Below are 72,089 nucleotides of genomic sequence, written 5' to 3'. Positions count from 1 at the left end.
CTCATGTCTAACCTTGTGAGGGGGAAACTACCTCATAGGTGATATTTATTGTTATGTGAAACTAGTTGTGGGTGCTACGTACGCACGAGGTGACGAGAGTCCGTACGTAGCTGTAATGACTCGGCCGGTCGTTTCGAGAGTTATAACCCCGTTTCTCATATTTCTGCTTCTTTTGTGTTTTACAGTTGTATTATGTCTTACCGGGCTGGTTGGTTCGGGTACGGAGTGGTTTCAGAGTGAATTGAGACACTTAGTCTCTTAATTGGAAGCTTAAGTTGGAAAAAGTTGACCGGATGTCGACTTGTGTGTAAATGACCTCAGATTTGAATTTTGATTTTTCCGTTAGCTCCGTTAGGTAATTTTGGACTTAGGAGCGTGTCCGGAATGTAATTTGGAGGTCCGTAGTAGAATTAGCCTTGAATTGGCAAAAGTTGAAATTTTGGCGACTTTGGCCGGCAGTGGAAATTTTGATATCGGGGTCGGAATAGATTTTCGGAAGTTGGAGTAGGTTCATGGTATCATTTTTTACTTGTGTGTAAAACTTGAGGTCAATCAAACGTGGTTTGGCAGGTTTCGGCATCGTTTGTGGAATTCGAAAGTTTAGAAGTTCTTTAGGCTTGAATCCGGGTGTAATTTGGTGTTTTGATGTTGATTGGAGTGATTTGAATATTCGACTAAGTTCGTATCGGGTTATAGGACCAGTTGGCATGTTTGGTTGAGGTCCCGAGGGCCACGGGGTGATTTCGGGTGGTTAACGACCTGAAGGGTATTAAGGAAATGCAGCTAAAGCTGCTGCTACTGGTGTAACTGCACCTATGGAGTGGGAACCGCAGGTGCGAGTCCGCAGAAGAGGCCAAGAAGCAGCAGGAGCCGCAGGTGCGAAGATTTTTCCCGCACCTGCGAGGGTCACAGATGCGGGCAGCTGGGCTAGGTGCGAAGGATGGCCGCAAGCGCAATGGATTCCCGTTCCTGTGATAGGCGCAGATGCGGTCTTGGGGCCGCAAGAGCGAGGTCAGGATTTTTAAGTGAAATCCGCACCTGCGATGGAATTTTCGCAGGTGCGGCGTCGCAGAAGCGACAAGAGGACCGCATATGCGGTATTTCTGGGCAGAAAAACACCAGCTCGAGGGTTGGACTTTCATTTTTGATTTTTGAACTTGAGAAGCTAGGGAGAGAGGAGATTTCGAGGATTTTCAAGGAAAACATTGGGGTAATTAACTCTAACTCGGATTGGTCTAAATTTCGTGAATCTATGGCTTTCTTCATCAATTAATTAGGGCTTGGTAATTGGAGAGTGAACTTTGGGGTTTTGGAGGGGCAATTGAGGTCGGATTTTTTATAAATTTGGTATGGTTAGACTCGTGAGTGAATGAACTTTTGGGTTTTGTGACTTTCGTTGGGTTTCGAGACGTGGGCCCGGGGTTCCGGGTTGAGTCGATTTCGGATTTTGGACTAGATGTTTTTGTAATTTTCTCGTGGAATTGATCCTTTTAGCCAATATTGATTATCTCGTACTGTTTGTGACTAGATTCGGGGCATTTGGAGGACGATTCGAGAGGCAAGGGCATTTCAGAGTAGGATTTCTACACATTGAGGTAAGTAACAGTCTTAAATCTGGTTTTGAGGGTATGAAACCCCGAGAATTTGTATGATGTGAATAATTGGAGGTGACGAACATCCTAGGTGACGGGTACGTGAGCGTGCACCGTGAGGGATTATGACTTGGTCCGTCCCGTGAGACTGTAGAGTCGAATAGCCATTGATATTACTTGTTTTTCTTTGTCTTTGAGCAATTGACTGCCTTTCATGTTAGAAACCATGCTTAGGCCATATGATATCACTGTTGGGACCCGCAACGGTCGAATACTTGTTGAATTGACTGCTAATTGCTGTCTTGTACTCAGTCACAATCTTACTTGTGTGTTATTTCTCCGTTCCCTCTCATTTCTTGTTGATACTTGTTGTATTCTCTGTTTGGACTAATTATTATGATATTCTGTGAGCCCGAGGGGCTGGAGAGGTTAGTGACTGAGATAGGGCCTGAGTGCCGAGCTACGAGCTGTGAGGTATATTGGATCGGGTTGCACGCCACAACAAGCTTTCGGTCTATATATATTATTGGATCGGGTTACACGCCGCAACAATATTGGATCGGGTTGCACGCCGCAACAATATTGGATCGGGCTGCGCGCTGCATCAATATAGCGCTTGGGCTGAAGGAGCCCCTCCGGAGTCTGTACACCCCAGTGAGCACATATACCTATTGAGAGTGTGTATTGAGGGCTGAGAGCCGAGAGTATGAGCTATTGAGATGAGTTGAGTGACTGCTACCTTGAGAGGCTGTACTTGCTTTTATTTATTGTTGCACTTAGTTGTTATCTGTTGTTGTTGTGAAATTTCTGGAAGATTCATATCTGTTTTACTTTAGCTCGAATTGATTTGACTTACACCACCAGATTTGAAAGCCTGTTCACTATTTACTGAAAACTTTTGAAATGAACTGTCTTTTTATAGCTCGTCACTGCTTCTTAGTTCCTTATTTAATTCTGTTACTTGCTGAGTTGGTTTTACTCATGCTACACCCTGCACCTCATGTGCAGATCCAGGTGTGTACGGATCTGGCGGTCTTTGAGTTCTTGCGCGAGCTGATTATCGGAGACTTACGAGGTAGCTGCCGGTGTCCGCAACCCTTGTTTCTCCTTTCGTATTATCTTTTATCTCTTGTATTGGAATTTAGCACAGACTATAGCAGACTCTGTTTCTAGATTGGTTGTCAGATTCTCATGACTCAGTAACACCCCGATGTCAGGCTATTTTTCCGCACTTATGTTTTATTTGGGTTTTACCCTAGTTTTTACGAAAAACTCCGGTTATTTTAAATGTCTTAATTCATTTCTGTTAAATTTTGAAAGTGTTTTGGAAAGGTCGGCTTGCCTAGTATCACAATAGGCGCCATCACGACGGGTTAGGTTTTGGGTCGTGACAGTAGCTAAAGTATGTTTATGTCCGGGTAGACTTAGGATTTTATCATGTAAAAATTGAATTATTTGAACTCGTTCTGCTGACTTAATTAATTAAAGTTATAACTGAATTTGATTTAGAAATAAATATACGTATAATAGGCCGAGCCTTAACACTCTGAGTTGTGGGCGAGTATTTGGGAAATGGCAAAGATTATATTCATTATGTGCTCATGTACTGTATTGTAAACACGTGTATCATAATTCAGTAACTTCCTTCCTTTCTTGTGGAGCGGGTCGAACGCCTCGATAGAATAATAGATGTATATTGGTTAGTGCCGCACGACCCTCGGTAGTGTACACGTTATTCTGGATCTGGCCGAACGACCTCGGCAGAATCGTGCGTTATATCGCTAGTAGTCCGAATAATTACGAGATAAACCTTCCACTGATGCCCGACTTTTAATGTTATTCCTTATTTATTTGGTATTGACACTTGACATTTTCTGAGCTATTAAGGTAGAATACAAGATCGATAAATTTATACTTTAAGAAAAATAAAATTGGAAAATTATGAAATTACAGATTTACTCTTCTATTGATGTGCACTTCATATCTATTATGAATTATCATATTATTTATTTGGACCTCTAGTAAGTGTCGATGTCGACCCCTCGTCACTACGTCTCTGGGTTTAAGCTAGATACTTACTGGGTACGCGTTGATTTACGTACTCATGCTGCACTTCTGCACTAAATGTGCAGGATCTGACAGGTTCATTTGGTGATCATCTTGGCGTGTAGGCACATCTGTTGCGGAGACTATATGTGAGCTGCAATTCAGGCAACACATCGTAGTCCACCGATTCTCCATTGTACTATTTAATTTATACTGTCTTATTTATATTCTGGACAGATGTTGTGTTATTGTTTTATTCCTTAGAAAATACTCATACACTTGTGACACCTGGTTTTGGGGGTTCCTACGGGTTGTTCATTATTGTAGTTGTGTAAATTCTATTTCATACGATTTAGTTAAGGAAAACTATGATTTTAAAATACTAAAATGAGTAATTAAGTTGATCAATCACCATTGGCTTGCTTGACGGCGATGTTAGGCGCCATCATGGCCTTTAGTAGATTTTGGATCGTGATAGTGTCAAAATCGACATAAGGAGTTTGGACCTTGTTCTCGGACGGAGCTTCCAATATGAAGGGGTCCGGGCTCGGCATAGTGCTAACCACGCCCTCAGGAGAAACCCAAGGCAGGCATTAAGAATTGTTCCTCTGACTAACAATGAAGCAGAGTATGAAGCTCTGATTGCAGGACTTGGTTTTGCCAGGGGACTGGACTCTGAGGTCATAGAAATCATATGCGACTCCTAATTGGTAGTAAATGAAGCAGGGTATGAAGCTTTAATTGCAGGACTTGAGAGCTGGTCCGAGGACTGGATTCCGAGGTCATAGAAATCTTATGCGACTCCTAATTGGTAGTAAATCAGGTCTACGGGATTTCGAAGCCAAAGAGGAACGCATGCAACAATACATAATAAAAGTCTAGGCTATTCTCGCTCAGTTCAGGAAATGATCAATTACCCACATCCCGAGGAAAGAGAATGCGGAATCAGATGCACTAGCCAATCTTAGATCATCCGCGAAAATGAAGGGATCGGACTCCGGCACGGTCGTGCAGTTTATGCATTATGTATTGGATGTGGATAGATACTACGAGATAAACACGACCAATTTGGTCTGGGACTGGAGAAATACGATCATTGAATACCTCGAACACAGAAAATTGCCTAAAGATCCTAAGGCCTCTCGAGCGCTGCACACTAAAGCAGCTCGATATAATTTCAAGGGAGGTCAATTATACAGAAGATTTTTTCAAGGTCCACTGGCCCGATGTTTGGGAGCCTCTGAAGCTAATTACGTTACGCGAGAAGTCCATGAAGGGATCTGTAGAAATCACTCAGGTGCCGATTCCCTGGTTTTAAAATTAATTAGGGCGGGATACTACTGGCCCCGGATGGAACAAGATGCCAAGGCTTATGCTCAAAAATGTGATAAGTGTCAACATTACGCACTATTGGTGCATCAATCGGCAGATCCACTACATTTAGTTTTGTCTCCATGGTCATTCATGAAGTGGAAAATGGATATAGTCAGTCCACTACCACCAGCCCCTGGTAAGGTAAGTTTTTTTTTATTTTAACTGACTATTTTTCTAAGTTGGTTGAAGCAGGTTCTTATCAGAAGATCGGCGAATGCGAAGTAGTCAATTTCTTGTGGGAGAATACAATTTGCAGATTTGGGATACCATAAGAGATAGCTTGCGATAACAGGCCACAATTTATAGGCGCTAAGGTAACAAAGTTCCTTGAAGACTTAAGAATCAAAAGGATCACATCATTACCTTATCATCCGAGCGCAAACGGTTAAGCAGAATCAACAAACAAGGTGATTATACAAAATCTCAAAAAGAGATTGGAAGCAGCTAAAGGTAAATGGCCCGAAGAGCTGTCAGGATTACTATGGGCGTACCAGGCAACAGCCAAATCGAGCACGGGGGAGATTCCTTTCTCTCTTGTGTACGGAGAATAAGCCCTAATCCCGGTGGAAGTAGGGGAGCCTACCCTGAGATATTTCTGGGCAAACGAAGAAACAAATAATGAAGCAATGCTGGTCAATTTGGAGTTGTTCGATGAATGCAAGGACTTGGCGCATATAAGGATGATGGCAACCCAAAAGTAGAGAATAGAAAGATATTAAAATCGAAGAGCCAACCTCCGTTATTTCAAAGTACGAGACTTGGTTTTAAGGAAAGTAACTCGGAACACCCGGGAGCTCAATATGGGGAAGCTAGGTCCAACATGAGAAGGCCCCTACTAGGTTTCAACTATCACCGTGAAAGGGTCATACGAGTTAGAAATCAAGACGGAGAAAAATTGCCAAGCAACTGGAATGTGGCACACCTCAAGAGATACTATTGCCGATGAGCCTCACTGCACTCTTTTTCCCTTCGTCCAGTTTTTGTCCCAATTAGTTTTTTCTGGCAAGGTTTTTTACAAGCCAGTAATGGAAACATACTACGAAGAGAGCTTCAACAGCATAAATAGGACCTTTAAATGACAAGGCACACATGCAAAGAACCACTACAAAGCGGTTAGATAGTCTTTTGCTCGGTAGCAAAGTTCCTACCGGGAAGTAAAGTTTGCTGTCGAGTAAATATTACCCGATGATACGCTCAAATTACACCTATATGAATTATGTAAGGCGGTCAATGTCAAATATAATAACCCAACTAGGTTGGGGTCGAATCCCACAGGGAATAGGTGTGAAAAGGTTACTCGAGTTGTGTGTAACTTGACTTAAGCCGTAGTTCTACTCTGTTAGTTTAAAAAGAGTTTTTTAATTGTGAATTGTTGAGAAACGCTGCTGTGTTAAGAGAATTTGATTAATTTGATTAAGAAACCAAGTTTGTGTCCCCATCAATGGAATGTAATGCTATCAGTGTTAATATGATATATTTCTAATGGAAGGTCCTATGATATGCAAATGGTTCCTAAATGACTACCCAATATTTTTCAATAATTAGGTAGTATTTCCTCTTTATGATTTTCTCAAATATAAAAGAGTACAATCAAGAACAATCAATTTATGCTAAGTAGAATCCACTTATCCCTAAGCGAATCTATTAAATAAGGTTTAAAACCTTGAGTTCTTGCTATTCAATTCTACCAAACCCTAACCCACTTTTCCAAGTAAAGATAGAGTAAAATGGCACTAGTAAATGTTTTCAACCATCAACCATAAATGAAGCATGAAAAATAAATAGAAATCAACCAACCATTATATATATATTCAATAGTAAACATCCATTAACATTACACCAACTTAGGGTCCACAACATTAGTATTTAAAGTTAGCTACTCATACTAAAATACAAGAACAAAGTAATAACTAAAATCATATAGATTACAAAGAGGACAAAGTGGATTCTCTCTTCAAAAGCTTCCTAAATAATGGTGTATTCAATGCTCTAAGTGCAGCCTCTTTTACAGACAAGATGGTCCAAAAAAACTCTTGTCATTCTATTTATAATGGCCCAAAAGTCGTGGACAAAAAGTGACAAAAATGACCCTGCAGATAAAGTCTACGACCCCAGATTGGGCCGCAGAAAGCATTTGTGGTCCGCACATCTTCCTTTTTACTGCAGATCTCATCACACAGTTTTCTGTTTCTTCATCACATTTTGTTTATGCGATCCACATATTGGTTTCGCGGCCACATATCATACCGCAAAATCATCTTCACTAGAAAACCTTTTGCATTTGTGCTATCACTATGCGGTCCACATAAGAGTTGTGTGACTGCAAAATGAACCGTAGATTTGATTCTCAGATACTGGGATGGCCTGTTTAGCTCTGCGATGGGTGTGGTCCGCACATCACTTTTGCAGTCGCAGACCTGCCACATTTCTGCCTTTCCATGGGCTTTTGTCATATTTTTCATGTTCGTGGTTCTTCAAGTCTGGTTTCCTGCAAAATACCAAAACTACATAAGAAATGACTTATAATACTTTAAAAGATGAGCTAAAGTCTATGTAATTAGTATCAAAAGTACCGCATTTCTACGGCACATCACCCAACCATTCACAAGTGCAAGCCACTAGTGGATTGTTAAATAATCTTTGGTTCGATAGCATAAATTCCTAAGGGGAAGTGAAGTTTGTTATCGAATTGAAGATTATCTAGCAATTCACTAGTGGAATCCTCAAAGGTGCAAAAACTTCCAGTGTTCAAATTCGCATTCTTCGTATTGACTGCCGCATTGGCTGGAATACGAAACTCAGAAACATAGTTGTATCATCGGGATCGGGGACTATGCAGCCAGCCCCATAGAAACAAGTTGTACAAGTTAGGCACAAGAAATGGCAATTTCTTTTAAGCACAATGAATGCTTATGTACTTTCGAAAATGGAAGAAATAAAATAAAGTCCTTTTATTTCTATCTTGTTTATTGTCTGAACGATGAATTGATTTTATCATTTGAAAGTTAAACAGGTACTTCAAATGTTAGTTCCATAATGAACAGGAGACGTCCTCTTCAAGAGTACCGTAAAAATAAGAGGGCACTTTCTTATGAAACCCTCACGTTAAAGGGTTGATTTCGGAAGAACTTATTCCTGAAATCCAAATAATACCGGTAAAACATACACCTGAAGCCCGCATATCTTGGTGTGGAAAATTTGCAAGAATACTTAAACAAAAACGATGTAAAAGGAAAAACTTGAGCGATACTTAAACAAAAAGGACACAAAAGGGAAAACTTACGTAGTACTTAAATAGAAAATACACAAAGAGAAAAAACTTGCACGATAAGATGCTTCTATTCACAATAAACGTGCCAAACAACACAAGTACAAAAATATGAGAAAGAAAAGAAAGTAAAAACTAAGCTACTGCATCTCCGGAACCCGGAGGAAGAGAAGCATCTGCGCCCCCAGGAGAAGTGGGTGGATCCGCAGCCAGCTCAATACCTTGGCCTTCACTATTTTTGTCTTCAACATCATCACCTTCCGCTTCTTCTTCAATCCCGAGAACTCGGAACCGGAACCAGAAGAGTCGGTAGCATCGGGCCGGACAAGACCGGAAGACCCCTTTTGGCAGTTGATTCCAGTTCACGGGCCTTAGTGATTTCGGCATCAAAGTCAATGATACCCGCTTCTACTCATGTTATACATAGCATATATTTTTCGACAACGAGTGAAGCCGCTCGGCACTGGAGTTCTTCTTTAAGTCGGTCAACCTCAGCATAAAGGTTATCCCGTGCGCATCTGGTGGCCCGGAGGCTGACATCAAGGTCGTGGACAGTAGAGCTAAAAACTCTATTGTTCTCGATGGTCCTCTTATGACTCTCCTTCAACCGGGCATACTTCGCGTCGACAACAGTAACTTCTTTAATTTGGAGTTTAAGGCTACCTCCAAATTATTCAATTTTTCTACAGAGACAGCCTCATGATTGGATGCAGCAAGAATGACATCATGGACTTCAACCCACTTGGTCGCTTCTTGGCTAAGAGTCATTACTTCTTGCTCGCTTTGCTGTAATCGAGCCTCCAGTTCAACGGCCTCAGCAGCTCGTGCTTCCAATTCTGAAAGGCGAGTAGCATTCTGATCTCGCTCGGCCAAAAGTTGATCCCGCTTGGAGGTAAGTTCCCCTTATCACGATTTAGCCTTTGAAGGCCCTCAGAAGTAAGGAAGTTGGCCTACAAAACAAAAATGCAAACTCAAAACCCTGCCATAACAAAGAAAGAAGAAACAACAGAGGGAACAAAGGCCATAGTGTCACTGCGTTGTGCTTAGAATTGTTCAACAAACACTCTCCTGAGAGAGTTTGTATTTTATCCTATATTTTCCCGAAGCCAAAGGCTTCAGATAATTAGCAAGTTCCACCGGCCGGGATAATAGATGGCATCCGGTAAAAATCGAAAGGGTGATACTCTTCTTCCTTTGGGGATCTTCAGAGGGGGCAGAATAGTTATGCCCCGAATTCCCTTGAACTGGGGACTGGGGGAGAGGTATATCACCCTCTTGGGCAACTGCAACTGGTGGAGATGATGTAGCAGTTGCTGGTGGAAAAGTCAGAGTTGGTGAAGAAGTAGATGAAGCTGATGGCGTTGTAGGTTGAGAAGTGGCTGTGGCAAACGCAGTGTTGGTTGTTGGTTGCTCATCAACTGAAAACGGAAGGGACACGGTATTCAGCCTCACGGTACCAGGCACGACAATTGGGACACGGAAGCGGGAGTTAGCATTTTCCACCATATCATACTCCCCCCAGAGTACCGAGGCATCGTCCTCGGTTGGTGTAACTAACTCAACAGATTGAACTTTTTGTTGAGCTGATTAGTGTCGCCGTCTTCTATGTAGAGAAGCTCCTTCATCACTGGCTTCTCCATTATCATCAATCACCATGGTATCTATGGCCAGCTCAGGCACATCGCTCAATACCACAGCATCTGAAGACGACTCGGGTGCAACACTCCTTGCATTTTTATTATTTCCCCCAGCCGTGGAGGAACGTCTCTTTTTTGGTTGCTTGTTCTCCGACTGGGGACTCCGGAAAGAAGTACTTGCACAGAAACAACCCCGAAGACACCTGTTCGGGTGAAAGCCTCTTGCAGTAGCCTCGCCGCGTCAGCAGGATCAACCAAAATGTCCTCCTTGGGGATGACAACTGAGCCATGGGGTAGACCTGAATTCGATGAGAGCAAAAGTTTAATCAACTTTCTTATACGAAATGGAAAAACAAGATGAGTTCAGCCTACCATGATATTTTGGCCTTCCACCCATATTTAAGTGCTAGTTCTTTTCACGTGTGGGTCTCGGGCGTAGTGACATCCAAAATCTTTTGGACCCACTAGTCTAAGCCTTAAACCCTCGGTAGAGTCCATCAAGTTGCTGAAATAAGTGAAAGAAGAGGAATTAGTAACAACATGGGGTGATATTTAATTAGAATAAGAGACAAACGATGCACTTACGAGTATGGTTCCACAACTCCGGAAAGGATGGAGTCGTTGGCGGAATGATATCCTTGGTGGAAACTGCAACAAACCATTCCATCCACCCACGATCATTTTCATCATCCATGCTGGTTAGCAGAGCATGGTGGCCACGTTTGCTAAAATTTATAATTCCCCCACGGAAATCCTTGGGGGAATAAAGGTTCATTAATCGAGCCAGGGTTAGATCCTCTCCCGTCTCCTGGCATAGACGTCAAAAACAAGCAACAATCCTTCACACAAAAGGACTTACTTATGCCAAGCATACCTGGTAATGGACGCAAAACTCCACGATAATAGAGTCAAGCTCCCCACTCAAAGAAAACGGCCCCAAAGTGAAGGGATACGTATAAAAATACATGAAACCCTTCTTGGGTAAGGTTATCTGCTCTGCCAGGTCGGGAGAAATGATGACTAAGTCATGGCAATGGCAGCCTTCCTTCAAAGCAGGAATGCTGGAAGGACGGATAGAAGGATACATGCCAACATCCCACGTACGGGAATTAGCGGAAGGGTACTTCTCTTCGAAGTCCTTAAATGTGACAACGCTCCTTGGAATGATGGTGCTCACCATGGGAGGAGCAACATCATCGATTTTACTTTTGTTCTTTGAGGAACTAGGTTTTTTTTTTGAAGAAGCTATTTTTCTTAGAAGGGAGGAAGAGGTTTTATCTGAAGAAGAAGGTTAGAGAAAGTTGATGACAAACACGAGTTGAGTAAAGAGAGTTTGAGAAAGTTTGGAAAATTATGAAGTGTAAATGAAGGAGTTTGATACATATAAGTAAAGGAATAGGCGGCTAAAATCGTGGCCATAATTACCTCGATAACTGATAAAGTGATGCTGAAGCGTGGGATGACGCGTGTTCGGGACATTAAATGCAGAGAGACGTGCATCTAATCAACCATCAGAAACTTTTCAGAGAGGGTCAGAGAACTTCCCGCCAAAAAGGTATCTTTACCAACTTCCCGATGACACAAAGTTATGCCATCGGAAAGCAAGGGGAGTATCTGTATAGGGTAAAATATGGTCATATTTAAGGATCGCATGAGAAAGCGACACGTGGAGCCGAAGACAGAAGACAGTCGGGCCCGAAGGCAATAATCTTGCTTGTTATCAGAGAGAATGATATTCATAAAGGAAAAATAAATGTCTGCCACCCGATAGCATTTAATGAAGAATATTCTATAGCATTAAGTGCACGGTCCGTTACAGATAATATGATATTCACTGCCTACCATTACACATTCTTCAATGGCCCTCATAATTATCATTTAAGAGGGGCTTGATCCTAGGACCTTGTTCTCTAGGTGCAACTATAAATAGTGAGCTCTACCATCATTGTATAGGATACGAATTTTCGGGCAAGCCTACACTATACTCTGTTAAAAGTTCAATAATATTTTACTTTCTTGCTTACTTACATTGCTCTTACTGCCTCCAGAAGCTTTGTTCCCAGGCTCAAGATCTTTATTGTCTTATCTCGATTTTGATGCTAAGTCTTACATTTTTTGTCTAATTCATTCATCATTTTAGGATCAAATAGATTCACTTGTTTATAAATCACGGATAAATTTAACTGTACCGTTTTACGGGTAAACAATTATTACTTAAATAAATTAATTAAAATTGCAATAATGATTTATTACTAACTCATTAATATGTGATAAATACATGTATTTATAATCATGTATTTAAACTATATTTTAAAATCCTTAGTTGAGGGTCTATCTGAAACAGCCCCTCTACCTTCCCAGGGTAAAGGGTAAGGTCTGTGTACACACTACCTTCCCCAGACCCCACTTGTGAGATCCCGCTAGGTTTGTTATTGTTGTTGTTATACTTTAAGAAAATAAAAATTAAGAATTATAAATTAGTAATTAATATTCAAAAAAGTTATCAGTATCTTGATTATCTTTCAAATAAATAATTAATAAAAGTTTCAATTATGAATTTAAAATCTTTACCAACTCATATGAGTACAATATAGTATTTATGATTTGTTACACTTTAAATAACAAAAAGATAAAATGAGTTTAAAAAGTATTTTTTATTAATAATTATTTGATACTAATGACGAGCACAAACACAATACGAAATTAATGCTCGCTAGTCAAAGATAGTATAGTTTAATTATCATCTTTACATGAATTGAATTTAAACATTGTTTGAATAATCTCTAGCACATGAGCACGACTGAGTATCAAAATACAAACCAAATCCTTAGTACAATTGTCTGGACGATAGAACAGTAATAAGGGAAAATAAAGGAAAGAGAGTCAAGGTCTTCGGACATCATAGCAGCTACCTCGAAGTCTTCAAGTACTAGTACTAGCACAACTCTAGCAATCACCATGTCCAGATGTACCCGGATCTGCATATGAAGTGCAGAGTGTAGTATGAGTACAACCGACCTCATGTACTCAATAAGTAACTGAACTAACCTTGGGCTAAAAGCAATGACGAGCTTAGAAGAAGACAATTAGAATCCAATATAAACAACAATACATATATAATGATGACAATAGCAATAAGTCACTCAAGGAAATTATAAAAAACAGCTTGTTCATATTGCATGAATTTAGACATGCTTTCAAGTATAACAATTAAAGCCCAACACTGATAAGAACATGTCAATTACAACTAGCACGAGGAATGATACATCTCTATGCCTACATGTCAGGTATGCATGTCAAATGAATGATTTCACGGTGATATCCCCAGATGCTTTCACTCTCAACATACTTAAGCTGTCTATCTCAAATTGCCACCTCATCACACACACACAATCACTCAGCACTGTACGGTTGCCTGGCATCAATGCACCAAAGCACGTGTATATATATCACTATGCCTGCACTCACTACTGGTATGTCAAACTCCGGAGGGGCGGATCCTGCCCAAGTGCTAATCAAAAGTCAATAAGGCCTGCTGCGGCATGCATTCCAATCCACATAATAATAATAATAATAAAATAATAATAATAATAATAATAATAATAATAATAATAATAATAATAATAATAATAATAATAATAATAATAATAATAATAATAATAATAATAATAATAATAATAAAGCCAATATGGCCTGCTGTAGCGTGCAGCCCGATCCATAATAACACTCTCAACACGGCTCTAAGGCCCATCTCAGTCATCAACCTCTCAAGTCTTAAGGGCTCACAATCTCATATCACTCAGCTCAACATCACCACATATGGTAAAACAATGATAACATGTGATGTAACAACGAATGGTGAATAGAGACTGAGGTATGATATGCAAATGAAGAATCATGACTGAGTGTAAAATTACAGTTAAATCAGATAACCCAAAATAACAGAAATAACCTCATCAAGTCTTCAATCAAATAACCACATAGCCTAAATATGATTTCTAACATGAATCATAGCTCAATTAATCTAAGAAGTAGGAATAACACAGATAAAATAGGGTATGATAGCAACATAGTCCAAAAGTCAACCCGGATCATGATTACCCCGGTACACGCCCACACGCCCATCACCTAGCATGTGCGTCACCCCAACACATGACAAATAACATATTTTCCAAGAATAATTACCCTTAATTCTATGTTTATAAATGTTACTTTCCTTCAAAACGCGCAACTCAATACTCCAAAAAGCTCTTGCCTCGCGAATCGGTCTCCGAACGACTCGAATCTAGTCACAAACAACTTAATACCATCAATAATAGTCATAGGAAACAATACCAAACAATAAAGCTAAGGTCTTTATTCATAATCAGAAAGTCAACCCAAAAGGTCAACCCCGAGCTCGCATCCCGGAACTCGACAAAATTCATAAATTCCGAACACCCGTTCAATTACGAGTCCAACCATAAAAAATTTATCCAATTCCATCCACAAATCAACCTCCAAATCACTTACCTATTCAATTGTAGCAAAGCCCTCTCAAAAATTTTCCTTAGCCGAGCTCCACAAGTCCAAAATTAGAAAAGTGACTCAAACCCTCATTTATCTGCCGAGCAATTCTCGCACCTGCGACGCCGCTTTTATGGTCAAAATTCCTCATCTACGGAAGTCAATTGAAATCCCGACTAAGCACACCTACGGTCCCTTCTCCGTACCTGTGGGACCTCTTATGCGGTTTTGCATTCGCTTTTGTGCATCTGCACCTGTGGTTACCTTCCCCATCTGCGGCTCAAGCCTGCCTAGCCTATCTTCGCTTTTGCGGAACAATATACGCATCTGCAGGCTCGTAGATGCGGAAAACCCTTCGTATCTGCGGCCTTCTCCATCTCCAGTCAAATCCACTTCTACGATCATAGGGTCGCTTCTGCGGCCTCGCACCTGTGGCCAAATCCTCGCAGGTGCGATCACACCGGTACCTGAAACTTCAGCATTTCCTCAAGTCCAAACATGAATCCGATTTCAATCTGAATCATACCCGAGGCCTACCCGATCCAAACATACCAATAAGTCCTAAAACATATTACTCACTTACTCGTAGCCTCAAATCAAATCAAACAACATCAAAATCATGAATTGCACCCCAATTCAAGCCTAATGAAACTAATGAACTTCCAACTTCTAAAACTAATGCCAAACCATATCAAATCAACTCTGAATGACCTCAAATTTTGCACACTAGTCCCAAATGACACAACGGACCTATTCCAACTCCTGGAACCAAAATCTGAATCGGGTATTAATAAAGTCAACTCTCGGTCAAACCTCCCAACTTTTCAAACCTTCAAGTTTTCAACTTTCGCCAAAAAGCCTCAAACCAACCTACGGACCTCAAAATAAATATCCGTACATATGACTAAGTCCAAAATCACTATACGAAGCTATTGGAACCATCAAAACTCCATTCCGAAGTCGTCTACACAAAAGTCAAACTCTGATCAACTCTTTCAACTTAACCCTTCAATCTTGGGACTAAGTGTCCCATTTCACTTCGAAACTTCCCCAAAACCAATCCAACCATCCCGACAAGTCACATAACCACAAATGAACATATAAGAGGCAATAAATAGGGAATGTGGCTACAATACACAAAATGATTGGTCGGTTCTTTACTTTCTCCCCTTCTTAAACAAACTTTCATCCTCGAATCATACTTGTAGTTTCAAATAGGTATGGATATCTACTCCGCATCGCCTTCTCGATCTCACGTGTAGCATCCACGACTGGCTAACCTCTATATTACACCTTTACTGACACTATATTCTTTGATCGCAACTTCCGAACCTGCAGGCCCAAAATAGCCCCTGGCTCCACATCATAAGTCAAATCCCGTCTAACTAAACCGTACTGAAGTCCAAAACATGTGATGGATCACCATAATACTTCTAGAGCATAGAAACATGAAACACTAGGTGAACACCCGATAGACTCGGTGTCAAGGCAAGTCTGTAGGCCACCTATCTAATCCTCTCAAGCACCTCAAAAGGGCCAATATACCGAGGGCTCAACTTGCCTTTCTTCCCGAACCTCATCACACCCTTCATGGGCGAAACTATGAGCAACACCTTCTCATCCACCATATATGCAACATCACGAACTTTTCTATTGGCATAACTCTTCTTTCTAGACTGTGCTATGCGGAACCACTCTCGAATCACCTTAACCTTCTCCATAACATCACAAACCAAATTAGTGCCCAATAACCTAGCCTCCCTAGGCTCAGACCAACCAACTGGAGAATAAAATCTCCTCCTATATAAGGCCTCATAAGGAGCTATCTGGATACTCAACTGAAAGCTGCTGTTGTAAGAGAACTCTGCTATTGGAAGAAACTGATCCCACAAACCTCCGAAATCTATAACACAAGCACGTAACATATCCTCCAAGATCTGAATAGTGCGCTCGGACTACCCATCCGTCTGAGGATGGAATGCTATATTCAACTCAACCCATGTGCCCAACTTTCACTCACTGCTCTCCAAAACTATAATGTGAACTACGTGCCTCGGTCAGAAATTATAGAAATAGGCATGCCATGCAAGTGGATAATCTCCCGGATGTAAATCTGAGCCAACCGCTCTGAAGAATAGGAAGTCACCACTGGAATGGAGTGTGCAGACTTAGTCAACTGGCCCACAATAACCCAGACTGTATCATATTTCTTCAAGGTTCGTGGCAGGCCTACCACAAAATCCATAGTGATGCGCTCCCACTTCCACTCCGGTATTTCCAATCTCTGAGTCAACCCTCCTGGTTTCTGATGCTCATACTTTACTTGTTGATAATTCAAACATCGAGAGACATAAGAAACAATATTTTTCTTCATTCTTCTCCACTAATAGTGTTGTTTCAAGTCACGGTACATCTTCGTGACACCTAACTGAATGGAATAGCGCGAGTTGTAGGCCTCCCCAAGGATCAAAGCTCTCAACCCATCAACATTTGGAACATATATCTGGCCTTTAAGCATCATAAAACCATCACCACCAATGACAACCTCCTTAGCACCACCACATTGAACCGTTGGCTTCAACACCAACAAGTGAGGGTCATCAAACTAGTGATCCTAAATACGCTCCAACAACGACGACTGAGCCACAACGCAAGCAAGAACCCATCTAGGCTCTCAAACATCCAATCTCACACACTGATTGGCCAAAGCATGAACATCCATGGCTAGTGGCCTCTCTGCTACATGTAAATATGCCAAACTGCCCATACTCTCAACCTTCCTACTCAATGCATCAATCACCACATTGGCCTTCCTCGGATGATATAATATAGTGATATCATAGTCTTTTAGAAACTCAAACCATCTACGTTGCCACAAATTAAGGTCCTTCTACTTAAATAGGTGCTGGATACTCCGATGGTAGGTATAGACCTCACATGGAATACCGTACAGGTAATGCCTCCAAATCTTTAACGCGTGAACAATGGCTGCCAACTCCAAATCATGCACATGGTAATTCTTCTCATGAACCTTCAACTACTGGGGCACATAGGCAATCACCCTAATGTCCTGCATCAACACCATGCCAAGCCCAATACGCAACACATCACAACACACAGTGTAAGACCCTGAACTTGTAGGCAACACCAACACTGGGGTTGTAGTCAATGCAGTCTTGATCTTCTAATAGCTCACCTCACACTTCTCAGACTATTTGTAAGGATCACCCTTCTTGGTCAATCTAGTTAAAAGTGCAGCAATGGATGAAAAATCGTCCACAAAATGGCGATAAGAACCCGCCAAACCCAAGAAGCTCCGAATCTCTGTAGCTGAAGATGTCTAGGCCAACTCTAAACTGCCTGAATCTTCTTCGGATCTACCTTGATCCCTTCACTAGACACCAGGTGGCCCAAGAACACCATCGAATCCAGGGTAAACTCACACTTGGAGAATTTAGCATATATCTTCTTCTCCCTCAACGTCTGGAGTACGATCCTCAAATGCTGCTCATGATCCTCCTGACTACATGAGTATACCAATATATCATTAATGAATACTATGACGAAAGAATCAAGATATGGTCAAAACACACTATTCATCAAGTGCATAAAGGCAGCTGGGGCATTGGTCAGCCCAAAAGACATCACCATAAACTCGTAGTGACCATAACGCATCTTGAATACCGTTTTCAGAATATCTGAATCCCGAATCTTTAACTGATGATACCCAGACCTCAAATCTATCTTCAAGAATACTCTAGCACCCTAAAGCTTATCAAACAAGTCATCAATGCGCGGTAATGGGTACCTGTTCTTGATAGTAACCTTGTTCAACTGCCGATAGTCAATACAAATCCTCATATTACCATCCTTCTTCTTCACAAATAAAATCGGTGCACCCTAAGGCGGTGGCACACTAGACCTGATGAAGCCCTTGTCAAGTAATTCCTGCAACACTTCCTTTAACTCCTTCAACTCAATAGGTGCCATGCAATATGGTGAAATAGAGATGGGCTGAGTGCCTGGTACCAAGTCAATACCAAAATCAATGTCCTTGCCAGGTGGCATGCCCAGCAGGTTTGCTGGAAATACATATAGGAAGTCTCTTACTACCGAAACTGACTCAATGGTAGGAGTATCAACACTAACATCCCTCACGAAGGCCAAATATGCCAAACATCCCTTCTCAACCATCCGTTGAGCCTTCAATTGTGAAATCACTCTTCTAGGAACATAATCCAGAGAGCCTCTGCACTCCAACCTTAGTACCCCTAGAATCGCCAACGTCACGGTCTTAACGTGACAATCCAGAATAGCGTGACATGGTGACAACCAATTTATGCCCAATATCACGTCAAAATCAACCATGCTGAGTAGTAAAAGATCATCTCTTATCTCATAACCCTCAATAGTTACCACACATGATCGGTATACACGGTCCACAATAATAGAATCACCTACCGGTGTAGATACATGAACAAACATAACTAAAGAATCATGAGGAATATCCAAATAATGAGCAATGTATGATGACACATATGAATAAGTGGAACCAAGGTCAAATAATACTGAAGCATTCTTGTGGCATACTGAAACAATACCTATGATCACAGTATCAGAAGCAACTACCTCTGGCCTGGAAAGAAAAGCATAGCATCGAGCCTGACCACCACCTGATCGACCTCTCCCTCTAGGGCGACGTCGAACTACTTGAGTCCTACTTCGAGCTGGCTGAGCGGGTTTTTTAGTAACTAGTGTGGGAGTCATATCCTAACTTCTCTACTGAATGGGACCTTCGATAAGACGAGGGCAATACCTCCTCACATGTCCCAACTCCCCACACTCAAAGTAACCTCGATCTAGGGATGGATGCAGGGCCTAAACTGGACCTCGAGAACTAGAATAAACATTGGAAGAACCCGGTACTGACGAACCCTAAACTAATGGAGCATGATACGAACGCTGAGCTAGAAGTTCACTGAAAGATGACTAAATCAGATGAGTACTGTATAAACCATGGCTAACTGATGCACCACGATGAACCGGACGAGCCATCTAAGCGAGCCTATAAGAACGACCTCTGCTGTGATGTGACTGACCTCTAGACGAGTTACCATTGGAAACACCTGAACCATGGGGCTTCTTGCCCTCCCACTCCTCGTGCTCAAGCCTACGAACCCGCTCCAAGCGCCTAGAAATCTCGACCACCTGGTCAAACCTAATATTTGTCTCGGACTCTCAAGCCAAATTGAAGCGTAGGCCATAGTTGAGGCCATCAACGAACCTCCTGATCCTCTCTCTCATTAGGAACCAACCACACTGCATGACGATTCAGATCTACAAACCTCATATCATAATGAGCCATTGTCATACCCTTCTGGAGTAGCTGCTCAAACTGCCTACACAACTTCTCTCTGTGAGTCTGGGGAACAAACTTCTTTAAGAAGAGAACTGAGAACTCATGCCACGTAAGTGGTGCTGCATCGGCTGGCATGTTCAACTTATAAGCGTGCTACTATAGGCTTCCCCTATCAGCTTAAATGTAGTAAATGCAACCCCACTAGTGTTCAAAAGACCAGTTGTGCGAAGAATCCACTGACACCTATCTAGAAAATCTCGAGCTTCCTCTTACTCTGCTCTACTAAACTGTAGAGTTAAGCCTCCCAAATCGCTCCAATGTCTTCTGATCCTTATCACTCATAGGCGGACCAACCTCGGCCCGAGCAGCAGCAACCGACTGAATCAGTAACACCTGCGATGTCTGAAGTCCTTGTGCTAGCTGCTCTGGAGTATGGACAACGGGTGTCTGGGCACCTCCCTTAGTCTGTGAGGTGGCTGGTGTAGCTGTAATCGAACCCGCCTGAGCCAGGCTCGTACACACAGTCAAAATCTAGGCCAGGCTCTCCTGAAGGCCAGGAATAACAATGGCCACTGCTGGTTCCTGAGCTGGTCCCACCGGCACAACAAAATCTAGTACTTTCTCTTTAGCTGGAGTAGCTGGAGGATCCATATGTGTCGTTCTGGTTGTATTACGAACCTCACCTCAGCCTCTACCACAACCCCAGCCTCTCGTGACCCTGAATGGTGGTACTAGTGGTCGTCCGCGTGATCCGGTCGCACGAGTCCTCACCATCTATGAGAGAATAGAAGAGTCAAGTTTCAAGCATTGGAAATAATAGATTTGCACGACAAGAATGCAAGAAAATGAAGTTTTTTCCTAACAATTTGGTAGCTTCTCGAAGATAAGTAGAGACGTCTCCGTACCGATCTGCAAAACTCTACTAAAATTACACATGACTTGTGGGATCTAAGCAACCTAGTGCTCTTGTAACACCCCAAACAATTTCGAAGTATTTTAAGGCTATTAAGAAGATTAACGTGTGCTAGTTATATTAATTCGGGTATGACCAAGGAATAATGATGTGAAGAATATCAATTGATCATGGTAATATTTTTACAAGGTGTATTAATAATGGTTTATGGTCTAAGACCATCCCCAAGGCTAAGTTAAGTTAGAAACTATATGATGAGCTAAAGTTTCAAATGCGTTTTCACAAGATCTAAATTCAAATGAGCACAACTCCCAATATATGAAGATTTAGATGGTGTATGACCTATCAAATTAAAGATCTATGAATCTATTTTTAATGCTTCAAACCATTTTTCATTTGGATATTCCAACAAAACGTTATCATCTTTTTACTAAAGGGTAGCATAGCAACCACTTAGCTACGCGAGTTATGTGTAGCTATGCTGCCTTGTGCGTAGCTGATTCTAGCAAGGTAGTCAAATGAAGGAGAGCTGAAGAGGAAGGGAGCATAGCTACGCTGGAGGTGTGTGTAGATATCCATGCCATCAAAATTATAAAAGTGGCTATTATGGGTAGAGAGAAAGAGATGGAATTTTGGAGAAGGGCCTGTGTACTAGAGAGAAGGAGGAACTCTTTCACCATGATTACACTTTAAGGTAAGTTTATTTGGTATAAGAATAATTATATAACATCATTTGATATAACTCTAACATTATTATGGATCAAAATCCATAGGAAATGAGTTGAATCTTCAAGAACATCAAAAAAAAAAAAATTGAGATTCTTCCGTCAAGAGGTAATTTCTTTACTCGAGCTTCACATATATGATATATTGGAGTATAGGTAGCATGTTTACGAAATTTATTTAAAGTTATAATGGAGTATTATATAAAATCTAAGAATGGGTCTTGAAAATAATATTTTGAATGAAGAAGGTGAATAGTGATAGGTTGATATAACTGAAATTGTTTTGAGTTTTTAATGGTAACAATAGACTTAATAACCTAATTGATGGACGAACTGAAAGGGGAATCATCATTTGGCTAAGAAATAACATTTGTTCATAAATTGGATGTTCTTGAACCTAGAGTTTTATTGGAGAAGATAATGAATAGTGACTTGGTGATATCGGATAAATAATATACTATCATTAATGACTTCAATCGAGTATTTAATGACAAGAATGGAATTGAATAGGCTAATTGGTGGATGTATTGGATAATTTAGAATGGTTAAAGGCTTGTTGCCGAATTATAAAGCGTAAATAAATATTTATAAATCTTTTTGTATTTGTTTGATGTAGTTGGGATATCTAATGGTTGATATTGAATTGTTGGCGATATTTTTGATTTTTAATCAATTCGAGCGGTGTAGCATTATTTGGAGCTTGAAGGTTGAGGCAAGTTGATTATGACTTATTCTTCTTGAGGGATTATCTCTTAAGGCATGATTTGAGTTAATACGGGATATTACTTATAAATGTGCATCCGTACTTGTGGGGACAAGCACGAAGGATGTCATCATGTGTTTCTAAGTTTATTGATTTTGAAGTGTCATGTGATTTTATATAAAAATCTTATTTTCAAAACTTGTTTGCAAGATGACACTTAAGGAAAACGTTATAAGTTTTATTAAAACTTATATGTTGATAAGAGTATAAACTATTTGAGTACTAAAGATACATTTTCATGGAAAAGTATGTGTTTTAAAATTTGAACAATGGAGTAGCACTTGTTGTATCATTAAAAGATTGATGTTAAATTGCTAAAGGTATTAACATGAAAAAGGTTATTCAAATAGTTTGGATTGGCTATGAAACTCATGATTTGATAAAAATAGATCCTTTGAGGCAATTAGGCTTTGAATCTATTTTTGATAGTCAAATATTTTGGGAGTTACTAGAGAAGACTACCGAGATTGGTTCGAATGTTGAGTTCGTTACTATGGAACTACACGTACCGGTGTAGGGACATATTCCAAGGTTAAGCCGAGGTTTGTGGGATAAAGTCCCCCATTGAGAGGGCAAATGATCATTACTTAAAGTAATAAAATTAAGTCGACCCGTACGACACTACGGTAAGCCGCCCAGACAAGTAGGGTCAAATACTTGTTGCTAGGCCGATCACTTTGTAGGTGTTTATTATGTCAGTGTCGGTATAGTACTCCCGATGAAAGATAAAAAAGACTTTCTTATGTTTAGTCCTAAGAAGCCGAAATTGATTTTGATGACTTAATAAAATTGAAATGGTTTTGTATGAGTTTACTAAAAATCTTGGATTGATATAAATGTTCTAAGAATTTATATCATGGTTTATAATTCACTTGTCTTTTCATTTGAAATGATAAAGAGCATGATTTATATAATTATTTCTCACTTTATATAAAATATTGGTTGCACAGTTTTTGTAAAATCTTGTCCCATGAACTTGAGTTAGAGAGAGTATATGACACTTATTGAGTACCATGGTAGTGTAATCAGCCATCAAGGGCCACTCTTCAGGTCTCTACTTACTTTACATGTTCAGGATGAAGGGTATGATACGTGGCATGCAGACATGGCTAGGATGACTCTCTTCCCAAAGTATATGGTGAGGAACTACTCCTATTTGGTGGTAGCTATCATGTTGAATTTTTATTTTATGCTATTCGGGCATTGGCCCAAATATTGAGTTCTATTCTTGGTATAAAGGCTGCATAGATAATTGTGATGAGTTGTAATAATGGGATGGTACACGACATATTTAAAAGATATTTGTTACATTTGATCCCATTAATATCATGAAATGTATCATGTGTGATTGTGAATTGGAAAAAAATATTTTATCATTTAACTTTAAAATGTGTATGATTTTCAAAGAGCTTCCGCAGTTAAAATATTTCAAATAGCATAACCATCGATTCCCTTTGAGAGTGTCAGAATCGGTGCTGAAGTCAATTTGTCCTTCAATACCTGGAAACTCTGCTCACGAGCATCAGTCCAGTGAAACTTAGTTGCCTTCTGAGTAAATTTTGTCAATGGTGCTGAAAGAGAAGAAAAACCCTCTACAAATCTCCTGTAATAACCTGCCAAACCCAGGAAGGTATGAACCTCCGTCGGTGTCGTGGGTCTAGAACAAGTCTTCACTGCCTCAATCTTCTGTGTATCAACCCGGATACCCTCACCTAAAATAATATGCCCAAGGAAAGCTACAGAATTTAACCAGAATTCACATTTAGAGAATTTTATGTACAACTTTCTTTTTTGTAGAACTCTGAGCACAGTACGCAAATGATCTGCATGCTCAGCCTCTGAACGGGAATAAACCAAAATATCATCTATAAATACAATCACGAACAGATCTAGAAAGGATCTGAACACACGGTTCATCAAGTCCATGAATACTGCTGGGGCATTGGTCAACCCGAATGACATAACACGAAACTCAAAATACCCGTATCTATACCTGAATGCTGTCTTCGGAATATCTTTCTCTTTAACCCTTACCTAGTGGTACTCAGACCTCAAGTTTATCTTCGAGAAATACCTGGCACCCTGCAACTGATCAAATAAATCATCAATCCTCGAGAGCGGGGTACTTATTCTTGAAATTCGCCTAATTCAACTGCCTGTAATCAATACACATCCGCAAGGAACCATCTTTCTTTCTCACAAATAACACAGGTGCTCCCCACAGTGATGTACTAGGTCTGATAAAGCCTTTTTCAAGCAAATCCCTCAGTTGTTCTTTCAACTCTCTCAACTCTGCAGGTGCCATTCTATAAGGAGGAATAGATATCGGCTGAGTATTTGGTAATATGTCAATAGCAAACTGAATCTCCCGCTCTGGCGGAAGGCCTGGAAGCTCATCGGGAAAAACATCGGGAAACCCATTAACCACCGGGATAGACTGAAGGGTCGGTGACTCTTCTTTCACTTCATGTACCCGAACTAAGTGATAAATATAGCCCTTTCTGATCATCTTCCTTACCTTGAGATAGGAAATAAACCTACCTCTCGGCGATGCAGTATTACCTTTCCACTCCAGAACTAGCTCCCCTAGAAACTGGAACCGAACCATCTTTGATCTACAATCAATAGTAGCATAACAAGAAACCAACCAATCGATACCCATTATAACATCAAATTCTACCATATCTAACTCAATCAAATCTGCTACTGTAGAACGACTATGAACTACTACTATACAATCTCTATATACTCGTCTAGCTATCACTGGATCCCCAATAGGTGTAGACACCTCAAAAGGTACAATCAACTTAGGTTCTATTCCAAACTTACTAGAACCCAACGGAGTGACGTACGATAAGGTGGAACCTGGATCAATCAATGCATATACATCATATGAGGAGACTGATAATATACCTGTAACAACATCAGGTGACGACTCGTGATCATGTCTACCCGCTAATGCATAAATGCGGTTCTGAGGACCGCTCGAGCTAGATGCTCCACTTCTGCCTCTACCACGACCGGCCGGTGCCTGTGAACCTTGCCCGTGGGCGTATTAAAGATAACAAACCAGCTATAGATCCCGCTGGCTGAACTATACCTGCACCGCTTCTCATCGGACAATCTCTCATAACATGATCTAGATAACCACAAGTATAACAAACATCCAACCCCACAAGGTACTGCCCGGCATGCTGCTTACCACACTGAGCATATCATGGCAAGGGCGGCCTCATCTGACTTGACTCACCCCTTTACTGAGAACTAGAGGCCCTGAATATGTGGAACGATTCAAATCTCCTACCAGCAAACTGAGGGGGTGTACTAGCCGATGGCTGGGCTGGATATCTCAGGTACTGCTGTCTCTGACCACCTCGAAACTCACCAAAAGCACCTGAAGATCTTGCTCTCTTACTCTGACCCCTATCAAGCACACGATCGGCCCTCTGCTTCTATTCACGCTCCTCTACACCCTGAGTGATGTTATGAGATGTTTAGAATGGAACAATATTTTTTCTATTCTGCAAAACGTTAATGAACAGTATGGTTTAAACCAAGATACATAACTGTAGCAAAGATGGTTACTATGTTCTTAATGATGGTAGGACATGGGGTAGGAAATCGAATAATTCAAGAATGATTCCAATACTCTGAGGAGACAATTAGCAGATATTTTTATCAAGTTTTACATTATTAAGCCAAAAGATCCAGCTCTTTCTAATGTTCATACTAAATTAAGAGAAAATAATAAGTACTAGCTATATTTTAAAATTTTACATTGGAGCTATAGATGGCATGCATGTACCTTGTATTGTTCATTGTAAGGATCAAATAAAATACTCCATCAGTTTTAATTTATGTGAACTTATTTGATTGGGCACCGAATTTAAGAAAAAAGAGAAGATTTTTGAATGTGTGGTGTAAAATGAGGCACAACATTTGGTATACTATAAATCATTGCATAAAGGTAAATTATTTTTAAATAAAGAAAAAGATCATTTTTTTTGCACGGACTAAAAAAAAAATAGGTTCTCTAAATTGAAACGAAAAATATATTGGCAGGAAAGGTTTCAGCTCAGAAAACGTAGTGATTGTATGTGATTGGGACATGTGCTTCACTTTTGTATGGCATGAGTGGGAAGGTACTCTACATGATTCTAGAATATTTGATAAAGTATTTAGAAGATAAAATCTTAATTTTCCCCAGCCTCCAACAGGTGTAAGTGACGGTAATATTATGTTTTGTAAATTCCTATGTTGTAAATATTATTTTCATATCAATTCATTAATAGTATTTTTCTTACTTGAACTAGATAAATATTATTTAGTTGATTCGGGATATTCAATAATGTTGGGCTACTTAGGATCATATAAGGGCGAATGTTATCATCTGCTTGTTTTTGGACATAACTCAAGTTTCAGAATTCCGAATAAGGTTTTTAATTTTTTCCGTTCTAGTTTGAGATGTACAATTAAACGAACATTTGGAGTTTGAAAACATAAATATATTTTTTTTTTCTGCTCAATGCCATCTTTCAAGCTTGACACTCAGGTTCATCTTATTATATCTATTATGGCTATACATAATTTTATACAAAAAAAACTGATATTATGTTTGACCATTATGCAAATAAAGACAATATGCCAGAGCTTGAAGAAGAAGATGAGCATTTAGACATTCATTCAGAAATGCAAGGAACGTCTTCTAATGTTTTGGAGTTGTAATGTAATAGAATTAGAAATGATATTATTGAAAACTCTCCCAATGTATAAGTATTCCAACTTATTTTTAGTATAGCTTTATATTATATTGTGACTTTTGTTGGGCACATATGTTTATATTTATTGAATGATTTTTTTAATATATTTAAATCATGTTGAAAGAATAAAATACTTTTAATTTTATTTTATATTTTACTTAAATAAAGTATAAAAAATCTAATTATTGTATTTAATAATAAATATTTGTGATTATTTATCTACTTATATAATATTAACTATTAAGTAAATCATTTTACGCCCTTATTCGTAATTTAATACTTAAAAATACTTTTTGAAAAGTTTGGCCAAACATAAATTATCGATCAAAAATACTTTTCAATTTGATTATCCATATACAAACTGCTTCTCTCTAAAAGTATTTTTTAGAAAAGCATTTCTGAAAAAAAAAATATTTTTAAAATAAGCTGATTTTTTCAATTTCGCCAAACAGGCGTTAAATTATAAATACTCCCTCTCCTGTACTTGTAAATCATTCAGTTTAATCTCAACTCACTCGTTATTCGCAGCTATAGTATTCTAATCAAGTTGGGCAGTCAATATCTCTTTACTTTGCAAGCATTGTGACTCGTAAAGAAGCTCAATGAGATCATTCTTAATTACTGTTGTTTATTTATTTTCATTGCTTTATTTACAGTTCTTTTAGCCTAGTTCTACGATCCATTCAAGTAAGCTTTGATTCGAACCAATTGCTAGTAACTTCTTAAAAATAAATTTAATTTTTGATTCCTGAAACTATCTCTGGGTTAAAAAATCTGAGAATCGGCACAACTAATTAAGCAAAATGTATCTCGACAGTCGTAAATACTCATTTCTTTCTTTAATGGATTAATATTACTAATTTGTTTAAAAAACAATAGAGGGTAGCTCTTGCCTATTTTTTCCAGCAATGGAGACGACGACGACGACGAAAACAACAACAACTCAGTGAAATTCTACTAGTGAAATCTGGGAAAAATAGTGTGTACACAGATTTTACCCCTATCCCGAAGAGGTAGAGATGCTGTTTCCGAAAGACCCTCGGCTCAAGAGGACAAAAGACAAAAGGAGACAATATCAGTATCACCACAGAAATTATAGGAATAATAGGAACATCATAAAATCCAGAAGAAAGATACAAAGCAAAAGCGATAGCTAGTAAATAGGTCCGGCACTGAAAAGCGAAATAGTAAGACACGACATTGCCACTAGCTAACTTAGACAAAAATCCTACCAGACTAGTCTCACAACGGTACGAAGTAAGGCAAGACTCAACTACCTCCTAACCTACAACCCTAATATTGGACCTCCACATCCTCCTATTAAGTGTCATGTCCTTGGAAATCTGAAGTCTTGCCATGTCTTGCCTGATCACCTCTCCCCAATACTTCTTCGGCCGCCCTCTACCTCTTCTCGTGCCCTCCACAACCAGCCGCTCACACCTCCTTACTTGGGCATCTGGACTCCTCCTTTGTACATGCCCGAACCATCCGAGTCTCGATTCCCGCATCTTGTCATCAATGGGAGCCACGCGCACCTTCTCCCGAATATCATCATTCCTAATCTTATCCATCCTAGTGTTCCTGCATATCCACCTCAACATCCTCGTTTCTGCTACTTTCATCTTCTAGATATGTGAGTTCTTAACAGGCCAACACTCAGCCCCGTACATCATGGCCGGTCTAACCACCGCTTTATAGAACTTACCTTTGAGTATCAGTGGCATTCTCTTGTCACACAGGACTCCAGATGCTAACTTTTATTTCATCCATCCTACCCCAATACAGTGTGTGACATACTCGTCGATCTCCCCTCCCCCCTGGATAACCGACCCAAGGTACTTGAAACTGCCTATACTTGGGATGACCTGTGAGTCAAGCCTCACATCCACGCCCACTTCCCCCGGCTTAGCGCTGAACTTACACTCTAGGTATTCCGTTTTCATCCTGCTCAACTTGAAACCTTTAGACTCAAGAGCCTGTCTCCAAACCTCCAGCCTTTCATTAACACCGGCTCGCGACTCATTAATCAAAAATATGTCATCAGCGAATAGCATGCACCATGGCACCTCCCCTTGAATATGGTATGTTAACCCGTCCATCACCAGGGCGAATAAGAACGAACTGAGCGCAGAGCCTTGGTGTTACCCCATAACAATCGAAAAATGCTCAGAGTCGCCTCTTACTGTTCTTACCCGAGTTTTAGACCCATCATACTTGTCCTTAATCGCCATAATGTAAGAAACCGACACACATTTTTTCTCCAAGCATCTCCAGAGAACTTCTTTAGGAACCTTGCCATATGCTTTCTCTAGGTCAATAAACACCATGTGCAGGTCCTTCTTCCTATCTCTGTACTGTTCCACCAACTGCCTAACAAGGTGTATAGCTTCTGTAGTAGAACGACCCGGCATGAACCCGAACTGATTATCGGATACAGACACTGACATCCTCACCCTCGCTTCAACCACCCTCTCCCACACTTTCATGGTATGACTAAGTAATTTGATACCCATAGAATTGTTACAACTCTGGATATCACCTTTGTACTTATACAATGAAACCACTGTACTCGACCTCTGCTCATCCGGCATCCTCTTCGCCTTAAAAATAATATTGAACAACCCAATCAACCACTCCAAACCTGCTCTCCCCACATACTTCCAAAATTTCACTGGAATCTCGTCAGGCCCTGTCGCTCTGCCCCTACTCATCTTACTCATAGCTCCCACGACCTCCTCAACCTTGATGCGCTTGCAGTACCTAAAGACACGGTGATTTTCGGAATGCTCCAATTCACCTAGCACGATATCCCGATCCCCTTCTTCATTCAGAAGTTTATAAAAGTAAGTGTGCAATCTCTTCTTAATTTGGGAATCTTCCATCAATACTCTACCATCGTCGTCCTTGATGCATCTCACTTGGTCCAAATCCCGAGCCTTCCTCTCTCTCAACTTGGCCAGCCGGAATAGCTTCTTCTCCCCGTCTTTTTCCCCCAATTCCTCGTACATACGACCATAAGTTGCAGTCTTAGCCTCCGTGACCGCCAGCTTAGCTTCCTTCCTAGCTACCTTATACCTCCCCATGCACGCACGCCTCTCCTCCTCACCTATGCTCCCCACTAATTAACTTCAGGTACGCCGCCTTTTTCGCTTCCACTTTATTTTGGACTACTTCATTCCACCACCAGTCTCCTTTGTGCCCGCCTGCGATGCCCGTCGAGACCCCTAACACCTCTCTCGCAGCCTCCCTTATACAGTCTGTTGTTGTTGACTACATAATGCTCGCGTCACCACTGTTCCTCCAAACTTTCATAGCCAACAACCGCCCCTCTAACTCTTGGGCTTTATCCTTAGTTAAGACTCCCCACTTGATTCTCGCTCTTCCTCGAGCAGACCCTTTTCCCAGCAATGGAGACAGATTCTATTAAACAACCAAATATAGGAGCTTGAAAATAATAAATAGGTAACAGATCAACACTGCATGTGCATGTCCAAATAATGACTAGTGGCAGATAATTAGTTTTCGCTCTTCTTTCAATGTGTTCGATAATGACTTCTAGAGATGAGTATATTTTTAGTTTTTAGATGCTTCTTAAAGGAAACAAATTGCGTATTTACATTTTTAAAAGAAAAAAAGAAGTAAACTTATGCGTGTTTGCATTAGTGTACGAGAAAATGATTTTTTGTAAACTATGTTAGTCAAAACCTACATTTTGTGTGTTTCAGGTTCTAGAAAACATATTAATTTTTCTTGTTAAATGGTGATATTTGTGTAACAGGACTAGCTTGGCACACGTCGATTATTTTACCATTACTGCCACCTTTCATCAGTATATATAAGCACTCGATAATTTTGTCAATCAATATTAGGCATATGAAAAAACAAATCGCCTAGTTTTTTGTTTATGTAGGTATTTGAGCACGGTTGCTTGTGGTTATCTGAAAAATAGAACTTATGTATTATTATTTCTTTTGGATAAAGAGAACTAATGTATTGCTCATGCTAATGATGTGTCCAAAAAGAAAGAATACATAAAAATCATTATGATTCGTCTACTTCGTTTTCGCTTTTGTTTTCTGTTTCGGGGTTGGAGGGAGATAAGAAAGGGTTACCAAAATTGGGGTTAATTTAATATAGTGGTCGTGCAGTATGATTATGAACCAACCTAATAGGCAACCAACAATGAATTAACGCTAACAAACAGGAAACAGCTTTCATGTGGCATTGAACAAAACTCAATCTCCTCTTAATTTAGTTCAACAAATCATATTGCAATTAATACAATAATTACGTCAGCCCCATTTAAAGTATGTATTTATATCCATATATATCTTTGAGAGATGCATGTGGTTCTTGGTTGTACTTTGTTTTACGTTGAAAATTAACTCCCACCAATCAGGGGCGGACCTAAATCAAGCAGGTTAAACCGAATCCGCTTTGTCAAAAAAATTATTATTTACATGTATAAATTCACTGTGAAATATGATATGTAAAACAAATGAACCAACTTAACACAATCATGAAATGTAGCCCAGTGAAACCTCTAAGTGGTCATATTACACCATAAAGCCCCCCAAAAAAGTATTTCGTTAGGTATCAGCAGAGTCCTAAAAAACAATACAACTAGTAGACTTAAGAAACCTAACATAAAATGTACTTGCTCGAACAAACCACATTTTATAGTCACTCATTAATTCTATTTTTTTCCTTGTATTTTTTAAAATCCAATCATAAATTCATAAGAATGAAAACATTTCTTTCCCCTACAATTTTTTTTTTCTCAGCCATTAGGAATCAAATAGATGCAGCAGGGTCCAAAATTAAGGTATTCGCTATTCCCCCATCACAAAAATGAACATTTAGAAAATGTAAAGGGCGCATAGATTAATATAATAATTAAAAATCCCAAAAAACTTGTCCCATAAACTGAGGTTGCTAATTTTCAACTAAAACAACACTCTGATCTGGCGAGCAGGAAGAGGAAAAATAAAAAGAGAAAAGCGACAACCCTAAAACAAGACTATAAAATGTGTTACAATGTACATATTACACAAACAACAATTGCTTCTCTTTTACACAGAAAGGTCAGCCCACAACCAGAACATCCAATTGTGCATGCAAAAATGTAGCATCAGCCTGCTCAGTGTACTTGCCATTGTACTGGTAGATTTCCAAGTCACCCCATGGTGTTGGTGCAATTTCATCGGTCATATCAAACCATCTTGGTTTGAACTCATGTCCTTGTGCCTCTCTATTTCTCTTTTCAGCTCTCTGACTCTCCTCCAAACTAAAGAGATACAGAACGGCAAAGCAAGCATCTTAGAATCAGAAGGAAACAGAATGAATGAAAGGATTAAGTTCACCATTGAGGTTATCAACCAATTATCATCTCAACTCTATCTCACAACTTTCAATACTCGAAAAGTATACATAGATGATACTAAGAGAGATTTGGTAGTTTGAGGCATGATCCAAGGAGTAACTGAGGGCATTCAAGAACGCTAACTTCACTTTTCTCTACTCTATGGCCCTAGAATAAATCGGTATACATGTTATGTGAGAAATATAAGAGCATAACAAAGGGAAAGGGAAAAAGAGAAACCTGCTCTTTTCAGCACCAGCTTTGGATAGGTCCCCTTTTTCAAGTGCAGCTCTATCGGGGTGCAACCGAGAATCGGATGCTAACAACTTCTTGGGAGCAGTATCGAAACTGTTTATTTTATGCGCAAAATAGGTGTAAATCCCACAAGTGGGGTCTGGCAACCAATATTTAATTGTCACATAACTGCAACAAAGCAAGAGGATTTTCTGATGTGTAGCGATATGCACATGCCTTTACAGGAAACTAATTAAGTAGGACTTGGAGGGCGCAGGTAATAGTTGCAAATCCTTACTCACGATTAGACAAGTTTTAGTAGGACTTGACTCCAGAAAACACACAAATAATACTAAGTGCAAAATAATAAACGATAGGATTTAAGTACTTGAAAGATATTGACCTTAGCAACTAACTCACAAAATAATAATCAATAGGATTTAAGTACTCGAACAACATGACCTTAGCAGTTAACTCACGCATAAGCAAGCATGAAATATAATCACAAACTTAAGAATGAGACTTAAAAGCCAGATCCACCTTTTGCCCCAGGCTTTGGTCTAGTGGTAAGAGCAGAACATGTAATGTGTGGGTTAGGTGCACGTCACGAATTCAAATTCTGGCGCAAACAAAAGCCTGATATTTAAGTGAAGAATGACAGAGCAGTGAGCCTATTATCTACCTAGTTTCGAACCATGTGCCGCTTGCCCTTGAAAAATTCTTGGTTATTAAAGAAAAGTCAGATCCACTTTACATGGATCTTCAATACCATCAAATGAATCCACAAATAACTTAAAGTGAGGTTCTAAGCAAAAAATGAATAAAGCCTGCAAATTTTCTCTTTCTGATTTATCTTTTGTAGTTTATTCGTTTCTTCTTTTTTTGTTGGACATAAATGAACTCTTTATACCGACTGATGGCGACTTTGACTAAACTAGAGGTATAATGTATAATCGAGTTAGAGTGAATCAAATTATAGAATAGCTTTTTGTTACCAGCCATTTATGAAACAAAATTTAGGAATTTCATCCCTGAAAAAAAATAAGAACATAGATATCACACTTTAAGATGCCATCATACATGAACTCCTACAGTCCATTAGAGCATATTTGTTTTTGCAACTTATCAAATTAACGTTGGCATATGATAGAACAAAATTCCATTCAATGAGAAAAGCTGGCCAGACATTAACCTCTTTTAGCACTGTGCCAGGAAGAGGCTCACCCTCCATGTCACAGGGTTGGTAACTCAATCCATTTTCCAGTCATCAGTATGTTAATTAGGTTCCTCATTAGCATTATAAACATAACCATCAACCTCATAACGTCCAGCCCTGCACCCAAAAAGCAACTTTATCGATAACCAATAGTAGGTTGGAAATACTGGTGATTGAATATTAAAGTACACTGCAAAACATTTTATACGCATTTCCGCATCCCACAATTATTAGTTGTGACAAAATTTAACAAGGAGGAAGATGCGATGCCTTCAAGTGAAATTATGTCCAGATCATATAGAAGCACTGTAAGAATCAGGAGAAGCAGAGAAGAAAATAATATATAAAAGTTCAAGTCAAAGGTTTGTAGCAGTAAAACCTGTTGAAATATTGGCTTGAGAGTCAATGGACGGTAAAAAGGAAAAGGGTGGTAACTTTCCTTGTTTTAAGCAACGGAAAAAGAACCAAAGTTCAGATGCTGTATTAAGATAGGCTTATATACCATAACAATGTAATCAAGCAGTAAAAGCAGAACTTTCTAGTCTTTTTTGTTATCACACCATACATGTGATAACAAAAGAAAAGGACCAACAGAAATAAATATGAAAAAGAAGCGCAAGAAAATTTGGAAATATATTTAAGAGGAGATGCCAACATACCCAAACCAAACACAAGGTTGGAAATAGAGCACCGCTTTGTCCCCGGTTGTCTGATTTGTCATGATCATTTCCCCAGGCGAATCAACCCAGGTTCGTCCAAATAGTAAATTATTAACCTTTGTGGGAAGGGGAACCAAATCCAAGAAAACACCATCTCTCTTAAGGGTCACACGTGTCCTGAATACGAATAAAGAACAAGAATTTCTAGTGTTACAAATTTATTGAGATGTAGATAAGTTAATTGCAGTAATAGAGAATAAAAAGCTCCAATACAGAGTTAATATATTATTAATCAACATCTACTTAAGAGACTATTGAAGATTCTATAAATCATACTATATTATAAATATAAGCAAATATGCCCAAATTCCCCACACTCAAAGCAACTCTACAGTACTGGTGGTGGAGAGGACTGAATCGGGCCCGAGAACCAGAATAACCGCTAGAAGCAAAATTTTAGGCGATAGGGGTCCGGGCGAGCCGGACCCACTCAGAAGGCGTGGGCTATAGCACACGAAAATATGAGAATCGGACGGAATTCTAGTTTCTTGGCCGTAAAACGCAAAAAATGAGGAACGGTCATGGCGGGGCGGTGACTGTGGTTCCTTAGGTCGTATTTGATGGCCCTCTCAAGGATCCACAACGGCCTCTTTCCTATGACACACATGAATAGTCGTCGAATCCGGAACAAACTTCCACAATTCACAACCAATTGAACAGAGCGCCCTTCAAGCACAAATTCTCACATTAGCGATAGTAGCACAATCTCCATACTTGGTTCCAATCTTTAATAAATCAAATGACTACTTGTCACACTTATACAATCCTCCCTTGTCCAGATGCAACTCTCACTTACTACAGCCTATTCAATACGTTGCAACTGCTTTCACATTTCGATATTTATTGCAACCTTTAGAATGCCTATTTAATATTTTGAAGTTCTTTTCAACTTTTAACAGTAACTACAAATGAGGAGGCGAAGTAATATCTACCTGTAAAACCTATGCTAACCTTTTCCAATACCTACTCAGACATAACAAACGGACAACTAACTTATAAGCTATTGTTCTTTCTATCAAGCCATAACAATTAAAAATATCATTCTTTAAATTTTGCATGTCACTCACCATCTGCAATACGGAAAATCAAACTATAATCAGGTAATTTGATTTCTTTTTTAGTTACTTTCCATAGTATTTTTCTAATTCTATAGATAACTAAAGGTATTTTGCCTTGCTATTGTTCTGTGTAATAGTATCCGGATAAATCGAATGATACAAGAAAATTTTGAGAAATTCAAGAACATGCACCCCGTCTAAATTTAAACTATTTGTGGTCCACCCTATTTTTCTTCTATTTCTTTCGTTAGTTCTTTAAAACTTTACTAAATAATTTATTTACTATAATATCATTCATTTCTATTTCTTTTTTCCTTTCCCTTTTTGTCTTTTTATTTTTCATTGTATGGTTCGATACTCGATAGCAATATCTCTATTTTGTTACTCGGAGAGATGTACAGATACACCATCTTATATTGTGGATTTCATATTCTTTTAGCATATATTTCATAAAAAATATTCTTTTAGCACAATTTTCATATGGACGTAAGATAAATTAAGTAATTTGACATGAGGTAGATTTTCTGGTGCATTAACATATATGCATGAGCTTGCATTTCATTAGTTTTAGTAATGTTATACATATTATGTTGCATCCATAAACCTTTTGTCATTTAAAACCAATCCCAAAAAAAAAACTTTTTTCATCTAAATATGTAGTAATAATCAGAAGTCATTATTGCTCTTGGGGAAAGATAGAGGCAGGTTCTTTTTAAGTACTACTCTAATAATGCTTTAATTAATGCATGTTTACTGAGTATGTTTTTTATATTATTGGTATGATTTTTATTTAATTTTTTCTTTTTTCTTTTATTTCACCGTCACTTATAAATTCATCATAGACAGAAGGAAGCAAAGTAAGTCATTTACTGTGTAGAATTTCAATAATCAAATTACCAAATACTCATGATGTTTATGGGTCTAACAATCACTCTTTCTTATTTTCACTTTTGAATATTATCTTTTTCTTTCTGTAGAAAGAAAAAACTAAAAATATTTTAACCTTTACTGATCTCACATATATGATTATTAACTTTCTTTTATAGTCATCTTCATATATTTACCTTACACAAAAGGAAGAAAAATAAATTAATTTTGAAAGAATTTCAACAAATAATATACCTAATAGTCATATAATTTTAAGGTTAAACAGTTAGTTTTTTTTTCTCTTCCTTAGAATTGAACTTGAACCTTATTTCTTTTTTGTTTTGATAAATTAAATTTACTGCAATCAGACTAAACTGGTCGAATAGGTTCATTATTGATTAATTTGAGCTTATATTATTCCTATTCATCACACACACACACACACACACACACACTAAAATAAGTCATATTTGATTTGACATCGGATACACGTACAACGCACGTGTTCAGAAACTAGTCGATATAAAAGAACATAAAAGAAATATTTCTAGGTAAGATATCAAAGAAGAAACTACATGAACAGAACAAAGCTCAATTATATTCAAAGATATATTCTCTAGCTCTATACAAACATTGTAGCCATCTAAGTTGCTCGTATTAGGGTGCGAATATCCGATACGGGCACAAATCCGAGTGATGGATTTAGCAAAATCTAAATTTTAAGATCTGTGGGTGCAGATTCAGGTATGGATACAGGTGCGGCGATTCGGCTAAGAAAATTCAAAATTATAAAAAATAGAGCTATAAGGATATTATAAATTTTGAGAGATATTATGTGAAAAACTTACATGTATATTGTAGAATTCTATCTTTCATTCTTCTACGAACACAATAAAATAGCAACTAAATTTTAAAAGTATTTACAATAGAATAGATATAATTAAAAAAAATCAAATATAAAGTGAAAGAAAGAATTAACCTTTTATCCGAGAACAAGAATGGCACCACTCTTGAAATAAAGAATGTAAGTTGTATTGTAAAAATAAGATCTTAAACAAAGTGAAAGTGTGAAATTAGAAATCTAAAATTTAAGACATAAACAAAATACATTCATTTTATCCACAATTTAGCTATTAATAATTACTGAATTACATGACTAATCAATAGTTCAATACACCAAGTAGAAATCACCCTTTAACCAAAAACAATAGTACATTTGAACTTAGCTAACCAAAAACCGACAAAGCATAGTCAAGTTAACTACTCTTAGGCCCTAGCTTTCCTCCACGACTTCTTCCAAATCTTCTCCAAAGATCACTCCTTCCAATTGATGTTCATCCATTGATTGCTCGGTTAAACCATCAATTGTCTTATCAATATCAAATTGATCTCCACTTAAAGTATTAAAAAAAAAAGAATGGATATGTTAGAAAGTTTTCATGAAAAGGAAAAAGAGTTATGCAAACTAAATAATTGAGAAAAATATCAAATAAAAAAATGTATACATATCCAAATCCCATTACTTGCTCGGTCCACTTGTATATTTTTCCTTCTTGCGAGGGAGCAACCGTAGATTATAGTATATAAAAACCAAATCTTCTGCTTTTGAAGTTGCATATTTGTTTCTCTTGATGTTGTGAATCAAAGAATCAGTTCTTCGATTTCTTTCACAACAAGAGGAAAAAGTCGGTTGAGTAAGCAACTTGTAAGCTATGCTTTGCAAGAGTGGAGCCGAGACACCATAATTTGCCCACGGAGAAAGAGGATCCTCATACATCATAGCCTCAATCACATGAGACTCACTAAAATAATCACCCCACTACAAAATGCTCCATACTCCAATGAGACTTCATTTCCCTGTCTTTAAAGTATCTTCGAAAGCATTTGACCCTATTCATTGAGATTTCTTGATATTCATCAGGAGCTTGCCTTCGAATTCCCTTTTCACCTTGATGCCATGATTCGTCATAATATTTTGGAACCAAAGAGTGTGCTAAATAATGCAAAGGGGTATTACTTTTGTTTCACCTAACTACAAGAATCTCATGAATTGCATCAAAAAAAGCTTGATTGGCCGGAAATGATATCCTTCCCCTTGTGCTCAAAGATAATTTTCTTAACTTTCTCAATCATTATATCCCACATATGATAAATGAGATGCAATTTCGGATTATCAAAATCGACACTTTTAAGCATATCTACAATAGGTTTTGTAAACTTTAAAAAGTAATCAATGCTATTCTCACCATCTTCTTTAATGACGATTTCACTGTCTGAACATGAGTGGTCATAATAATGTGTGAGACAAATCTTGTTTCGACAACTTTCAATTAGCACAAAAATTCAAATGCTTTTGAAAAATTGCAAGTGACATGTCATGATTCACAACAAAGTTCTTCAAATTACTCATTTGACCAAGCAACTTTAATATCCACTTGCAATTTGCAAACTGAGTTGATCTTTCTGAAGGTTGACACATACTTTTCAACGCTAGATTTAAATAATGAATAACACAAGAAGTCCAAAATACATGAGGAAATGTTTGCTCTATGGTAGAACTGGAAAATTTTATGTTACTTGTGTTATCCGTAATAACTTGAACAATATTATCCAGACCTATATTTTTTATTGCTTTAATAAATAATTTAGCAATATATTCCCCTAAAAAATATTGGCCCCCACCAGATGATTCCATTATATTTATCAAAGGTCGTCTCTTAATGTCAGACCATCCATCAGAATAAATCAACAACTTTTTCTTTTTTCATGTATCTTTAATTGGTTACAACTTTCTAGCAATGTTAGTCTTTTCCGGAGCCAAAAAGAGTTGTTCTTAACTTATTATATGGGGGAATATCACCGGGAATAGAATTTTCAGCTAGAAACTATGAATATTTTTTGAAATAGGGAGATCTTGCAAGATTAAACGATAGACTTGATGCGTAAAACATTCGAGCTACTAATTTATCGACTGTATTTCTTTCATAGATGCTGAAGGATTTCTCTATAGCTCCACCCTCTGGACCTTTTTTTTTTTTTTTTAAGTAAATCAGCCCCCTCCGGAAGAGATACATAAACAATTTTCTTTCTTGCATCAACTTTAATGGATGATTTTTTTTCTTTCAAGTTGATGCAAGAAAGAAAGTTGATTATGTATTTCTTCTGGAGGGGACTGATTTACTACAACAGAGAAAAAGAAAGGGTCCAGAGGGTGGAGCTATAGAGAAATCCTTCGGCATCTATGAAAGAAATACATAAATTAGCCGCTTGAATGTTTTACGCATCTGGTCTATCGTTTAATCTTGCAAGATCTCCCTATTTCAAAAAATATTCGTAGTTTCTTATTGAAAATCCTATTCCCAATTATATCCCCCATATAATAGGTTGAGAACAACTCTTTTGGCTCAGGAGAAGACTAACATTTTTGGAAAGTTGTAACCGATTAAAGATACATGAAAAAAAAAAAGGGATGTCGATTTGTTCGGATGGATGGTCCGACATTAAGAAACGACCTTTGATAAATATAATGGCATCATCTAGTTGGGGGGGGGGGGGGGAGGGACAATATTTTTAAATTCAATAAATTCTAGTGGGGTCGACAAGGATGGGGAATATATTGCTAAATTATTTATTGAAGCAATAGAAAATGTAGGTCCGAATATTTTTGTTGAAGTTATTACGAATAACGCAAGTAACATGATATTTGTCGATTCTACCATGGAGCAAATATTTCCTCATATATTTGGACTCTCTTTGTTGTTCATTATTTAAATCTATGGTTGTCCAACGAGACGAGAAGACGGGACAGGATAACATTTAGTCGGGACGGGACGGAACAAACGGGACGAAACGGTAGGCCCATCTCGTCCCGCTAACAAACGGGATGGGACAGGACGGGACGAAATGGATGGTAGGCCCATCCCGTCCCGCTAACAAACGGGATGGGATGGGACGGGACGAGACGGGACGGGACGGGACGGGTTCGCGGGCCTTAAGTGCCCTTTTTAAAAAAAATATTATTTAAGCATTGAGTTTGGCAACAGATATTCTTTTGATAATGACTAAGTTTTTAAAGTTTGCAACATCTAGTTTTTTGACTTATTTAATAAACTTAAAAAATAAACGGAAATTAGGAAACTAAGTAAAGAATTATAAAATATTAAAACAAAAGACTTGTAATGAAATATTTTAGTAATTATAAATTTATAATAGAGTTATAATTTATTTAATATAATTTCAAGCCATTAAGTAACTAAGTAAGAGTGTAAGACAATTCATAAAATAAATTCAACGCTTAGAACCTTTTATTTTATTAATAGAACTTTCAAATCTCACATACAAATATAATTCTTTTGAAGAGCACCTAATCTACGCAACCACCTTCTAGGAAGGGTTCTATTTGAACTAGGCCTCTTAGTAGCCAATTACAAATTATCATACTAATATTTGTAAGCTCCTATATAACTTCGTTGTAACTTATCTATAATTTCTCTCGGACATTGTTCTGGAATTGGCAATGTTGATTGATGTTCCATGAGTTCCATGTCGTCATCGCTCCCAGTGCTAAGTATCTCATTGTATTCTTCTTCTTCCCTAGTGGTTAATTTTTCAAAACCAAGATGTCTTCTTTCTGAATTAATCCAATCTCTGAATAATACGAAAATCTCTAGGCTGTCCTCTGCTAATGAATGTCTATGATCTCCGATTTGAAATCTTACCACGCTAAAAGCACTCTCCGATGCTACTGATGATGCTTGAATAGCAAGGATATCTCGGGCCATTATTGAAAGTGTTGGAAAATCCTTGCCACGCTCCCTCTACCATGCCAAAAGTTATTTGTTGCCTTCTTCGTCTTTAATACTTTCCAATCCTTGATTAAGATTGTCACGACCCAAACTAACCCTCCGTAAGTTATCGTGATGGCACCTAGTCTTTACGACTAGGTAAGCCTAATATTGCGAAAAATATAAAGAAAACACAACATTTTAAAGATAACCAGCATATTGTGAATAGCCAAGAGTAGTACCACTCGACATATACAAAAATAGTTTTCCAAGCCCCGGAATATTACTAAGTCACAAGCTTCTATAATCTATGTAGCTCTATACAAAAGTCTGAAGACAATAAAGAAAGTCTCTAGGGGAGGGAGTAGAAGGGGACTCCAAAGATCTGCGGACGCAAGCAGAAGTACCTTGAAATCTCCTAGAATCAGCAGCACGCACTAACCCCAAGGCTGATAGCTCGTACCTGGATCTGCACACGAAAACATATGCAGGAAAGGGCATGAGTACATTACAATGGTACCCAGTAAGTGCCAAGCCTAACCTCGGTCGAGTAGTGACGAGGTTAGGTCAAGGCCTTACCGAAGTAAATATAATAAATTAAACAATAAAAGGTATAAGTAAAATTTACGGTAACACAGTTAAAAAAACTCTCAAAAATTTAACAGTTAAGGGAGTCCTCGACTCAGAACAAGGTAACACAGTGGGGAATCTCCCGAGATACCGTCCCGTAGTTCTAAATGAATATGCAGTACAGGGGGATCAACCGAAATACGTCCGTAGTCCCAAAGTAAATATGCAGTACTGGGGGATCTCCCGGAATACGTCCGTAGTCCCAAAGTAAATATGCAGTACAGGGGGGTCTCCCGGAATACGTCCGTACTCCCAATTTAAATATGCAACGCAAGATAAAATGGCAGGTATGGCATCGAGTTATACAGTTTATACTGAACACATATAAGGAAAGTAGGGACTTAACTAAGCATGGCACACAGAATGTCAAATAGGCAGTTAAAACACGTAAGCATGCTTCTCTAGCCTATGTTTAACAATTAAACGTATTAGTGCAATTTAATAAGGAAAAACAGTTTATGATTTAGAAGGGAAAAACGGCATTTTTGCAATAATAGCCCTATCTTAAAGGAAAGTCCCCAACACAAGGTTAGGCAAGCCACTTACCTCGAACCGCTCAAATCACCTCGATAACATGTTCTTGCCACGAATATTCGACTCCAAATAGCCCGAATCTATTCAAATAAATTACATAATATAAATATAACTACAAGTAACTAATTTAGCTAATTAATTCGAAGCTAAAGCGTGAAATTAGGAAAAATACCCAAAAGGTCTCCCCGGGCCCACATCTCGGAATCGGGTAAAAATTATAAATTTTGAACACCCATTCACTCATGAGTCTAACCATATCAAATTTACTAAAATCCGACACCAAATGGTCCTCCAAATCCACAAATCAAACTTCCAAATCCCTAGCCTCCAACTTCCACCTTAAATACACACTAACTAGGTGGGAAAATACATGGCAAGGCAAGATTATTGATCAAAAATAAGCACAAGGGACTTACCTCAAGAAATGCCTCGAAAATGCTCTCAAAGATCACCCTAAACCGAGTTTGCAAAGTCAAAAATGACAAAAATCGCGAAGCCCTTTGGTTTTAACCATTGCCCAGGTATTTCCGCACCTGCGGAAACTGGACTCGCACCTGCGGGTGCGCTTGTGCGGAAAAAGTACACATCTGCGCAATTCACTTGCCCCACTCTGCCTTCGCACCTGCGCGTGCGCGCCTGCGGAAATCTCCTCTGATTCTGTGTAACTTGCGCACTTGCGAACAGTCTTGCGCATTTGCGAGCATCGCAGATGTAGCCTTTTCCCACGCACCTGCGACCCCTAACCAATCCACCCAACTCCGCTTCTGCACGGATTTTCTCGCACATGCGGGCTCGCACCTGCGGGCAGCCTTGCGCAGGTGCGATTACAGTAGAACCACCAAATTTTTTTCTAAGTCCAAATTCATTCCGTTAAGCATCTGAAACACACCCGAGGCCCCTGGGACCTCAACCAAACATACCAACTAATCCTAAAATACCATACGAACTTAGTCGAGCCTTCAAATCACGTCGACAAGCCTAAGAATTTAAAATTTTCCAAATTCTACAAACGATACCGAACCACATCAAATCTAGTCCGAATGACCTCAAATTTTACACACAGGTCACAAATAACATTACGAACCTACAGCCACTTTTGAAATTCCATTCCGAGCTCGATATCAAAATTTCCACTATCGGCCGAAATCGCCGAAAAACTAACTTTCGCCAATTCAAGCTTAAATCTACTACACACCTCCAAAACACATTCTGGACGCGCTCCAAAACCCAAAATTACTCAACGGAGCTAACGGAGTTGACACAATTTCATTCCGAATCCGTCTTCACACAGTTCCGACTACGGTCCAAACTCTAAGGCTTAAACTCATAACTAGGGACTAAGTGTCCCAAAACTCCCCGAATTCCATAACCAAACACTTCGGCAAATCCCAAAAGCAGAAACAAATATGGGGAAAGCAGATATTAGGTGATCGGGGCTCAAATTCTCAAAACGACCGACTGGGTCGTTACATTCTCCCCCTCTTAAAACAATTATTCGTCCTCGAATGAGTATAAAGACATACCTGAAACTGTGAAAAGATGAGGGTACTGGCTACGCATATCCTGCTCGGTCTCCCAAGTCGCCTCCTCGACTGGCTGATCCCTCCACTGGACCTTTACTGAAGCAATATTCTTTGACCTGAGCTTTATGACCTGCCTGTCCAAAATGGCTACTGGCTCCTCAACATAAGATAGATCTTTGTCCAACTAGACTGATGTGAAATTCAATATATGAGTCGGATCACCGTGATACTTCCGGAGTATAGACACGTGAAATATCGGGTGAACTCTTGCTAGGATGGGAGGCAAGGAAAGCTCATAAGCAACCTCCCCAACTCGCCGCAATATATCAAAAGGACCAATGAACCTCGGGCTCAGCTTGCCCTTATTCCCGAACTTTATGACGCCCTTCATAGGCGATACCCAAAGCAAGACCCGCTCACCAACCATAAATTCCAAGTCATGAACCTTTCAGTCCGCATAACTTTTCTACCTGGACTGGACTGTGTGAAATCTCTCCTGAATCACCTTCACCTTATCCAGGGAATCCTGGACCAAATCTGTACCCAACAATCAGGCCTGGCTCAGCTTAAACCATCTCACAGGGTACCGGCACTGCCTACCATACAAAGCCTCATACGCTGCCATCTGAATGCTGGACTGGTAACTGTTGTTGTAAGTGAATTCTGCAAGTGGAAAGTATTGGTCCCATGACCCTCCGAACTCCATCACACAGGCACATGGCATATCCTCAAGAATCTGAATCGTGCGCTCGGACTGCCCGTCCATCTGAGGGTGAAAGGATGTGCTCAACTCCACCCTAGTACCCAACTCCTGCTGTACGGCTCTCCAAAACCGTGATGTGAACTGTGTACCTCTGTCTGAAATTATGGATACTGGAATACCATGAAGGCAGAAAATATCTCTGATATAAATCTCAGCCAACCTCTCAGAAGAATAAGTGGTCAACACTGGAATAAAAGCCGATCCACGATCACCCAAATAGCATCGAACCTTCTCAAAGTCCGTGGAAGTCCAACTACAAAGTCCATGGTGATCCGCTCCCACTTCCACTCTGGGATCTCTAACCTCTGAAGTAATCCACCCGGCCTCTGGTGCTCATATTTGACCTGCTGACAGTTGAGACACTTGGCCACAAACCCAACTATATCCTTCTTCATCCTCCTCCACCAGTAGTGCTGTCTCAAATCCTGATACATCTTCGTGGCACTGGGATGAATGGAGTACCGCGAGCTGTGGGCCTCCTCGAGAATCAACTCCTGAATCCCATCTACATTGGGCACACAGATTCGGCCCTGCATCCTCATCACACCGTCATCACTAATAGTCACATCTCTGGAATCACCTCGTCGAACCTTGTCCTAAAGAACTAGAAGATGAGGATCATCATACTAGCGCTCCCTGATACGGTCATAAAGAGAAGATCGAGCAACCACACAAGATAATACCCGGCTAGGCTCTAAAATATCCAATCTCACGAACTAGTTGGCTAAGGCCTGAACATCCAAGTCTAAGGGCCTCTTAGCTGCCGGAAGATATGCCAAACTCTCCAAACTCTCTGCCCGGCGACTCAAGGCATTGGCCACTACATTGGCCTTCCCCGGGTGGTATAATATAGTGATATCATAGTCTTTAAGTATCTCCAACATCCTCTGCTGACGCAAATTAAGGTCCTTCTGACTGGACAAGTACTGCAAACTCCGGTGGTCAGTGTAAATCTCACAGGGAACACGGTACAAATAATAACGCCAGATCTTCAGGGCGTGAACAATAGCTACTAACTCGAGATCATGAACAGGATAATTCTTCTCATGCACCTTCAAATGCCTAGACGCGTAGGCAATCACCCTATCGTCCTGCATCAATACCGCTCTAAGGCCAATCCTTGAGGCATCATAATAGACAGTGTAGGACCCCAAACCTGTAGGCAATACTAATACTGGGGTCGTAGTCAAAGCTGTCTTAAGATTCTGAAAGCTCTCCTCACACTCCTCGGTGCACCTGAAAGGAGCACCCTTCTGGGTCAGCCTGGTCATAGGTGCTGGAATGTATGAAAATCCCCCCACAAAGTGACAGTAATACCCCGCCAAACCAAGGAAACTGCGAAACTCTGTAGCTGATAACGGTCTAGGCCAACTCTGCATTGCCTCCACCTTCTTCGGATCTACCTTGATCCCATCACAAGACACTATGTGGCCCAAGAATGTCACTGAATCAAGCCAGAATTCACACTTAGAAAATTTTGCATACAATTTCTTCTCCCTCAAAGTCTGAAGCACGGTCCTCAGGTGCTGCTCATGATCTTCCCGAGATATGAAATATACGAGGATGTCGTCAATAAACACAATGACGGAGGAATCAAGATATGGCCGGAACACACTATGCATCAAATGCATAAATGCTGATGGGGCATTGGTCAGCCCAAATGACATGACAAGAAACTCATAGTGATTATATCTGGTCCTGAAAGCAGTCTTCGGGATGTCCGGCTCCCGAATCTTCAGCTGATGATAGCCAGATGCAAGTCAATCTTAGAAAACACCCTGGCACCTTATAACTGATCAAATAAATCATCGATGCGAGGCAAAGAATACTTGTTCTTCACTCTAATCTTGTTCAACTGTCGATAATCAATACACATACGCATAGAACCATCCTTCTTCTTCACAAATTAGACCGGAGCACCCCAAGGTGATACACTGGTCTTGATGAAACCCTTATCAAGAAACTCCTGCAACTGCTCCTTCAACTCCTTCTACTCAGGAGGAGCCATACGGTAAGAAGGAATAGATATGGGCTGAGTGCCCGGTAACAAATCAATGCCGAAATCAATATCTCTGTCGGGCGGCATGCTCGGAAGATCAGCTGGAAACACATCTGGAAAGTCCCTCAATACTGGAACTAACTAAACTGTAGGGGTATCAATACTGACATCTCTCACATAGGCCAAATACGCATCATATCCCTTCTCAACTATTCGCTGAGCCTTAAGAAATGAAATGACCCTACAGGGAGTATACTCTAAGGTACCTTTCCACTCTAATCTCAGCAAACCTGGCATAGCCAGCGTCACGGTCTTAGCGTGACAATCAAGAATAACATAATGAGGCGACAACCAGTCCATGCCCAAGATAACATCAAAATCTACCATAGTGAATAATAACAAATCGGCTCTGGTCTCAAAAACACTAAGAGCAATCAAACACGACCGATATACGCGGTCCACAATGAGAGAATCTCCCACAGGAGTAGATACATAAACAGGGGAACTCAAAGAATCCCTAGATATTCCCAAATGCGGAGCAAAATAAGAATACACATATGAATACATAGAGCTTGGGTCAAATAATAGTGATGCATCCCTATGACAGACATGGACGATACCTATGATGACTGAATCTGAAGCAACGGCCTCTGAACGGGTTGGAAGGGAATAGTACCTGGTCTGGCCTCCCCCTCTAGGGCGACCTCGACCTCCCCGACCTCCACCTTAAGCTGGCTGAGGAGGTGGGGTGGCAGCTGGTGCTGGAAGAATGGACGGAGGACCCGGTGGAGGCTGATAAGTCTGTGGAGGTGCACCCCTCCTGGCTCTGGGGAAATCTCTAACCAGGTGACGAGTGTCACCACACTCAAAACAACCTCTCGGAGGATGCGGCGGCTTAGACTGACTTGGACCTGGCCTGATGGACTGGCCGGTAATAGCACCTTGAGTAGGAGGCATAGTGGATACTGGCGGTGCATAATAGGGCTCCTGAGGTCTAGGAGGAGCTGGAACACCGCTGGCTGCTGGAAGAGCTAAATGAACAAGGCAACTCATAAAACCCCTACGATAGCGTGCTGCTGGTGCACGAGCTCCTGAATAATGACCAGTCTCTCGAGACCTCTTGGCCTCTCTCTCTCCTCTCTGTCCCGGGCAAACATGCCCTCCACTCTCCTGGCAATGCTCACTGCCTGCTGATAAGTGATGTCCATCTCCAACTCCCTGGCCATACTGGTCCAAATACTGGGGTGGAGTCCCTCAATGAAGCGACGAACCCTCTCTCTGACCGTAGCAACTAGAGCCGGCGCATAGCGAGCTAACTCACTGAAATGGACTGCATACTCCGACATAGTCATAGCACCCTGACTCAACTGCTCTAACTCTGCACGCCAAGCATCCCTGAGGCTCTGAGGAACATACTCACGCAAGAACATCTCTGAAAACTGAGTCCAAGTGAGTGAGGCTGCCTCGTCCGGACTACTCAGCTCATAGGCACGCCACTACTGATATGCCGCTCCCCTTAGCTGGAAAGCGGTGAAAGAAACCCCACTCGTCTCCATAATGCCCATAGTGCGGAGAATACAATGACACTCCTCAAGAAAACCCAGAGCATCATCTAAAGCTAGTCCGCTGAAAGTAGGTGGGTGGTACTTCTTGTACCTTTCAAGTCTGAGCTGCTCTGCCTCAGAAGCAGCTACCCTGATCTCATGCTAAACCGGAGCCACTAAGGGCATAGGAATATACTCTGGGGCCTGATCAACTTGAACCCACTGCTCAGGAGTGCGGGTTGCGGGAGTCTGTGCCCCTCTCCCGGCCTGAGTTGTATCGGGATCTATCGGAAATAGTCCAGCCTGAGCCAGAGTGCTGAACACGCTCAAGAACTGAGCTAAAGTCTCCTGGAGGGCTGGAGTAGCAATAAGGATCTCTGGTGCTGGCCCTCCAACTGGAGCTGCTGGGGGCTCCTCTGACGCAACTCTCGCAGGAGCTCGGGCTACACTGCGTGGTCGTCCTCTACCCCGGCCTCTAGCGGCTCTGACAGAGGGCTCGGGTGCCTGATCGTCGGTCTTCCCAGTACGGGTCCTCACCATCTGTGAGAAAGAATAGAATAGAATCTTAGAATTTTTGGTGTCAATAACTCACACAACAACGAAATCAAAGAAATATGATTGTTCTTAACAGTTACATAGCCTCCTAAAGATAAGTACGGACGTCTCCGCACCGATCCACAAGACTCTAATAAACCGGCTTGTGACTCGCGACTCCTATGAACCTAGTGCTCTGATACCAACTTGTCACGACCCAAACTAACCTTCCGTAAGTTGTCGTGATGGCACCTAGTCTTTACGACTAGGTAATCCTAATTTTACGAAAAATATAAAGAAAATACAATATTTTAAAGATAACTAGCATATTGTGAATAACCAAGAGTAGTACCACTCGACATATAAAAAATAATTTTCCAAGACCCGAAATATCACTAAGTCACAAGCTGTTATAATCTATGTAGCTCTATACAAAAGTTTGAAGATAACAAAGAAAGTCTCTAGGCGAGGGAGTAAAAGGGGACTCCGAAGATCTGCGGACGCAAGCAGAAGTACCTTGAAGTCTCCTAGAATCAGCAGCACGCACTAACCCCAAGGCTGATAGCTCGTACCTGGATCTGGACACGAAAACATGTGCAGGAAAGGGCATGAGTACACCACAATGGTACCCAGTAAGTGCCAAGCCTAACCTCGGTTGAGTAGTGATGAGGTCAAGTCAAGGCCCTACAGGAGTAAATATAATAAATTAAATAGTAAAAGGTATAAGTAAAATTTACGGTAACACAGTTAAAGAAACTCTCGAAAATTTAATAGTTAAGGGAGTCCTCGACTCAGAATAAGGTAACACAGTGGAGAATCTCCTGGGATACCGTCCCGTAGTTCCAAATGAATATGCAGTACAAGGGGATCTCCCGGAATACGTCCGTAGTCCCAAAGTAAATATGCAGTATTGGGGGATCTCCCGGAATACGTCCGTAGTCCCAAAGTAAATATGCAGTACAGGGGGATCTCCCGGAATATGTCCGTAGTCCCAAAGTAAATATGCAGTACAGGGGGATCTCCAAGAATACGTCCGTAGTCCCAATTTAAATATGCAACGCAAGATAAAATGGCAGGTATGGCATCGAGTTATATAGTTTATACTGAACACATATAAGGAAAGTAGGGACTTAACTAAGCATGCTTCTCTAGCTTAAGTTTAACAATTAAACGTATTAGTTCAATTTAATAAGAAAAAACAGTTTATGATTTAGAAGGGAAAAATGGGATTTTTGCAATAATAGCCCGTGTACGTACTCGTCACCTCACGTACACGTCGCCCACACATCAATTAATATCAAACATCTTAAAGGAAAGTTCCCAACACAAGGTTAGGCAAGCCACTTACCTCAAACCGCTCAAATCACCTCGATAACACGTTCTTGCCATGAGTATCAGACTCCAAATGGCCCGAATCTATTCAAATAAATTACATAATGTAAATATAACTACAAGTAACTAATTTAGCTAATTAATTTGAAACTAAAGCGTGAAATTAGAAAAAACGCCCAAAAAGTCTCCCCGGGCCCACGTCTCGGAACCGGGTAAAAATTACAAATTTTGAATACCCATTCACTCACGAGTCTAACCATGTCAAATTTACTAAATTCCGACACCAAATGATCCTCCAAATCTACAAATCAAACTTCTAAATCCCTAGCCTCCAACTTCCACCTTAAATATACACTAACTAGGTGGGAAAATACATGGCAAGGCAAGATTATTGATCAAAAATAAGTACAAGGGACTTACCTCAAGAAATTCCTCGAAAATGCTCTCAAAAATCGCCATAAACCGAGTTTGCAAAGTCAAAAATGACAAAAATTGCTAAGCCCTTCGGTTTTAACCACTGCTCAGGTATTTTCGTGCCTGCGGAACCTGGGCTCGCACCTGTGGGTGCGCTTGTGCAGAAAAAGTGTGCATCTGCGCAATTCACTTGCCCCCCTCTGCCTTCGCACCTGCGACGAAAGGGCCGCAGCTGCGCGTGCGCGCCTGTGGAAATCTCCTCCGCTTCTACGTAACTTGCGCACTTGCGAACAGTCTTACGCATTTGCGGGCATTGTAGATCCGGCCTTTTCCCATGCACCTGTGACCCCTGACCAATCCACCCAACTCCGCTTCTGCGCGGATTTTCTTGCACCTGCGGGCAGCCTTGCGCAGGTGCGATTACATCAGAACCACCAAATATTTTTCTAAGTCCAAATTCATTTCGTTAAGCATCCGAAACACTCCTGAGGCCCCCGGGACCTCAACCAAATATACCAACCAATCCTAAAATATCATACGAACTTAGTCGAGCCTTTAAATCACGTCGAACAACATCAAAATCATGAATTAAGCACGGATTCAAGCCTAAGAATTTAAAATTTTTCAAATTCTACAAATGATGCCGAACCACATCAAATCTAGTCCAAATGACCTCAAATTTTATACACAGGTCTCAAATGACATTACGAACCTACATCCACTTTCGGAATTCCATTCCGAGCTTGATATCAAAATTTCCACTATCGGCCGAAATCGCCGAAAAACCAACTTTCGCCAATTCAAGCTTAAGTCTACTATAGACCTCCAAAACACATTCTGGACGCGCTCCAAACCCCAAAATCACTCAACGGAGCTAACAGAGTCGACGAAATTTCATTCCGGATCCGTCTTCATACAGTTCTGACTACGGTCCAAACTTTAAGGCTTAAACTCACAACTAGGGACTAAGTGTCCCAAAACTCCCTGAATTCCATAACCAAACACTCCGGCAAATCTCAAAAAAAGAAACAAATATGAGAAAATCAGATATTAGGGGATCGGGGCTCAAATTCTCAAAATGACCGGCCGGGTCGTTACAAAGATAAGAATCAAGTTCATCATCAATAGAGGAATCAAAACCTGTTATATCATCCATATCTTCCCATGTAACTTCTACTCTAGACTTAGAAGTAGAAGGAGCAGTTTCACCACCTGTTGTTTTCATAGATTTATATTTATCAAATATTGATCTAACATAAGAATATATGTTAGCTTGGCATTCTTCGAGAGATGGTTATTCACTTTCTTGAATTGCTAAATTTTCATAAATTTTACGAACAAGTCCCTTTGCACCTCTTAATTTTAAAGATGGGTTAAGTATAGTAGAAATTAAATAAACTTGGGGAATAGAAAAAAAATACTTTTTAAATTTTTCAATCATTTCATTAATGGCCGGTGCATAAGTTGGATTAGTTTTATACTTACGAAATACAATAAAAATTCCACAAATATACCATAATATTTATGTAATGGTAGGATAATATATACCAGAAAATTATTTTGTAGCATAATAATTTTTTAAAAAAAATTTAGTAAGCTCTTTGATATGATCCCAATCAGAATCAACAATTTGATCAACGGGGATACCATTATGCATATTAAATACCTTTTGTATAGGCACCCGATATCATGTTTAAAAACTTTTCATACAAGTGATGTTTTGGGACGTTCATCCTTAGGCTTACCCCTTACAGGAGGTACAGGGGGTAAAGCTCCAGACCGAGATTGACTTTGTGTTGGAGCTTGTGTTGCGGGACTAGTGGGTGTTTCATCTAATTCTTCTTCCTCATTTTCTTCATCCTCATTTTCTTCGTCCTCAATAAAAATATCATTGCCAAATTATCTTTGTAAAGTTTCATGATCTAGTTGTTCTCCGAAATTAATATTATAACATGCGGGGGGTTGGAAAATGAAGTTTCATCAACATGAGTCATTTCATCTATATTTTTTCTAATTATAGGAGAAGGGCTAGGATTAGGATTACTACTACTTTCACCTTTACTACTTTTTTTACTAATTTTTTTAAATACGCCAAATATATTTTTAGGTGCCATAATTTAAATACGAAATTAAATTTAAAAAGTTAACATAAAAATTAAAAACACAAATGAAATACGAAAATAGAATACGTAAAGTAAACACAAAAATTAAGCACTAAAATAATGCGAAAAAATATATATTAAAATTAGGAGATGGAACGAGTGCACCGTGATTAAATATTGAAACTTGAAGAAATTGCCCAAAATATTGCTCCAAATACTTGAGAAATTAATTTGAAGTTTGAAAGTTGCTCCAAATATTTATCCAAATACTTGAAACTTATCACTTGATTGCGAGAAAATTGAGAGAATAATATAGATAGAATGTAATATATTTGAGAGAGAATAATTTATTTTTGTGGGAAAAAATGAAGAAGGATGGGGGTATTTATAGTAGAAAATAGGGCCAAAGTATAATTTAATAAACTTAGGGATTATATTAAAAGTTTGGGGGGTAGGGATGCTTTGGGGGGTGGGGGCCAAATATGGCCCTTTGGGCCAAATATGGCCGTTTTTGGCCGTTGGGAACGGCTATTTTTGTAATTATAGTCGTTGCCCAACGACTATAATTCAAAAAAAAGGGATGCGGGACGGGACAGGACCGGTGGGATGGGACGAAACGGGATGAAATGGGACGGGATAAACGGGACGAAATGGTCATCCCGTCCCATCTCATGTCCCGTTTAACATGGGCCTATCCCGTTTAAAATTAAGTGGGACGGACGTCCCGTCCCGTTCGACAGCCTTATTTAAATCTAGCGTTGAAAGTATGTGCCAACCTTCGGAAGGATCAACTCACTTTACAAATTGTGAATGGATATTAAAGTTACTTGATAAAATGAGTAATTTGAAGAACTTTGTTATGAATCATGATATGGCACTTACAATATTTCAAAAGCATTTGAATTTGTGCTTACTGAAAGTTGCCGAAACAAGATTTGCCTCACACATTATTATACCACTCGTGTTCAAATAGTGAAATAGGCATTAGAGAAGATTGTGATGGATGATGAATGGAAGCATTATATGGAGGATAAGGGACTTGAAGCTAAAGTACATGAAATAAAATCTCTTATAATGGATGATGAATGGTGGGATAGCATTGATTAGTTTTTGAAGTTTACGGGACCTATTGTAGATATGCTTAGAAGTGCCGATCTTGATAGTCCGAAATTGCAACTCATTTATGATATGTGGGATAAAATGATTGAGAAAGTTACGAAAATTATCTTTGAGTACGAGGGGAAGGAGCATTTTGTAGTGGAGTGGTTTATTTTAGTGAACCTCGTGTGATTGAGGTTATGATGTATGAGGATATTCTTTCTTGGTGGGAAAATCACGGTGTCTCGGCTCCACTCTTGCAAAGCTTAGCTTACAAGTTGCTTACTCAATCGACTTCTTCCTCTTATTGTGAAAGAAATTGGAGCACTTATTCTTTGATTCTCAACATCAAGAGAAACAAATTTGCAACTTCAAGAGCCGAAGATTTGGTTTTTGTACACTATAACCTACGATTGCCCTCTCGCAAGAAGGAAAAATATAAAAGTGGACCGAGCAAGTGTTGGGATTTGGGTATACGTATACATATTTTTTATTTGATATTTTTCTTGATTATTTATTTTGCATAACTCTTTTTCCTTTTCATGAAAACTTTCTAATATATCTATTCTTTTTAATTTAATGTTACTTTAGGTGGAAATCAATTTGATATTGATAAAACAATTGATGTTTTAGCCGAGCTATCAATGGATGAACCTCAATTGGAAGGAGTGATCTTTGGAGAAGAATTGGAAGATTTGGATGGAGTTGAAGATGTTGCAAAGGAAAGCTAGGGCGTAAGAGTTAACTTGAATAACTTGACTATGCTTTGTCGATTTTTGTTAGTCAAGTTCAAATGTTCTATTATTTTTGGTAAAAGGGTGAACTTCTACTTGGTGTATTGAACTATTAATTTAATTATTAATAGCTAAATTGTGGATGAAATAAATGTCTTTTTTTTATGTCTTAAATTTTAGATTTCTAATTTCACACTTTCACTTTGATTAAGATCTTATTTTTATATTTACGATACAAGTTACAATCTTTATTTCAAGAGTTGTTCATTCTTGTTCTTGGACAAAAGGTTAGTTCTTTTCTTCCACTTTATATTTGATTTTTTCAATTATATTTATTCTATTGTAATATACTTTTAATATTTAGTTTTTATGTTGTTATGTTCCCAAGAGAATGGAAGAATAATGCCCATCTTGAAGAATGAAAGATTGAATTTTATAATATACATATAAGTTTTTCACAGAATATCCCTCATAATTAATAATATTTTTATAACTCTATTTTTTATAATTTTAAATTTTCTTAGCTGAATCCCCGCGTCGTATACATACCTGGATCCGCACGCCCCGAATCTTAAAATTAGGTTTTGTCGAATCTGACGCTCAAATCCGTACCCATATTGGATACCTGCACCCGAGTCTAAGCAACTTAGAAGATAACCGCAGATAAAAGTAGAACTATTAATTATAAACCATAGCAGTTACAGTCACTTAATGGATATGTTCGCCTTTATTTGGAAGACTTTTTCTTCTGGATGAAACTACAATAGATAAATAGTCATTTCCTCAAAAATTCAGACAACATGTAATGCCTCAATTTTCGCCTTAATTACACAACTCAAAAAGCGAAGCAGATTTTCTCCAAATTGGTATACCTAGTCAGCGAGATGGAGACCTTGATTTGGACCCTCGTAATCGAGCATATGATTGTAAAGAACACAGAGTAATCCACTTCTCCTCGACTCGGAATAAGAGATTCATATGGACTTTCTGTTCTAAAAACCTAAGTTGCTCGGACTCAGGTACAGGTATCCGAAACGGGTGCGGATCTAGAGGTCGGATCCTTCATGATCTGAATTTTAAGATTCGGAAATCGGATCCAAGTGTGGATACGGGTGTGGAGATTCGGTTAAAAATAATTCAAATATCTAAAAATAAAGTTATAAAAATATGTCTAAATTATGAGAAATTATATGTGTCATGACCCAATTTCACCTATAAGTCGTGATGACATCCAACACTACAGCTAGGCAAGCCAACTAATAAATTAAGCATACATTGATAAAATTTAAAATCAAAAAAATATAATAAAATCCAAACTCTACTAATGTGTGTGTCAAGACCTGGTGTCACAAGTGTATGAGTATTTAGTAGATTATACAAAACCTTAAATGATGTCCGAAATAAAAATAGACAGAATTAAAATACAAAGAGAGACACTAGTAGCTGCAGAACGGATCAGAGAAACAGCTCACCACTATGTCCCTGGATAACGTGGGTGTAAGACGATAGGTCCCCCACTAGTACTTGCCTCAGTTCCTGCACAAAAAGTGCAGCAAGTGTAGTATGAGTACGTAAACAACGTGTACCCAGTAAGTATCAAGCCTAATCTCGAAGTGGTAGAGACGAGATGGCCAACTTTGACACTCACTATGGGGCAATAATAATAATTGAAATACAACTAGGATATTTAAATCAACATGATTTATAGAATTTACAATAATTTATTTAATCAACGGAAATAATCAAAATTCTTCAAATGCAACAATTCTCAATATATTAATTAAATTCCTTCAATTCGAGTAATTTCCAATTTATCAATTAAATATCATTTTCAGGAATAATAATTAATTATTTAACAAGCAAGAATAATAATTCATTAAATTCCAAGGATTTTCCAATTTATCAATTAGTTTCACAAGCTGAAATAAGCTATTAAAGTATCGTGTAATTATTATTATTATTAAGTACGATTTCTGTCGACGACGTACGGCCCGATCCAGAGTGTCGTGTACACTGCTGAGGGACGTGCGTCGCGATCCATATATGCATCTATCCTGCCGAGGCATTCGGCCCGCTCCACAAGAAAGGAGGACTTTTTTTATGTACCTCCGGAAGGAGAGCATATTTATTATGAGATAAATTTGGGAGGAAGAATAATTTCTTTTAACAATTAATTAATTTAAACAGAAAATCAAACATATAAATTTTTCCATCCTTTAATATTTTGATCTAATAATTCACAATATATATATATAAATATATCAAATAATATTAAATAAACAAGGAATATAATTTACACAAGTAATTCATGTTTTGAGTCCTAAACTACCCGGACTTTAGCATTAATAGTAGCTACGCACGGACTCTCATCACCTCGTGCGTACGTAGCCCCGCAATTATCAATAATTATTCAATTTAATCCTTATGGGGTAATTTTCCCCTCACAAGATTAGACAAGAGACTTACCTCGTCTCAAAGTCCACTTTTCGATTATCGCGTCGCGTAAAATTCTCGATTCAATGCCGAGAAATATGAAACTATCCAAAAATTATATAAAATAATTAATATATGTTCAAAAATTCGAAATTCATCTATTAATAAATTACCCTATCCAAAATGGTAAAATTTCTAAAATTCACCTCGAGCCCACGTGCCCGGATTCTGGAAATTTTAGGATCGAAACGTTACCCATAATCTCAAGAACTCAAATATATAATTTCTACCCAATCCCATAACTATTTTCGTGGTTAAAATCTCATTTTTATAAAAATTTAGGTTTTTCACCTAAACCTTTGATTTCTAAGATTTACTAGTTATAATCTACTTATAATCTATGTATTTAACTCAAGGGGTGTAGAATTAACTTATCTCCAAATTGCTAGTTGAAATCTCCTCTCAAAAAGCTCTGAAATTGCCCAAATATGGAAGAAAAATGAACAAAAATGGACTGAGCTTCGTCCGTTTTAAGGTTCTGCCCAGACATATTTTTCGCACCTGCGGAACGTGTTCGCACCTGCGGAAAAGCCTCGCAGGTGCGAGATTTTTCCTCTTGGACTAGCTCCGCACCTGCGCCCAAAGGACCGCACTTGCGCGTCCGCTTCTGTGCCCAATTCTTTGCATCTGCGATGGCCGGGCACATCATCCCCTTCACACGTGCGGCTGGTGGCTCGCACCTACAAGCTCGCACCTGCGGCTGACCATGCGCAGGTGCGATCATACCAGAAGCTGGAAGCTTCAGCTCTTTTTCAAAATTCCAAAATTGATCCAAGCCTCGTCCGGTTAACACTCGGGGCCCCCGGAGCCCTGCCCGAACATACCAACGGGTTTGAAATCATAAAACGGACTCGCTCGAACTCACAGAACGTGTAAAACAACATCAAATCTAAGAATCATACCCCAAACCAAATTGAATCAAACTTAAGAACTTCAAGTTCTTCAATTTACTTCCAATACGCCGAAACGTACTTAAACTACCCGGAATGACACGAAATTTTGTGTGCAAGTCTTAAATCACTATACGGAACTATTCTCAAACTCGGAATTCCAAACGGACTTCAATTTCTCAAAAACCCACTCCAAACCAAATTTAAATAACTTTAAACCTTCAAATAGTTGATTTTTACTATTAAGCGTCAAAACGCTCCCGGGTTATCCAAAACCTGATTCGGACATACGCCCAAGTCCAAAATCATCATACGAACCTATTGGAATCACCAAATCCCGATTCCGGGGTCGTTTTCTCAAAATGTTGATCGTAGTCAAACTTGTCCATTTAAAGCTAACTTAAGGAACCAAGTGTTCCGATTTCAACCCAAACTCTTCCAAATCCCAAACCAACAATTCCCGCAAGTCATAAATTAATAAAAGCATGTTCGAAAAGTTTTATTTTAGGGAACGAGGTTCTAAAAGTTAAAATGACTGGTTGGGTCATTACAATATGTGAAGAACTTACAAGTATTTCGAGAAGGAGATAATATTGATCAAGAGGAGAATCCGAGAAGGAAATAAAAGAAAAAGAACTGACATAGAAATTTTTATATACTAGGTATTCCATTTTCTCCAATTTCACCCTAACTTTCGTTTTTATTTCAGAAATGGTTATATCTACCCCGAATTTCTACGTCGGATTTGGTCAAAGTACCCAAAATCGGTTGACAGGATCAGATCCTCCACCCCGACCCGTGTCGTATCGATATGGGTGCGACACCAAAAGTGAAGAGTCCGAGCAACTTAACTAAAAACTACAGCACATACATATTTCAGGTATACATCAATACTTCAAAACTTATACATTTGTCGTTAACATTTTAGAAACTTAATTATTCTTAACAACTATCAGGTACAAAGCAAGGAAAGTAGCAAGGAGAAAACAAAAACCTAAAGTTATGATTTAATAAGAATTGCAATTAAAACGTCACCATTTGGACTCAATGAAAATAAAACAAAATTTTCGGATAAGTAAAACCAGGAAGAATTATAGCAAAGAAAGCATACATCAATTATAACAATTGAAATCTCCATGCATTGACGCTGATCAACAAAAAGAGCATACTACAATCTTTGCAAACTAGGAAAGGTACACATGAACTAACCTTCCAACAGGATATACATCAACGGAGTTACCCAAGAATTTGGTTTTCATCTTGGAAGTCACATCATATGTGAAATGCTCATTTTCAGCATGCCCGGCACTCATTGGAGGATGATGGCTGACCTGTAGGTTGTGAAGCATTAGATTCCATCAAACAATGACACAAATGAACCAGTTTGAGCATATCCATACTAGGCTTTAATAAGATCTAGCATATTAGTTTAGCTTAATTTGCAATTGTTTAATAAAAGAATGCCAACCGATGCAATATTTATTGTAAGATGTAGGACAAACCAAACACGTGACAGAGCCAAAGAAGACAGCATAAGTACCCTTCACATACCTGTTCGGAAATAAATGTGATGCCACAATGGTTGACCATTTCATAAGTCTCCCCAAGAATTGGGTTAAACGGTTTCCATGTACGTTGGTAAGCATAGTAGACTGATATTGCCCAAGATGTTGCACTAAATTTCAACAATTAATATTGAAAAGTAGAAAAGGAGTATGCAGAATTTAATCATCCATTGAATTACACAGTTCCACTAAGTTGCATATACCAATCGCATGTAAGGATCCTCGCATTCATCGGCTTTGTCTAAAAGGTGGGAATATTCCATTAACTGCCACAACAGTTCCAAACTAGAATGATAAAATGTTTGTACATTTTTCCCCTAATACATTGCATACGATTTAATATTAACTAAAAGCATGTAAATCAGCTTCCACAAACCTCTGTCATTTTTTGAAGCATCGTCATGGGCTCAAATATAAGAACAGGGAGTGTTACCATTGATGTGACATCACAACCATTATACTTCTGCATCATCTTCCAGTAACTGTCTCGTTCCTTTGAGAAAGCAAAGGATCACACTCAACGTGAGAAATTAAAGATATACCAATTACCTTCTCAAAAAGAAAAAATTACTAATACCATTTCTTGGTGAACATATAATAAAGTGTAAGGCCCCTCCATATTAAATGTATGAAATTGAAAGACACAAGCATTTTGAGTTCTTGACTCACATAAAGGTGTTGCACTTATTTCTTAATTTTATAGGCTATACTTTTCTGCATGACTAGCTAAAATTGGAGTATGTAATACTTTAAGTGGATGTGGGCATCTTTTTAAAAGAGCACCTGACGTGCACTACTTGCAAAGAAAAGTTTAAGAACTTCATACTGCAATACTTGCACATAGTATGAGGTATGATTGTCTCTTTGCAACCTGGTTTACTAGCCTGATTCATCGAAGTAAACATCTTCATAAAATACCGTTCAAATTTATTGTTGCCTTTCTCAAAAAAAGAATACCATTCAAATTTCATGACCAGCTCCATCCAAAAAAGTGGCAGAAAACAACTCAATATGCAAGATCAGAATTTCTCTGTGTGTGATTGTGCAGTGAGAGAGAGATATTGATGGATAGAGAGCTCATGAATTATAACCGTTAGGAATAAACCCCCTACAGAAATAATATTCACAGTAATAAAAGCGGAATAATAACGTAGCACCGAGATACGGTAATTAACAAGAATAAAAGAGTGACAACGACACCAAGATTTTTACGTGGAAAACCCTTTTGAATAAGGGAAAAATCACGGCCCTGAGAGAAGCAACTGATATCACTATAGGAAAGAATTTTACACTTTGTAGGTCCGAGTAAAATACCTTAAAGACCACTACAACACTCAAAAGAAATAACCCTCTTTTGATATTCTCACCTTACTACAATATCGCTCACTCTCTATTTTCTTCACAGACTATTTTCTTATACCTTGTCTGTGAAACCTCACTCTTTCTTTCTCTCTTTGTTGGTGTGTATTACAATGAGAGCAAGATACCTATTTATAGTGTTTAGGATTGCTTCATTGATGTCATCAATGATATCATGAGTTTGGCAAGAGTCAAATATTCAATGTGAAACCAAAGAAATATTTGCCATAAAATCTTCCTTACTATTCCTTTAGTTGGCTTGACAATTCAAAACCAAAAGGAAGATGTCTTCCTTACCCATGGGATGGACCCATCAAATCTCCCCCTCCAGTCCCATGCACCTGAAGGAGGTAACTCCAGTTTTTCATATAGAGTTCATGCCGACAAGTTCTTTTCATAATTCGAACTTGTCTCTTGGTACCACCTTGGTCAGCATATTTGCGGGATTCTCACTTGTAGAAATCTTCAAGACTTTTAGAGATTCATTCTCTACCTTTTCTCGAATCCAGTGATATCTCAAGTCGATGTGTTTGGTCCTTGCATGGTACATGGAGTTCTTGCTAAGGTTTATTGCGCTTTGACCGTCACAATAGACGACATACTCCTTCTGATGCAAGCCAGTCTTTTGAAGGAATCGTTTCAACCATATCATCTCTTTGCCAGCTTCAATAGCGGCAATATACTCCGCTTCAGTTGTAGAGAGTGCGACACACTTTTACAACCTTGACTGCCATGATATAGCTCCCCCTGAAAATGTAAATAAATATCCAGTAGTGGATTTTCTATTATCAATGTCACCTGTCATATCAGCATCTGTATAACCCTTCAAGATTGGATCAGATCCTCCAAAGCACAAACAATCTCCCGTGGTACCTCTCAGGTACCTGAGTATCTACTTGACTGCTTGCCAATGTTCCTTTCCAGAATTTTCAAGGAATCTACTAACAACACCAACTGCATAAGCAATATCAGGTCTGGTGCATACCATTGCATACATCAAGCTTCCGACTGTTGAAGAATAAGGAACTCTAGCCATGTTCCCTTTCTCCTCCACACTTGTAGGACACATCTTCTTGCTCAACTTTAGATGGCTAGCAAGAGGTGTGCTGACTGCACTACTAAAAAAATCAGGTTTTAGCGACGGACAAATTCTGTAGCTAAAAATAAAAATCCGTCGCTAATATCATTTAGCGACGGATTAGCAACAAATTATCAAGATATTCTGCTAGCTACGAGCATTTTAGCGACAGATTAGTGACGACGTTCGTAGCTAATTTTAGTTTTTTAGTAGTGCTAGCTTAGCATTTTTCATGTTGAAGCGTTCCAGTACACGTTCTATGTACTTCTCCTGAGACAGCCACAACTTTCTACTTATTCGCTCTCGAACTATCTTCATACCCAGAATTTATTGTGCTGGGCCCAAGTCCTTCATATCAAATGACTTGGACAAATCTCCCTTCAACTTTGCGATCAGTCCCTTGTCTTTTCCTACAATTAACATGTCATCCACAAACAACAATAATATAATAAAGTTATTTTCAGAAAATCTTTTGAAGTATACACATGGATCAGATTATGTCTTTGTGTAAGTTTGACTTTTCATGAATGAGTCAAACTTCTTGTACCACTTCCTTGGTGCTTGCTTCAACCCATAAAGACTCTTATTCAGTTTGCACACTATGTGTTTCCTTTTAACTACTTTAAATTCTTCTGGCTGCTCCATATAGATCTCCTCTTCCAAATCTCCGTGAAGAAATGCAGTTTTCACGTCCAACTGCTCCACTTCAAGATTTAGGCAAGCTGCAAAGCTCAAGATTGTTCGAATAGAAGTCATTTTGACAATAGGTGAGAAAATTTCGTCAAAATCAATACCTTTCTTCTGCTCGAAGCCTTTTACCACCAATCGAGCTTTGTATCTGACCAACTTGCCATTTCCATCTTTCTTGAGTTTAAAGACCCACTTACATTTGAGTGGTCTTTTACCCTTTGGAAGTTCAACCAGCTTGTACGTGCCATTTTTCTGCAAAGATTCCATCTCTTCTTGCATGGTTTTCATCCACTGGTTCTTTTCTGGATGGGATATCACCTCCTTAAGACTTTATGGCTCCCCCTCATCACTGATGAGGACATACTCCGTGGAAGAGTACCTGCATGACTCTACCCTCGAACTTTCTGATCTCCTCAAAGGTTGAGGTTGTTCTTCTCCCAGAGTGGGGTGATCCACTTGATCGACATCATCATCAAGTTGCTCCCCCTGCTCAATAACCTCACCAGGTTGCTCCCCCTGCTCGGCAATCTCGTCGGTTGTACTTTCTGCACTTGTGGTATTGTTAGAAGTAGACGGAATAGTAACAAGGTTAGGAATAAAACCTTTATTGGCCTTCTCTAACATATCATCAGCACCTCCAACTTCACTTTCTCGGAAGACTACATCTTTGCTATTGATGATCTTTTTCTTTACGGGATCCCACAATCTGTATCCGAATTCTTCATCTCTATATCCGATGAATATGCAAGGAACAGATTTATCATCCAGCTTTGTTCTCTGCTCCTTTGGTACATGTGCAAAAGCTTTGCAACCGAACACCTTCACATGCGAGTAGGACATCTCCTTGTTGGTCCAAACTCTCTCTGGGATGTCAAACGCCAACGAAACTGATGGACTCCTATTGATCAGGTAACAGGTTGTCTGAACTGCTTCACCCCAGAATGACGTAGGCAGTTTAGCCATTCTGAGCATGCTTCTCACCTTCTCCATAATGGTGCGGTTCATCCTTTCGGTTACGCTATTATGTTGTGGGGTTCCAGGAACTGTCTTTTCATGTCTGATCCCATGGTTCGAACAGTACTCTTCAAATTCCCTTGAAGTATACTCACTTCCATTGTCACTTCGGAGACGCTTTAGCTTTTGGCTTGTCTCCCTTTCCACCATAGCATGAAATTTCTGGAAAACATGAAACACCTGATTTTTGGTTTTCAAAATATAAACCCATAATTTTCATGAAGCATCATCAATAAAAGTAACAAAATATTTGTTACCGCCCATCGATTCAATTTCCATTAGACCACAAACATCAGAATATACTAAATCAAGTATATTCAATTTTTTTTCAGACGATGTCTAAAATGAGACTCTATGCTGCTTACCAAATAAACAGTAGTTACAGGGTTTTACCGTTGTGCCTTTGGCATAAGAAATGAGTGATTTCTTATCAAGAATCTGCAATCCCTTCTCGCTCATATGACCCATCCTTTTGTGCCACAAATCTGCAGAAATCTTATCTTGTGCCGCGTTCAATTCACCTTGGCATATTTCTGTATTTGTCCTGTACAACGTGCCACGAGCAACTCCCTTTGCAATCACCAATGATCCCTTGGTGAGTCTCCACTTTTGATTTGCAAAATAGTTCTCGTATCCATCTCGGTCTAAAGCAATTCCAGAGATCAAGTTCATTCGCAAATCAGGTATATGTCGCACATCCTTCAGAACCAATGTGCATCCGACATTTATCTTGGTACAAATGTCACCAATCCCTGCAATCTTTGAGTAACTTGTGTTACGCATTCTCACAAGGCCGAAATCACCTGCTACATATCTGCAAAAAAGATCTCTTACCGGTGTGGCATGGTAAGATGCTGCTGTATCAACCACCCATTCCGACTATGGACCTGATAAGTGCATGCATTCCTCTTCCTCGTTTATACAGAGGACAACATTATCATTGTTTTGCACTATGGCGGTTGTGTTGTCGTCATTCTTCTGGCCACTAACTTCACCTTTGCCCTTCCTTAGATTTGGGCAATCTCTTTTGAAGTGACCTGGTTGATCACAATTGTTGCAATTTCTAGCTCTTGATTTGGATCGGTTCTTAGACTTCCCACGAGCTCCGTATCTACCATAGTTACTCGAACTCCTTTGATAATTCTTGCCTCTACCTTCTGTGATGAGAGCATGTCCTTGATTTTCAGGCTTCTTTCTCATCTTCTCATTGAGTAAAAGAGCTGATGTGACATCTTTCAACTCAATGGTAGTCTTACCGTGCAGGATGGTTATTGCCAGATTATCGTACTGGCAACGAGTTCAACAACAAGATGGCTTTATCTTCTTCCTGGATTTTCACTCCGAGATTGGCGAGCTGTGTGATTAATCCGTTAAACATATTTTAATGTGACAAAAAATCCGTACCTTCACCCATGTGTAGGGCTCTGCTTCTTCAGGTATAATTTATTTGTTAGCGTTTTGGACATGTATAGGCTTTCCAACCTTGCCCAAATGCGACGTGCAGTGTCTTTATCAATGATGTTATTTACTACATCATCTGATAAGTGCAACCTGATTGCACTAGCAGCCCTTTCATCAAAGTCAGTCCAATCCTCAGCTTTCATGGTATCAGGCTTTTTGGCATCAACATCTAGTACCTTGTGTAATCCATGTTGGATGAGCAGATCTCTCATCATTCTTTGCCATGTTGAGAAATCGCTATCTCCGTTAAATTTTGCTACCTCATACTTTACTCCAGCCATTTTTTTTTTCAACGAGTATAGTACTACCAACAGTGAATAGTATTTCTATGAACGGACAGAACATGTGCTTTGATACCAGTTATTGGGAATAAACTCCCTACAGATATAATATTCACAGTAATAAAAACGGAATAATAACGTTGGACCGAGATACGATAATTAACAAGAATAAAAGAGTGACAACGACACCAAGATTTTTACGTGGAAAATCCTTTTGAATAAGGGAAAAACCACGGCCCTGAGAGGAGCAACTGATATCACTATAGGAAAGAATTTTACACTTTGTAGGTCCGAGTAAAATATCTCAAAGACCACTACAACACTCAAAAGAAATAACCCTCTTTTGATATTCTCACCTTACTATAATATCGCTCACTCTCTATTTTCTTCACAGACTATTTTCTTATACCTTGTCTGTGAAACCTCACTCTTTCTTTCTCTCTTTGTTGGTGTGTATTACAATGAGAGCAAGATACCTATTTATAGTATTTAGGATTGCTTCATTGATGTCATCAATGATATCATGAGTTTTGCAAGAGTCAAATATTCAATATGAAACCAAAAAAATATTTACCGTAAAATCTCCCTTACTATTCCTTTAGTTGGCTTGACAATTCAAAGCCAAAAAGAACATGTCTTCCTTACACATGGGATGGACCCATCAATAACTACCCCCGTCCAAAATTTGGAAAATGCAAAAAGAAAAAAAATTTATCAAGAAGACATCCACATTCATGTGAAAGAAAAACGGACATTGAGATAACTCACCTCCTGTTTCCATCTACCTTTTTGTGCTTCCTCTTATGCATCTTCTTTACCTCCTTCAGGATTTATAACTTCTAGGCCTTCATATCCAAGCAATCTGGAAGAAGGAAAGGCAGTGAATGGAGCAAATAAGTCTGGTTCCTGTTAAGATAAAATCATTCACCACAGAATTATAGGGAAAATTTGAAAATAGTAGTAGAAGATAGGAATAAGAAAATGTTATCACCCATCATAAAGAGATTTCAGGGACACTTAAAACAGAAATGGAGCAGTCTCATCCTAATCCTTCCATAAGAAGTTGTGCTACCACCGCCAGCTAGATAGTTAAATAAGTGAGAAAAGGAAAATACCAGATACCAAATGCTGAAAGCGATCTGGAGTCATTATCTAAACTAAATTCTTCATGTAACACTAAACTAATAGAAAATACTGTAAACCACTTAAACAAATAGATGAGCAAAGGAAAACTGTCCATGCGAAGTGCAGGTACGGAACTCCTGAGAAGGAGTGTGGCACTAGTGCCCAACTTTAAGGCAGCTATGACAATCTGTACATCAAGCTTAGTGTTATTTTCAATCCCATCTGCTAGATACTCTAAAAATCTGTGTTAACAAAAAATGTGTTTCGAGTGCTTCTAGTACTATCCAAGGCGTATTTACGGAAGTAGCAGTGAACTTGACTGTCAAGTTCGAAAAAAGCTGGCAAAGCTTGCGTCACTTTCTTACATCAGGAGAAAGGGAGATCAAAGAAGTATGGAGCCGATACGCGAAGGATCAAATCATAGAGATAACGGATCTCAAAAGGCAAAAGAAAAAGAACCTCGAGCGACCCAGAGATTATCGGAACTCAGTTAATCACTAGGTTATTAACCCATTCAAGAACAGTTATCGTGCTTAGGTAGTGGTTTATATATGATAAGAATAATGCATGCAAAAGCAACAAAACATTAAGGGGTCACTTGGTTGGAGAGACTAGGAACAATAATCCCAGTACACAATTTGGTATTATCTATCTTGTGCTGGGTGGCATTTTCATTTCCAGCATAACTCATACCTTAATCTATGAAATACTATATACAGGATACAACACCGAATAAGTTATACCGTATTAGCTATACCGGTACAATTCCAGCATTATAATTACATAACTAGCTTGTGAACTAATCAACCCCTAAGAGCTGTAATATACTATATCCTCAAATTTCTCTATCTAATATGCAACTACAACTATAACATAGGATGCTTAACAAGCACAAGGCATACTGTTGCATCATTCATTTAATAAAGTGGAATTATAACTAAAATTAAAAAAAGTTATTCCCAACAGACTAGAAGAAAGCAAAGAACGTTGTCTTGTAGCTGAGAACCTATCATCAAAAACCTCGTGAGATCAAAGAATAAACAAAATTACAGATAAAAAAAAATCTATAAACTCATTCTTTTTATGACGGTGAATACCTGCTACCTCCCACCAACACATGTACTGGATAACATTGCCCTTCAAGACTTAGGCAGATAGGAAGAATTCACCTAATTTTATTTTGCTTTAGACTTCATGGTTCTTCTCCTACATCATCGACTACTAGGTCACACCTTGGCTACACAAATATACAAACTCTAACAAGCCATATGAGAAGAATTCTTTTAGCTCCCAAAAACTAACATGTTGTAGCCATTACACACAATGTGAAATTTGCTCAAAAAAAACACATACAATTATGACAAGCTGTTAACTAAACAAAATTTGTTATTTAAGGCCAAACATTAATATTTATGCACGTAAAAGGAGTGCAACACAAGCATACCTAACAGATCTGTGAAGTGCGTTACCAAACATGGATAATCCAGAGCTCATTGTCGCAAAAAATCCCTTGTTTTGATTCTCCTTTGGACTCCCCATTTCTGCTAAACCCAATCAGTTATCAAATTCAATTTCACAAAATCAAATTCCAATTTAGATGAGTATGAGTTTTTAATTTTAAAAAGTGAATTCTTTTTTAAAACCCTAAATTGATCGATGAGTACTGTTTTATCGGAACTAGGCCAAAAATATCCTTGCACTATCGATAATAGCTCACTTTTATTCTTCGTTAGTTTTTGGTATCAAAAAAGTCCTTGCTGTTAGTTTTTTTGCTCATTCTTACCCCTCACACTAACAGACCTCCAAGTCATATTAAAACTCATATAACAATTTTTTTTATTGTTGAGTTGGACATACAAGTTAAAAAAAATACCCTACCATATTTTCTTCTTCCTTTGGAAAAAGATCGTGCACTATTTTTTTCAACTTTGCAGCTTGAAAATAATCCCTCATAGACTCAAAAAAGATCCCAGCCACTATAACTCCGTCATATCTCCATCACACTTTTCCCCATTAAGTTATGGATCAGAATGTTTTTAGGGTACTCTTTCTTCCTCAGTTTTTAATTCTCTCCGTCATCTCTCTTCTTAATTCTTTCTCAAATTTGGTCACTAGTTTAATTGATTTTGATGAGTACTTTTAAATTTGATATGAAAAAGTGGAATGAATAAGATGATAACGAAAGTGGTTATGGGTCTATTAGAGTCTGTTTGTTAATGTCCTAGTGAGTGTATTTTATGGATGCTCAGAAAGTGTTTGGTTTTTCTAAAGTCTATTTCGTGGTTGTGGAGATCTCACAGATAGCTGAGATGTTAAATTTCACCATCAAATTTTGCAGCGAAAAGCCTGTGGGTAAAAGTTTGTTAGTGGACGGAGAGAGTGATAAGTGAAAGGATATGACCAAGTGTGGTGGTAGCTATAGTTGTTCTTTGTCGTGAAAGGCAGAGAGAAGAGAAGAGGTGGGAGATGGAGTCATCAAGTTTGTATCGTTATTTAAATAGTTGAGAATTGATTCTGGTTTATACATGAATCTTGTTTGAATATTGAAAATAACTTTATTTTTAATTTCATCCAAAATTTGAATAAAAGCCATTCCACATGTTCATCTTTAGTTTTTAGGATTCTGCAATAAAATTTATAAAGCGGTTTGCTATAATTTTCTGTTTAGCAATCAAAGATGAAAAATGTAAAAGTAATTTGCAAGTATGTAAGTATATATTTTGAAAGATGATGAAGTAATTTCCTAACTGTTGTGATAGGTATCTTGTTTAAAGTATCTCTAGTTGTCAGGTTTGCAGCAACGAGTAAGGAAGAAGACAACGAAATAAAATAAAATTTGTCCAAATAAGCATCCACGTCAACAAGTATATTATTTTTAAGTGGTTGCTCTGGTGGTGAGCACCCTCCACTTCAAACCAAGAGGTTGTGGGTTCGAGTCACCCCAAGAGCAAGGTGGGGAGTTCTTGGAGGGAGGGAGCCGATGGTCTATCGGAAACAGCCTCTCTACCCCAGGGTAGGGGTAAGGTCTGCGTACCCACTACCCTCCCCAGACCCCACTAGTAGGATTATACTGGGTTGTTGTTGTTATTTTTAGTCCAAGTTAGAGGTCCGTTAGTGTGGGGGGTAAGAGTGAGCCAAAAAACTAACGGCAAAGACTTTTTTGATACAAAAAACTAACTGAGGGTAAAAGTGATCTGTTTTCGATAGTTTAAGGGTATTTTTGGCCATTTTCCGTTTTTTTTAATGTTCTTTCTTTTTCTTCAACGTTCCATTAGAAGTGTTTGTCAGCGCGCTCTGACTTTTCGTGTGTTGTACGCTCTCTATATTTTGCCTAAGAAGGTTGTGCGTGGAAGTCACCGTTGAGAAACGTGTAGTTTGTTTCAGTTACTATTTTGATTCTGTTTATCCTGTTATTAGATACTTCCAGATTCAAAGAAAATCTCCAATGATGGCATTCCTTTTTATTCTCTTTTGCAATCTTTGTCCTCATATTTGGAAGAATTTCGTTTGTCATTAAATTATTCTATTTTTCTATTCCTTCCTTGTTCTTTTAAGAGTGGAGGATTGAGGGAGTCCACTGAAAATGTGAAATAGAATAAAGAATTATTTTGGATAGGAGTAAGACCCGATTAGAGCTGTCAAAACGGGTCGGGTCAGGCCAGTCCAGACCAGGCTAGCCCAAGCCTCGTGGGCTTTTAAATTTGGTGGGTTAGGACGGACCGACCCGCCACATGAATGAGCCTTAAAATAACCGGCCCAACCCAGCTCTAAGAGGATCGCGGGCTAGGGCGGGCCGGCCCTTCAATTTTTTTAGAATTTTTTTTCATAAATCCTTAAATATGTTTTCGTGACATAGTCGATTAATCATGTAAACTACTTTTGTTTGCTTAGAGCGTACAAAAAGCTTGATATTTGACGAAAAATCTAATAATTGAAATGCAAATTCTTTATATCTCTAGCTCTTCTTTTTTAAAGTTACATGAATATTTTCTTAATACTTTTCTTTCATTTTCCTCAGATTCAAGGATTGCTTCAATAAGTTTATATGCTAAGGTTTTTTAATTTAGGATTAACATCATTTGCCGATTTCATCATTATAGTGCATAAAATTTAAAATTCCTGAAATTGGCTAGTGATCAATTTTTTTTTAATGTATTTAAAATTGATCTTTTTCTATACTGAAGAGCAGTTTAAATATTAATAATATATTAAAATAATCCAAACTGATTATTGGCCACTTAAAGTAATATTTTCTTTTGATAAAAGATTATTATTGGCCACCTAAAACTTTTCGAGTTCGTTATTAATTAAGCAAAAGAAAAACTAATTTTGTCATATTACATGCATGTCAAAAATCTAAATTTTAGTTGATATGGAAGGGTAAATGAGCAATCTAGGGTTGGGGAATGAGGATTATAGTTAATAGTTTTTTTAGTTTTTATTTTTTAAAATATTAAATATTCAATAGTTAATTACTTTAAATTTAATTAATTTTTGGCCCACGGGCCGGCTCAGGCCCAACCTCGGTCAAGCCTCAAGGGCCAGCGGACTGACTTGGATCGGGCTTATAAGCCTCAATTTTAAATGGGCTCAAAAAATTCTAGCCCAACCCTACCCAAGTAGCGGGCTGAATCGGGCTGGCCTCACGGGCCAAGCCCGTTTTGACGACTCTAGACCCATCGTACAAACTTTATAAAATTAAGTTGCAATTAGTTGTCTTCTAAATTGCTAGTCGTTACTAATATTTTGCACACTACAGCTTTTCTTACCCTTTTTTTTAAAAAAAAATCATTCACCTAAGCTTCTACATATGTGGTGGTGGGAGGTTTGGCATAGACTCCTACTCATCTATTAATACTCAAAAGAATAAGAACAAATAGGGGCGCAATGCTTATGCAATAGTTTTGCATAAATGAATTCAAAATAATTGAATATTTTCTGAACCTAATACAACGATAATCAATTTAGTAGTTAGTTGGTCCATTATTATTTATGCATATATAATATTCTTGTTAACACTTCTACATATCATTCTTATGCCATTATATAAATCATTTGAACGATTTAATTTTCTTTGTAACATGATTGGTGCATCTTTCTTCAAAATTAACATGTATACCTACACAAATATTTCTCTTATTAAGCAATTATCATCAGAATTATCACCATTATTTTTGAAAAAAGGACTAAATCATCTCTTATTGTTTGTTCCTCTATGTTACCTGTGCATAGTAAGAAATCACTGAATCTTTTCCATTTGGATACGTTCTTGCCCTCATATCTTTTGGCAAATGATTTTTTTCCATTTTACGTCATAACTATGATTATAGTTTGACCAAGCTAGCATTTACGGTTTTAGCTCTAGTAAATTTTGAAACTATTGATAATAAATGAAGAAAATCACCTCCGAAGCTCATTATTCACCACATGGTTCATCAGCGTCCATTAAAGCTCATGTCGACTGTTTTAATTGTATAGTGGTTGTGTCACGCTCCAAAACGTGACTGATACTCGACTCTCTATCCACATTGAATGCAATGTCGGCTGAAAGGTAAGGCAGCCCAAGCAGTGGCTTTAGGCCCCCAAATTTTGGGAGCCCCATTTTTCATTGGTTGTAATTTTATGAATTAATTTTTTATATAAAAAATCAATTATCTTAAAGTTAAAGAGTATAATTTTCAATACAACAAATGAAAACAAAAATTTAATTTGTTACTGATGTTGACCGTTGAGATTTGAATAA

At 38.8% G+C, this 72,089-nt stretch overlaps 1 protein-coding gene across 1 annotated transcript; it reads right to left on the bottom strand.

Annotated features, from left to right (window-relative positions):
- Positions 1–31,846: 31,846 nt before the first annotated feature.
- On the bottom strand, positions 31,847–68,042 carry LOC104119894 (oxysterol-binding protein-related protein 3C). Its single transcript, XM_070196354.1, is given in 12 exon segments — positions 31,847–32,230; positions 32,546–32,699; positions 33,662–33,792; positions 33,794–33,819; positions 33,821–33,872; positions 34,415–34,591; positions 58,983–59,104; positions 59,325–59,448; positions 59,537–59,604; positions 59,715–59,831; positions 65,990–66,083; positions 67,791–68,042. Coding segments are annotated over 12 exon segments (1,362 nt in total). The 5' UTR covers positions 67,886–68,042; the 3' UTR covers positions 31,847–32,028.
- Between the last annotated feature and the right edge of the window lie 4,047 nt (positions 68,043–72,089).

The sequence above is a fragment of the Nicotiana tomentosiformis genome, chromosome 2 (assembly GCF_000390325.3).
Source record: "Nicotiana tomentosiformis chromosome 2, ASM39032v3, whole genome shotgun sequence".
NCBI classification, from domain to species: domain Eukaryota; kingdom Viridiplantae; phylum Streptophyta; class Magnoliopsida; order Solanales; family Solanaceae; genus Nicotiana; species Nicotiana tomentosiformis.
Note: the sequence above shows the minus strand (reverse complement) of the source record. Positions and strands in the feature narration are given on the sequence as shown.